Source organism: Lagopus muta, chromosome 4, assembly GCF_023343835.1.
Source record: "Lagopus muta isolate bLagMut1 chromosome 4, bLagMut1 primary, whole genome shotgun sequence".
Taxonomy (NCBI): domain Eukaryota; kingdom Metazoa; phylum Chordata; class Aves; order Galliformes; family Phasianidae; genus Lagopus; species Lagopus muta.
Window position 1 is genome coordinate 45,722,382 of NC_064436.1, and position 72,089 is coordinate 45,794,470.

General features: G+C 43.2%; 1 protein-coding gene across 3 annotated transcripts; it reads right to left on the reverse strand.

Moving 5' to 3' along the window:
* Nucleotides 1-25,145: 25,145 nt before the first annotated feature.
* Nucleotides 25,146-59,499, reverse strand: PDGFRA (platelet derived growth factor receptor alpha). Of its 3 annotated transcripts, none has more exons than XM_048943186.1 (23): nucleotides 59,263-59,499; nucleotides 52,372-52,432; nucleotides 50,870-51,184; nucleotides 48,298-48,561; nucleotides 47,932-48,062; nucleotides 46,111-46,282; nucleotides 45,818-46,007; nucleotides 45,187-45,302; nucleotides 44,575-44,701; nucleotides 43,428-43,621; nucleotides 42,898-42,992; nucleotides 42,664-42,796; nucleotides 38,544-38,648; nucleotides 37,711-37,821; nucleotides 37,296-37,449; nucleotides 35,806-35,972; nucleotides 34,593-34,681; nucleotides 33,889-34,011; nucleotides 33,187-33,298; nucleotides 31,064-31,163; nucleotides 30,838-30,943; nucleotides 29,940-30,175; nucleotides 25,146-28,494 (listed from the first exon to the last, which is right to left on the reverse strand). In XM_048943186.1, exons 2-23 carry the CDS (start codon nucleotides 52,418-52,420, stop codon nucleotides 28,347-28,349), a joined length of 3,237 nt encoding a protein of 1,078 aa, XP_048799143.1. In that variant the 5' UTR covers nucleotides 52,421-52,432; nucleotides 59,263-59,499; the 3' UTR covers nucleotides 25,146-28,346. The 3 variants fall into 3 exon arrangements, with proteins under 3 accessions (XP_048799143.1, XP_048799142.1, XP_048799141.1); XM_048943185.1 differs by having other exon boundaries at nucleotides 34,593-34,708; nucleotides 59,270-59,498; XM_048943184.1 differs by having other exon boundaries at nucleotides 34,593-34,708; nucleotides 59,263-59,498.
* Between the last annotated feature and the right edge of the window lie 12,590 nt (nucleotides 59,500-72,089).

The following is a 72,089-nucleotide window of genomic DNA, read 5'->3' on the forward strand; positions in this document are numbered from 1 at the left end:
ACTGAAGACTTCTGTACTTTTTGACAAACACAGTTCTCCAATTAAGAACAGTAAATAGGATTATACAGTCTGAAAAGACTCTTTATCACTAGAAAGTTTGTATGTGGGAAGTGGGGGGGTCTCTCTTTAGTGTTCATTGTAATTCTTTTAAAATACTAACTAATGATTTTGTCACATCCAGAGTTAGAAGCTTTCAAAGGCACAAGCTGCTTAAAGACGGGCAGCCTTCCGCAGGAAGAGATGTGCATCCATATGATTAGATCTGCATAATATATGCAGAATTAACGTATATTTTTAATCAAAGCATTTTAAATCTTTGCATTGAACCACATGAAGAAGTAAGTTATATTTACTTTTCTTTCAGGAAAACACTTTATTATGTGAAGTTGATGTATATATATGTTTCTCTTTAAATCAGAGTGTAATAAGCAGTGTAAGTCAGCAAAGGCCAAATAGTTTAGCACTTCAGGAACTCGGTGTAGTGGCTGTCTGCCATCTATTTAGAAGATACTGCAGGCTTATTGCAGAGGAGATATAAAATAACCTGTTAATAACAGAAGTTTGATCCAAACTCCAGTAAGTACCTGGTTGGTGCCATATGGTGTGAGGTCTTCCATCCTATATCGCATAGCTGCAGATGTTCATGTTACGTATATAATCATCTAATCTCTCTTGACTCTAGAACATCTGTGACATAGATTAATTATGCATTGTGTAAAGACAAAGCGTGGTGATTTAATTAGGTTTGTGATTACTGATTTTCAGTTCCATTGGCTCCCTCTCTTTTCCTTGTAATACAAAACAGGATTTACCAGTTTATTTTCCTTATTTTTTTCTTCCCCTTGCCAAGCTTTCTTATCAGGGCACTTTTCCCTGTTCTCCTCTCATTTTGTCAGTTCCCTATACCCCTTCTATTTCTCCTGTATTTCTTCAAGATAAACTTGCTAGAAATGTAAATATTCGTCTAGGTGGAGGAAATACCATCTGTTTCCATATTATTATCCTTGGCTTTTTTCATTCCAGATACAGAATGGTGACATGAATTGTAATATGTGGAGAATACAGTGATGATGATATTGTAAAACAGACAAATGATGTCCTGAACTTGTTATGGTATGATTTACACTGCAGTATATTGCGTTTATGTAATTATCTTGGCATTGGATAGTAGATACTTCTTATTTTTTCTTTTTCTTTTTCTTTTTCTTTTTCTTTTTCTTTTTCTTTTTCTTTTTCTTTTTCTTTTTCTTTTTCTTTTTCTTTTTCTTTTTCTTTTTCTTTTTCTTTTTCTTTTTCTTTTTCTTTTTCTTTTTCTTTTCTTTTTTTTTTTTTTTTAAAGAATTCCTTAAAAACCTTAAGAGTGTTTGTAATTTTGTCAGTTAGCTCCAGTTTTGTGAGATTTCTTTTATTCCCCAGACAGCTCTGTTTCCTCCAGGGACAGGTACAACTCTAAGAGCCTGCTATTAGTAGGGATTGCAGCCTCCCACACCTCTAATTTAGAGCCAAATTTGGATGGTTTCTTCTGTTTGCAAGGTGCCTCAGGTCTGCTGAGCACTGAGATTGCATGGGTAATTCCTTTCTGTTCCTTGCAGCATGATGCTACACTGGCTCATCCGTTCTGTTCTCAATTTCTCCTCTCAGAGTGTATCAACAAGCATCACTCTAGTCAGATGATGAGAAATAAAAAGTGAAAAATAGAAAGAGATAATGTGGATTTTAAAAAATCCATTTCCAGTCTCTGTTTGATTTTTATATTTGTACTTCTCTTGGCCTTCTCGCCACTTCTGCATTAACTTGGAAAGATCTGATGGAACTGCTCGTCTCAAAAGTGGGAAAACACAGGTCCTCAACACCGAGCAAAGAATCTGAATATGCTTTAAAGGAGATTACATTTTGCATTTTTACTGTTATTTCCAATTTGCTCATACTTGAAATGCATCCTGTTTCTTTGATGAAGGAGAGCTGAGCTGGTCAAGGCAGGAGAATCAGTGTGGAGCAAAGCATGTTGCAGCTGCATCTGTTGGAAATACTCTTGTAATGTCCTGGCTTGATGCCCCTGTTTTCTTGGTGCCCAAGGCAGTTTCACACATTTCCTAGCAATCCATCTGTGGAAGATGGAAATGAAGCAACAATGCTCCATGCACAAGCATCGGTAAAGGCAGAGGAAGAGCCTTCATTCTCAATGGCTGAGCCCAGTACAACAATGAGAGATTCATTCATTTCGGCTGAAGCAAGCTGCAGAGCAAAGGGCCTTCAGGAAAAAAAATCTTTACAACTCTCTATAAAGCACACAGCTGCTAGTGACTGTAATTGCTAATGTACATCCACACCAATACAGATGTGTACAAAATTAAGATTTTGAAGGAAGAAAAAGTGGTGATTGACTGCAGGACAGGTTTTTCTTTATAAGGATCTTTTGGGAATAGAAAATTTCAAAATTGAGTTCCCACACTACAGAAACCCATTGCTACTCTCTATGAAGGTGAATTTTCAATAGATATGTCCTCAGTGACTTTCAATTAGAGCATTTCAATTTCACCCAAAGTCTGTGTGGTGAAATATTTATTATCACCCTCAGGGACATGGGATCTTGCTATTTTAAATAAATAAAATATGTGGCATGTTTGCTCAGCATCCAATACTGTCATAGATATATCTTTTTCATCTATAATTAATTCTTCCAGTGCCTTTCAGTTTTTAGTAGAATCATGTGGAGAAGGATGGGATGCTTAGTTTTGCCGGAGTTTTCATGGAAGCAGGAGTTAAACTAACCACTACAGGAATTATTCAAAGCTATATGTATTGCCTACCTATATTTAGAGGACAGCCTTTTGCTTTTTTTTTTTTTTTTTTTTCCCCAATAAATCTTTTGAAACTATCTCAAAACACTCAAAGTCTTTTCAACACTAATAGTTATTCATCAAGCATTTGGTGCATTCTAGTAAATGCATACCAAGGCTAAGAACCTGTGTAAGCTTCAGTGATTTACATCAGGCCTTTATGCCACACGAAACATGACACAACAATTGAAACCCCTTGTCTTCTCTTCACTGGAAGGGGATTTCCTTGTAACACACCATTATTGTAAGCATCTTGATGGTAAAGCATGCCCTATGAAGTAAGCCACGAAAAAGGGACCTTCTGGTGAAGCTCAGAAGGGAGATAAAAATGAGCTGCTGAAGCAACTCTTGCAGTGATTTTCCCTCCCTGGGAATGCTGAGGCTCTAAGCAGATAAAGCTGATGCAACTGGATGAAAAATGGAGAAACTGTCCAGACATGGGAGCAGGAGCATTTGACTTAAATTACGTGTCACGTTTCTGAAACTGAAAAAAGCCCAAAATCTTTGGCTGAAATAAGTGTGTTTTGATGCACTTTTAACTTTTGAAATGAGTGTAAGTGAACTAACTCACAGTGCCTGTCTCTGACTGGACCTACCTCAAACTCAGAGTCAAGCTGGTATCTGAGGGATGCTGTTCGTGATGAGCTAGATATATATCCAAGTAGGACTCAAAATACCACTGAGTTTTATACAGCAAACGCAGAGTTGCACAAACTAAGCAAGTTTTAGAATGGCTTCTCAAGACTTTCACACTTCCACAGGCTCAAGGAAATTCATTTTGCACATAGAGAGCCAGATATGCATTTGGACCATACCTAGATGAAGTGGGCTTCGCTTACTTTGGTGATCTTTGGCAGAGTCTTACTGGGCATGGAACAGAGTTGTACAACTCACCTATACCATCTGCAAAGTTCTGCCTTTGTTGATATAAGCATCATGCTACATAAAAACTACGTTTCCATAAACATGCAAAGTTTTAGCTTGGAAGTACACATAGTCAGAGCTATGGTCTACCTCTCACCCTAGCCACTTTCTCAAATCTGAGCAATGCAAATGCAGAAGATTGATATTGTCAAGATAAATTCTCAAAATTCACGAAGATCTCATCCACCTGTTTTAATTAAAATAAAAGTTCATCCGTAAGAGGCATTTTCTGATACAGATAGGAGCTTTGTGCCTAAAAAGCATGGCAAATCAGCCAGGACACTGTAGACACATGCACAAAAATGTGACTGAGACTTTGGAGCCATAGATGAGATGTAGTATTAATACTGGTGCATAGAATGCATTTTAACGTTGTTTCACATCAAAGAGCCTTGTTTAGATATTTGCTAGTTGACCATGAAGATCCAGAAATGAGCAGAACGTATGAGATTATTAACTCCACTGAACCCTGAAATGAGAAGGTATTACCTGGTTTACAATCACTTTCTGAAACTGCTGCCCTTCTTTCCCTTATAAATCTTTCCTTCTCTTTTTGAACTTGCTTTTTTCTCTTTCTCAACCTTGGTGATTCTATGATTCTATGATTCTATGATTCATCACTTCAGATTTTCTTCATTTAAACAATTCCAGTGTACCTGTAATTAAAACTGTTCTTGGCAAATGTATTTACTTACCACTGTGGTGTTGCTGATTGTAGATCAGTCCGTTTTCGCTTTTTTTACATTTGCGATGACAGGACTTTTGAGCAGAAGCAGTAAAGTCATTAACATTACCACTTGAAGCTCCTGCAATGTAGATTTGTCCCCCAGTTCAAAAACCCTTCACCCTCTGGGGAGGGGGGAGAAGGGAGAAACTTCTTTTTTCTCATTTTTATTTTTAATGGGCTAGAAAAACTCAATGGATTTATTATAAATGCAATGCACTTAGGTTTCACAGAATAATGGCTAATGCTACAAGTTGATTTAAATAAGAGCTATATGACTGGGTTTTGTATGCATTTCTGACCAGCAGTACAAGCAGGTACAGACCACACATCAGAACTGCTAATATTAAATTGCTTCAAATTCAGAATTTATTTGGCAGTGAGTAGGAATATCGAACTTTGTAGTGTTCTATGCATCCTGTGAGCCTGCTTGTTATGTCCCTCTGTTAAGCATTCTCTTTAGTTTGCCTGTTCCTGGCTATCATTATAGACAAATCTGCCAATGGAGTCAGAGAAGAGTACCAAACTAACAGCTAACACTGTCATTAACTCGAGCATTTGCTGTGATTTCTTCATTGACAAACATGTTTGTTAGAACACATACCCGCCAGAGACATCTTAGAAGTGAAGCAAGAATGAGGAAATTAAGACAGTTTGCTTGACATGCAAATTATCATTTCAGCTCTAACTGGCTTCTGAAAAAGATACACTCTATAAGAATGACACACAGAAGAGAATACGCAATGACTTCGTTCTCAGTCAACTGCTATTCCATTTCATTTTTTTTATTTTCATTTATTTATTTTGTATTTATGGTAAAAATCCTCCTGTGCTAAGTATATTATTCTGGATTCTCTTTAAACACGGAAGCTTTTCTCTCGGCGGCTGCAAGTTCCCATCTTATTCACCTTTCTTCCCTCACGCTTTAATTGAATCTGCAAGGCATTCTTCTTCAGGTACTGTAATCGGATGTCATGGAAACTTTGGAGCCAGCCTAAAGAAGAGGGATTCAGGGGCTGGCAGTCATTAAACAGCGAGAAGGAGGTTTTTTGAAAGCAAAGCTTCATACATTTGGAATTTATACCAAACTATAGGAACAAGTCTATTTTAATTAATTCGCTAGTACATCTGTGCACATATTGAATTCACCAACAGCTTCCCTCCAAGTTTCCCAATGACCTGTACCAAATGTCACCAGCACTGGCAGAAGCACTCCTGTGAATAAAAATTTCTCATTATCTAACACTTAAGCACTCAGGACTATTCAGGGCTAACAAAAATTAGTTTGAAAAAATATTTGTTTGGGGTTAAACTCTTCATTACTCAAGAAAAAAAAGCGTGGAAGATGCATTTCTAAAGTAAATCCATACTTTCTGTGAAATGCAGCCATAATAACAATGCCATACATGTGTGCAAAAGCTATTGTTTCACTAAGAAAGCGATTTGATTTGCATTAATACAATGGATGAGACTACGGCAGAAGAAAAGAGTCACAAATCAATGGCTATGCTTTTCAACAAATTGAATGTTCCATAGCGGCACTTTTCATACATACATATTGGGTACAGAAACTTCCATACCAGGAAGCAGAGCTGAACACAGGCAAGGAAAAACCCTGCACCCTTGCACCATAAGCTTAGTTTTACACTGTTGTGACTGAATTGCACAAACAAATCAACAAATAGGTCCCTTGAATAGTAAGAATAAGAAATACCAATTACAGGTATGAAAATTGGTGTGCATATCAAAATAATGCATTTTGTGATGGAAAAAAGACACAGGTGGTTAGTGTGTCAAAGCTGTTTTTCTTCTGGGAGATTGCTTTATGCTGAATAAAATTTCCATTATAACCTTTTCTAGCTAAAAAAAAGCATTCCCAATTCTCTATTCCAGAGACCCAAACTCGGACATACCTCCTGTTCCAGTTTTCTGCTGCTGAACCCAAGGCAAGAAGCCTATTATCATGTTTCACGGTGGTAACAGAGGATCTGGGGGCAACAAGTCTTACTCTAGAAAGAGCCCATTTTCACCTATGTGGTACCTGAGCCTGATAGCTCAGAACCAACAGGTTGAAGTGGGAGAAGAGGTCCTGGGAAGGGGAGGAGGGAAAGGAGGGAAAGGACCAATCTGGTCCAACCCTCCCGTATCTTCCAGGTTCTCTGCACATATCTCTCAGCCGAAGCAGAGAAGCCAAGATAAAAGGCTATTGACATTTCTGTACTCATATTTTTGATGAAAATTTAAAAAGCATGTGGGATTCTCTATCACTTCCATTCAGAAGGATTAGTAAAGGGTAAATCTAATTATTTTGTTTTCTCACTTTGCTTTTAACAAAGACCTGGTATTGAATAACTAAAGAGACATTGCAAATAGATGAAAAGTGAATCTGAACAGCTTGGTAATGCTAAATAAATGCTAAATAAAGGCAACTGGAAAGCTGACATCTACCCTTGTGGATTCTGTTTAAAAAAAAAATTTATTTCGCTCATGAGTAGAATGAAAAGTTTAGTTATTCAAACTGATACCCCACTAGCACCCTCATGAAAATACAGGCAGCTCAGCAGGTGAGTAGAAGTTTACATGGCACTCATTTAACAAGAGTAGAGCTAGCCCGGTCCAGAGCAGGGCTGCATGCCCACTGGCACCAAGCAGCATGCTCTGCACGTACAGCGCAGGACTCCAGAGATCGCTCCTACGACATTCACATGGCTTTTAGTAGTCTTGACTACAGGTTTTGGATCCTGTCCTTCCATTAGTGATCTTGGTGTGAGATTTTACTGTATCTCACTGGAAGCAGCAGGTTTTATGTGAAGCTTCTGACAGTAGGTAGAGTAGAATCATAGAATGGCTTGGGTTGGAAAGGATCTTAAAGATCACCTAGTTCCAACAACCTGATGAGTCACTTTGAAGCTTCGGTCAATGTTCGGGTACTTCTCTTTATAGTGTCCTCCTCTCAGTGATGATGGTAATGATCCATGTCTGCTGCAAGCAACAAACTGGCACTGATGCGGCATTTTTCACTTGTAACTCTGAAATAACCATGGCATGGCTACACACCATCCTTATCTCTACATATCCTTTGCTTTCAGCATTTTAATCACCAAATATAATTTTCACAGACAGTGCTTAGGCCCAGATACAACTGAAATAATGCAACCATCAATCACCTGGTGATACCCATGAAACAAACACTGAAGTGGCTAAATGGAATTAACTCTTCAGCATTTGATTGCAGGCATAACATTTATGCCTGCAATCCATTTACCTTCAAATTTTATGCAGTAGGTATACTTTCAGACTTGAAGGTCTGGCATGCAGGTTTCTCTTTCTTAGTGTTTTCTTCTTTCAACTTTCATTTTTGCCATTTCCTGCTCAGATCCTGGACTGTTCTCATAAGGGCACAATGACTTCGCAATCATTACTCAAGCCATAATTCCTGTGCTTGTCAAATTTGTTTTTGAGTATTACTCACAGGCATAAAGCTTTGCACGTTTGGGCTCCTTTTCAAGGAAAGAGAAGGCACCAGCCATCAGTCATCTTTTTTTTCAGTGCATGAAAAAAAATCAAGTGCTGTCAGGAAGAACGCATTTACTTTGGAATACGACAAACAACAAAATGAAATGAATAGGCATGAGGCATCCATGAGACAACAGCAGGCAAATGTTTTTTTTCCTCTTTCAAAACATTAAGTTGATGTCCAGGAGAAACAAAATCGTAAGCCAAGTGCTCTCTTAGGCAGCTGTATTTGTCTGAGGCTTTGGCCAGAATGAGGGACAACCTGCAGTAGGAATGCTCTGTTTTTTCACCAGTGTATTATTATAAGATTTTGTGTAGAAAAATTGTTAATAAAAAAAGAACTTATCTCTCACACCTACACTATTAAAATTATCATCCTCTTTCTACTAAAGAAACAACAGTGTGCTTTATATATTTCATGTAGATTGAATGTAAATATTTTCCCCAAATTAGGACAGCTGCATCGCAGAGATATGCTCAGTGTAGTTACCTGGCTTGTCAGTGGATTCACAGCTTCTTTATTATTCCTTTTCTGCTTTGGCATCATGCAATTCAGTGTTTCCCCTCTCATTTCCTTGGCAAGCAAGGCAGAGCCTCGGGGCTCCCAGGGATAGTCACAGCCCTGCACAGCGCCGGCTGCTCGCCTGTCCCTGTCTGTGCCTTAAAGTCACTCTGACAGTGCTACAGTGCACAGTGTGCACCAGAGCAATGTCATCCTACTACAGCACATGAAAGTAATCCCATCTGTCAAGGGAAGGTCCTGCAACACACAAACTAAAGCGTACTTCACTTAATGCACTTTTTTCTAATTGCTCTGTGTGTCCAAAATTCAGTCACAGGTGCTGTGAACTCTGGGTGCATTCCTGCAGTCTGAATGCAAATTCACTGCTCAGGTGGGAATTAACCATACAAGAGAGTTTGCTGTATTAATTCCAGCATAAATGAATGATCAGCTTGCAGACTGCTTCCCTGCTTTTGCTGGGCTCTGCGCAGGTGTGGGGAAACAACAGAACAGGACAACAGAAGCAAGCTGATGGGACACCTACACACGGCCAACCACCCTCACTGAAGCAGACAGCCTGCTTGCTGGGTAATTAGAAAATCTACAGATTGCCTTCTCTACCGTCTGCCTGAATACACTGCTGAAAGAAATATTTTCCTATCATATGAAAAGAAAAAAATTCTCAGCAGTGAATAAGGAATACCTAATACATTCAGATTTGCTTTTTGGCCACCTGTGACTTGTCCCTGAGGATAAGGAGCCGCCTGCTTTCCTTAGGCTTCATGCTGCCCACGCCAATTCAATATATAGAGTAAAACCCTGCAGAGATAGCTCACAGTTGGCTCAGCTGGATGTGGAAGGGATGCTGGGGACATTGGTGCAGGATTTGTTTGTGTTTTGTGTATGCTTGGAGCAACGGCTGAGAAATAAGTGATGAGCAACAAACCGCCTACTCTGGATGTCAGCCTCTCTGGATGGATCCACCTAACTTTAAATAATGCAGTGTGGAAAAAAAGTTTATTCACCAAATACCATTTCCAAGAGAGTCTCTCTGGTATATCTGCTATTTTACACACACGCTAAATCATTCGAGTTTTGTTAGGCAGTATTATTTTTACTAAAATTATATTTTACTTTCCACAGCTTCCCATTTCCTGTAAAGGAAAACGATCTTAAAATATATGCGTCAACTACCTAAACCACTAAGCCACAGGCAGAAAGGAATAAGTCAATTCATGGACTGTCTCCACCTATATAAATGAGATTTAAACCAAACCAAAACAACAAACAAACAACAACAAAAAAATCACAAAGCAGGAGCAGACAGCCTCCCTTCACAGACTTTGCATTTATTTTCAGTTCCAAACATCAGGAGGCACACAACCTCTGCACAAGCTGTAGAGCTCAATTCTTCTGACTCTTATTCCTTCCTGAGATTTTCTGTTCCCAAAGTAAATTCTCCTAGAAAAAGTGGTGGCTGGCATGAGGGTACAGGGCTGAGGAGACCTGCAAACCACTCTGGCAGGGTGACTGCACAGAAGTAGAAGACATGCAACAGGTGGTGGTGATGTTCCTGAGCATCTCCTCACTAGGTGGTGGTGATGTTCCTGAGCATCTCCTCACTATGTTGAATGCAGCATCACTACACCAGCATCACACTTGTTCTGAGTCTGAAAAACCATCTCTTACTTCTGCTATTGCTTGAATTTCTTCATGAGGTCCTTAGAAAAGTGGGTTTGGAGCACCTTTGCAACAAGAATCACAAGAATCACAAGGTTGGAAACGACCTATAAGATCATCCAGTCCAACCATCTCAGACAGCTGAGTACTGTGGTAGGATCTGCGGGTGGCCAAAAGGCATTCTCACTTCTAAGGGGTGGCCATAGGAGTACCCTAATGCAGAACCTATTAAGCTGCAAGAAAAAGTACAAACCTAAGAACAAGAGCAGTTGTGCTCAATTTTGTCTCGTGCCTTCTACTCTGCTGTGTCTTTTACCTTCAGTGATTACAGATCTGCCTCTTGATTTCTGTGACATTTAGATGATCTTTTCTTTGTTTGCAGCTCCTTATACATGGTTCTCAGTTCTGAATTTGTCGAACCAGGCATCTCAGAAATCCTTTGTTAACATTAGCTGCAATTCTTATTTTGCTGGCAATTCTCTTCTGGATTTTCTTACCTGAAGCTTCTGCCCATGCCCCGGGATGACAAGAATCTGAGCAGTGTCCTCATTTCCTATCTTTCAGACGTTCATTTATGAAGGCCATCTCTAGTCAGAAACAGCATTGTCCCTGCTTTATAAAAAAGAGATAAAAACATGGCCCTATGTTTTTAGAAAGTAGTGAGAGTAACAAGAATGCTGCCACGTGAGTTGAACATGCAAGCGTGCAGTCCCAGTGAGGTCTTCGGTGGAATGGCAATCACCTTACAATGGCTGAGTTGCCTGGAAATGATTACACAAAACTCATCAAGCTATGGGTCCCTTGTGAGCACTGCAGCTACATCTATCCAGTGATCCTCTATGTCAGTCGGAGCTCGTCAGCATCCTGGAGATCAGACCCTGCTGCCTTCCTGACAGCAAAGGGTGGTTAGAAGCAAAATCCATGTTCACAGATGGATTTGCGTATGAGAAACAGAGCAGCACACGTATCTGTGTGTGTGTAAGAACTGCTCTGCTGTGGGAAGTTAGCTTAAACTGGCTTTTTTTAACAGAATTTAAAACAGAAGGTTTCTCCAACTTCAAATATTTACATGAACAGGAGTACTGTACTATATCAATCAAACACTCGTGGACTTGAAGATGTGTTGAAATCTATGTACCTGATCTCTCAAAGAGCCTTGTGAGCTGCTTGGAGCTAGTTTATATTTAAAAGCTGTAACCCAAATGACAATACCAGAGCTTGTTAGTTCTGTGTTTATACTGTGTGAACTTAAGTTACCAGCACGACAGGAGAGGATGTATATTTTAGATAACAAAATCTGGTTTCTATCTTTTGTATTTTTAGATTTCACTCCTATGAATCTCTTAACCAAGCAAATGAGTATTGAGTTTAAGAATTGTTTTAAAGAGGGAAAAACTTCAGCTTATCCTAAAAAAAAAAAAAAAAACCCTATTGGTTTGAGTAGAAAATAAAAAACAAATAGTTAAACCTAATAATTGCACTTAGAAACTGAGTTGCATTTCTCAAACTCCTTTTTTCAGTTCATGAACCACGCAACAATATAGTAAAAGGAAATGGATTTGCAGAATTTTTGATTCTGTTGCCTGCCTTCTCATCACAGATGAACAGAAATAGACTCTGAGAACTGACTTCTGCAGGCATTATTTCTCAACCTTTTTCATAACATTTCAAATTAAACATCCACTTTTCCTCTGCCTGCCCTGTAAACACCAATTTGAGAGTCAAGCCAGACCCTTTCCTCCTCCAGTGAGCTCTCCATCTCAGGGGGCTGTGGGACTTTCTGGGAGAACCTGTGCTACACCTGCACACCTCTGTCATTTGCCACCTCACCTGCTTGCCCTCACCCTTCTACTCTCCAAAATGACATTTTGAACTAAGATGTTGCAAGATCCAAGGTGGGGGTTCTGCGAAGAGCAGCTTGCTCTTTGCATGCAAGAGACACACGTTATGGTGGTAATTACTTGTGGAAAACCATTTGCACCACATGACAGTAATTAAACCCTGAAACACCTTGATACCAAGAATGTGGATAATAAGGTATCAATGAAGTGCACTCAGATTGTGACAAAATGTTTTCCTTGGAAAAGACATATGGCTACATGGTACTATGGCCACTTGAAAGTCACCCTGCTGTCCCAGGAGAAGAGGAAGTCCCTCAGATGTCTTTACCTGATTGCATCTGAGCTTGTCAGAGTCCTCCTTTCCTGTTTCTACCACATCTGCTGTAATATCTGCTGCCTGCAATGGGTGAGTAAGGATTACTTTTTTAAGGAAGGTTAGTGTTGTACTATAGGTGCACCTCAGGACATTGTGCAAGTTGATTTCCACCAAAGCAAGTAAACCAGGAAGTGATGGGAGCCAAACTGAAAGAGTGTCTGATTAAAATAAATAGGAATAAGGCTTGTAGCTCAAGTCTTTCATGCAACCCAAGACTAGAAAATACTTTTGATTTAGCACTAAGCAAGCTATTTTAAAAGTGATGAATCTGACCTTGAAGAAATTTGTTATTTATGGTACCAACAGCCAAAAAGGTCTGAATTCCTATGAAGGCTTTGCAGGGTGATTTCCTGGGAAATTTATAGCAATGGAAGCAACAAAAGAAAAAAAGAAAAAAAAAAAGAAAAAGCTATTCAGATAAGGAAATAAGTAGATCCAGACCTGCATTCTTTTTTAAATGTGTGTCTTTCCCCTCTTCTTCTTCTGTGACTCCACTGCTGCCTGACAGACTGATAGGCAGTTCAGGAAGCTGTGATGAAGGCCAGTTTGTATGGCCCTGGGACTCCTGACCATGTCAGATAGTGTCACCGGATGCCTGAGCCAAATTTAGTTGTGATGCTGGCAATGCTCTTCTGCGCATGGTCTAGCTGCATTCATCCCTGTTACTGTGTCTGTGGGGTGATTCATGACCTTTGCTCTGTTCAACCTGATGAGCATGTCTGATAAAAGGGCAAGGGGAAGGGGTTTTTAAAGAGATGGGTGACTACATTCAGAGCCCTATGACAAAAGCCTAAAGAATTTGAAGACCACTCTGAGGGCAGTAGTGGGACAGATGTCATACTAGGAACATATTGACCTAGTCAGTTAAAGTTTTGCTGCGAGAGAAAATAAGTACCTGACGCTTTTCCTCATATAACACTATGAATGTTCATATTCATGTTTCCATAGTTTCATGTGTTCCTGTAACTGCATATACTTATATCTGCTTGGCAATAATAAATACTGTTCTTGTTACATCCACAGCTATGAGGCCTAGGACTAGTTTCCAAGACTGATGTCTTGGTTGACCTTCAAACTCCTCCAGGCACTGGACTGCCTGTGGTTTGCTTCATTTTAGCGTGTCAAATGTAAAGTAAGAGAAATCAAGTAGTAGAAGCTAGAAATAACCGAGTGCCTAATTTTCCCCCTTTTGGCACTTAACCACTTCCTAGTTTCTTTAGGACTTTAGTCCTCTCTTTTTGAGACATGAAGATGGACACCCACAGGGCTGGGAGAGGGCCATGTCCTCAGGAAGTGCAGCTCCCCTTTAATGGGGAGCTGAGGAGCTCTTGTTTTATACTGTTGTGAAAAGCTTTTTTTCAGAAAGTGTTATGAGGCCTTGGAACAGGCTGCTGTGGGAGATGGTGGAGTCGCTGTCCCTGGAGATGTTCGAAACTGTGTGGATGTGGCACTGAGGGACATCATTATTGGGCATGGTGAGAATACGTCAGTGATGATCATAGTTGTCTTTTCCAAACTTAATGATAGAGTACCTGTATTTCTCTGCCAGTTTATGTGCTCATCTCGTGCATACACACACACACACCTGCAATGGGTGCCTCAGCCTTCCCATTAAAAACAACGTGGCCCAAACACCAGCACAGTCGTGACGTGGTGCTCAGGGAAGTGCCCAAAGCCTGTCTGGATGAATTTGGGTGCAGGTGTACCAAGGCACAGCAGACTGAAATAGGGAAAAAGGAGAGGTTTAGAATAAGAGGAAAGCAAGAGGGATGAATCTTTAGATGAACAGCAATGCACACTCTCTCTTTTCATACCCTGCTTATAAAAGTAGTGATCTTCTGGTGGGAAGTAGTGATCATGGGATCAGAGGCTAGCCAATGAGTGAATTTCATAGTAAGCCTGTGCAAGTCTGCAGTGCCAAAACTCCCTGCAACGAGGACGTTGCAGAACAGTTTTAACAACGTATCCCAAACTTCCTGAGGTTGTTTATACCATACCTCAAACTGACCAAAAGCTTTTTCTTACTTGTAGACTAGTGCAAAATACCTTGTAGCTAGAGCTAAAAAGATCTGGGGGTAGCACATAGCACATGGTTTCTAAGCTAAGAACAGAAGAATTGGTTATATATCTCAAGAAAAAAAAACCACTCACATAATTACAAGATTTGGGGCTTTTTCCAAAGCCTTTCCTTCTATAAATTAACATCTCAAACAGGAGATTAACTGTTATTTTTAGATCAGTGTTATGGTGTAGATGTGTTTCTGCAGCTTTTTCTGACACTGGAATGGCTCAGAGGATTGACGAAGAGATGCGAAACATCACATGAGAATCATTAGTCTGACCAGAAACAGGGCCACATTCACTTCTGCAGCTCAGATGTATGCTCACGCAATCCCCACTGACAGTACAACACTCAAGAGTTACAAGGATGAATCACACCCAAAGTCATTACAGATTGAAACTAGTTACTAATGAATGGCTTGTTTGGTGAGCCATATGAAAAAATATGGTGTTTTCAGTACAAATCCCAGAAGACAGATGTCCACATTTCAGAAATTACTTCCAAACTGGCACTACTTGGCACTCTTATAAGAGAGGGTGGGGGAAAGGATTTAAAAGAAAACTCTTAATCTAAAAACATATTTGTGTCTGAACTATATTTACCACTGTGGCCTGTGAACTTTTCAAGGAAGGACCTGATTCTGCAGTTGTTTTGTTGATTGTGGCTATCTCTAGACTTCAGAATTCCTTAGCACTTCTCACCTGAGCAGATAAAAGCCACAAAGCCATCTATTCCTAGATCATCCCTTTCTATTGGGTGTTGCACCCTCTCTATAAAATAATTTCCTTCATTTGTTTCCAGCTTTTTTGATCTACTGAAATCCCCCAAATTTGACATGTTAGAAACTTGCTACAGAGGTTTTAAGATCTCCACTGCAGGTGTAGGCTTCTTTTCACCACCCTTTACATAGCTCAGGGATGGAAAAATCTCTATGCCCAAAGGAGAACCTCATAGTGCTGTGGGCTTGGCATGTCTTAAGGCCAAACAAAATGCCAGTTCTGGCCTGCTTTACCTGTACAAATAGATTTATGCCTGCATCCCTTCTCCAGAAGGTTGGCCATAGCCTTGTAAAATATGTGGTACAGGAAGGCTTCTGCAGGCTTTCCTCTTGATCCAGCTTCACTCTGTGTTGCTTTCAAACACAGATTGCTCTAGGGAGAGCATTGCAGCAATCAGGGCTCCCAGGTGGGAGTTGGGACACAGGGGACCATCAGCTGTCATAAATATTTAATATTTGCATGCAGATTGTAGCAGCTTCAGCACGGGAGGCTCTGCACCTGCCGGAAAATATGGATTCAAGCAGGCAGTGGTATTTAACATGCCTCTCCCAAACCTTCAGCACATGCTTTAGTCAGTCTGCACATTCAGCCCAATTAGTGAGCAGGGCCAAACCAGCCACCACCACTGTGTTCTCACACTGCACAACTGATTGAAGCAAAGGCAGCAGTCTCACTAGGGATCACCAGTCTGTCCCGCTGCTCACAGCCCCACAAGCAGCTCCCATGTTTCACAACAGCTGCTGTCTTCTGCTGTCAGCATGCATCCTTTAGACACCAGCAGGAAATAAAGCACAAAGCTGGAGACAGGAAATTGTCTAATGATAGATATTGGCAAAGACAGGTGTAATCCTCAAGCTACTTTTAACTCGTTTCAGGAAATAAGCAGGTATCATTTTGACAGCATCCCTCTAGCATGCAAAGCTGCAGAGCCTCATGGCAAGGCGTGGTCTTCCTGGAGGGAGCAAGGAGACCCAATCCCATGCTGTTGCAAAATGGAGATTTCCAGCTTTCTCACAGCTCAGGTGGCCATTTTTTTCTAAAATCAGCCTAGAAAAGTATGTTTTGAATTCTATTTTCAGTGTCATTTAACATTATTGTTAAATGGCAGTTATGGTGTGATACAAACTGAAGCAAGTCTATTAGTATCTGCTCTTGGTTTGGGAGCTGCTGTTTGGCACCAACTTTGCCATTTCCTTACCTTCAGCTGCTCCTTTACTGCAGACTTTATGTCAGGCTTGACTTTAATTCATCTCCAGCATCTTCTCCACATAGAGATTCATCCCACTCTTTTCCTACCTCTTTTAATTAGCCTGAGACAATTCTCTATTTCTTTATTTTATTTTTTTTTCTTCCAAGAGACAAATACTGAAAGCAATCAGAAAACTGTTGTTCCTGGAAGCACCAAATCTAAACCAGGGAGGATCTGTGTCCTGGAAAGAACTTGAGGTCCCACTCAAATGCTGCTCCTCATCCTCTCCCCAGATGCTCACATACACAGGCATATCCCACTGGGAAATGACAAGGAGCAGCCAGAGGAAATTGACTTCAGACATACAAAACGCTCCATTCTGCCTCCCAAGGAATGGATAAGGTGGAAGAGGAAGTGCCAAATCCCAAACAAACCCTGCATGTACACCTGTGATTTTGTACACACAGCCCTTTGAACCCACAGGAGACAAAAAGCAGATGAGAAGCTCAACTCGATAAGGAAGCCTGGATATTTACATTATTGCATGCTAATGATGGCACATGAGCCAGAGTATAAACCTGGCCTCTGTGAAAATAGGGAAGACCAGTAGGAGTTGTTTCCCTGTGTTATGGACATGAATGCTTGAGTCTGAAGGCAGTGCCTGGATCTCTTTTGCATATAACCCTTGGACTTTCCTTCGGTTTTAGTCTAATCATTGATAATTATTGAAGATGATTATCCAGGAATCATAAAATATATGATTGTTTAGCAACATATCTTAAAGAGTTACTACCAGACTGAAAAAGATGAGAGGAAGGAAATTCTATTCCTGCCAAAGCACATAGCTGCACACACAATGATACTAAATCATCTGATTGCTGGTATTTTTCTCAGAGAATGAAGTCTTAGAGAAGGAGTCCCTAATCTTCTATGAACTCCTGTGGAACTGCTGTGCTGGCAGAAGAACTGGACTGCCAGGGCAGTATGCTGCACCACTCTGCTCTGCCATGGCTTTGTGGTGGATGATAGAGCCGCTGCTGCTGGAATCACAGGACTTTCACTTCCATTCAGATTGTTTCTCACTTTCTTGATTGCAAATGAATATCATAACATGAAGCGAACACAACACAAAAATTGACCATGCGGAACTGAAAGAATCCAGCATGTTCTGTGTTGTCGTTAGATCATGCCTTGGAGGATCAGTTATACTGGAAGCTAAGAAGGAAATGGACCCTCGTTTACAAAGAACTGCAGAGTGATGGATTCGGAATCTGGAGATGGTATCAGGGTGCAGGTACATATTGTTTTTATTACACTATTTTTTCTATTTTTTAATTTCGTTTCTCCAGTGGATAGCCTTTATATCAAACACTTCTATTTCAAAGAGAAGACCTACCCGTGTTTCTGTACACTCACTCACTTCGTGTCACTTCAGAATCTGTAGGTTCCAAACCCAAGACCAAGCTGTGATTCAAAACATTGTGGTGAGCACAGAGCAAAGCCTCGGTGTCTTTCAGAGCAATGTGATGAGTTACAGCACCTGCAGGGGCGGAAGAGGAGTCAGACTGATTTTCCAAAGTACTGACCACTGACATACCATAGAGGTGATTCAGCCTTCAGTGAGGGGAAGGACAAGAGAGGAGAAAGGCACAGCTTTTTATGCCTTCCCTAATTATATGTTTGCAGAGTTAAAAGGGAAGGAAGCAGGGAACGTAATTATTTATCAGCTGCCACTTTCAGTTTGTTGCACGCTAGAGGACATTTCTGCCACTCTCTTTATAAAAAAAAAAAAGTGAGCTTGTTGAATTCTAACCTGGAGCGTTATCCTGGGACAGGACACACTGATGGGAGAACAGAGACATCACAACCACTGCACAGACAGATCCTGCTCCTCTTGCTCCCCTAGGGCCCTTGTATTACCTGACTTCCTTCGCTTCTACTGCTCCATCCAATGCAATAGCTTCAAATTCCACAAAAATAGAATCGTTTCTCAAGAGAGAAACTGCCCCTTTTGAAAAGACACGAGTGGATGTATAGTTATACGTATATGTATTTATCAGAATCTGTCCTACAGAGTGACTTACAAAGAAACCGTATGCAAAGGTTGTTATGCTGACACCACATCTCTAGATTTTAGACAAAATTTCAGCAAATCCTTTTGACATAGTCATATTGATATATTGAAAAGTTTGGCAGATGCATAAATTTTGCAATAAACTAATATTTTCTTATGCTTTTAGTTCATCCTCTGAGCACTTTCAATCACAGAAATGCTAAAGCTGGAAAAAATCAGAAGGCTGTTGAAAAAGGCATGTCTTCAAGTCTCTATGAAAATGATTTAATCTAGGCCCAGGCTCTGGGTCACATAAGACTTTCTGATGGACATTTTAAGGAAATAGAAAATAATCAAAAGGATGCAGAATATATATTTCAGTGCAGAAGATAACCAATATCTGGAGTGCTTGACTATGCAAAGAGAGAAAAAGACACTGCTATATACATGCTTTCAGAAATATAAACAAATCTCAGAGCATTGTCTCCACTTTAGTTGTGACAACATAAGAACGAAATGAAATCATAATTTGTTGATATTTTAGCTACTGCATGTCTATTTGACATAAAATTTGCCAAATGGGAGAAGTGTTTTTTTGGGTGTTGATAGGAGGATAAGTTATCAGCTACTCAAATCCAGCCCAGGTTGCCAACAGAAATAATGATAGTAATGGAGTCTCCATTGCCATTGCCACCTGACAGTTGTTTGGCTTATGTGTAATGGGGCAGTGGGCTAATCTGATATTTCTAGACTATTCATCACTCTTATTTTCAGACAGGACCATAAAATCCTTCAGACTGCTTCCTAGAAGAGAGATATCAATGCACAAATCCCAAGAGTGTCTTTAGACACGTCTAGAACTGAGCAACATCAAGACAGAACAAAAAACTTTCTGAGTCCTGTAAGAGCCCCCCTAAGAGCAAGGCTGGGACAAAGTGGATGCTTTTACAGTTCTCTGAAGTTCTGGTGGTTTCCTCAAGACAAAATGCTCAGCTGTCCCTTAGTCCCTCTATGTGCTCCAGGAGTGTCCCTGTTTTGGCAGCCTCTGGCAGCTGTTCCTACCACCAGTCCCTGCAGTGGTGTGGGCTCGGTCCTGGCACAAGGTGTCAAAGCAGGCGAGCAGCTCCCAGCAGGAGAAGGGAAAGAGAGATCTTTTTTGGAAAGAGGGGCGAAGAGTGGATTTCATTGGGAAAAAAAAAAAAAATCTTTCTGCTTACGTTTTCCATAGCGAGCATGGCATTTTCAGGAGAAAATTTGAATAACACAATATTCAAGCCAAAATATGAAGTTTTTAATTTTGGCAGCTTAGGACAGGTTTGGGCTGCTCAGTTTTTGACAGTAAAGCAACATATATTCGCACTATTTTTTTTCTTCTTCTTTTACAGAATGCTGACATTTTCAGACTCATTTTCTTTCAAATGCTGTTTCACTGAACATTTTCAATAACACTTTTCATGGTATTTAATTCTGAGGGCTTCTCACTGTGAGAGGAATAGCCAAGGAGCCAGGAAAGGGCTGTGGGAATGCATTAGCTCTGCTGATTCTTGGGAGTGCGCCCTGCCTTTGCAAGACAGCAGAACAAGTGGAATAAGCCATACCACAGCATCTCCTCAGACACCTTGCAGCCAGAGAGAGCTTCTTCTAGCCAGTCCAGGGGATGAGAATAGGGGATTGGTGTAATGAACATCCTCCATCCATTACTCATGCTGGCACAAGCTGCCCGGAGAGGTTGTGGATGCCCCATCCCTGCAGGTGCTCAAGACTGGTTGGATGTGACTCTGGGCAGCCTGATCTGGTGGGTAGCAGTCCTATCCATGGCAGGGGATTGGAACTAGGTGGGCTTTGAGGTCCGTTCCAACCCAAGCCACTCTATGATTTTATTATTACTGCATTTGCACATATGAAAGACAAATACCAAGCAGAATTCCTCCTGCTCTGTTCAGTGCAAATGGATGGCACAGCTCAGAAAAGACTCAGGGACTCTTAGGAAAAAAACCTTCATGTTTCACTGAGTTCACTCAGGGTCAAAATGTCATACCATTTTTTGGCTGCAGGCACCTTTCCTCCTCCACTAACTTTCAACTAGAGGAGCTCCTGTTGTGTATACAGAGCATCAGAGTATTGTACACACGTAGCCAAAACTGCCAAAGATAGCAATGAGCAGCTAAACTGAAAGTGATGGCAATGTGTTGATGAAATCCCACTCCCCCGCTCATACAGCCAGACTCTGAAGGATGGCTAACAGGTTTCTGAGCTCCTCCAAGCAATCAACATGGAAATGTAAGTCATGGTTTGGTTTATGCCCAGAGTGTTGAACTAATAGCACTTGTCTCACATGTAAGCAGCTGCAAAACCTGATATTTACACAAGGATTCACAGAGATGAGAAAAGACTGCTTTTATTTTCTAGATGACAGCCTCTGGTTCAAACGGGAATTAATTTGGGAAAACCCTCTGGTCTGTGCCATAGAGCATGCCAGGTTAAATGATGACAGCAGACTCTTTTTTTATCATGGAAGACTGGCTTTAAATTATCGCCATCATTTCCACATTAAGACAGGAGCAATCTTACCTACCAAGGCACCCTTCGTTTTGCATGCCAAATAGACTGTGAGCAAAATAAAATTCTACCTTTTAAAGCCATCAATCAAAGAGCTCACCAATGCACTTTGTATAAATACAAACACATCCAAATACACTTACTAGTAGTTGCCACTTTTTCACAGAGCCATCACTGATAGTACATCCATACTTGGCTTACCTTCAGCAAGGTGGCTCTGACTTCAAAGCTTAAAACTTGCTTTCAATTGGCATTTTTGAGATTCAAGCATCAGCTGACACATGCTGCTGCTGGCAACATGATGGCTCGTCTCAGACACCCAGACAGAAGTAAGTGTACAGTGTGGTCGTTCAATTCAAAATGTGAAAAGAGAATGTTCTGATGGTCCAGTGATGTCTTTTATTAGATCATTTAGTGCAGCTGGAAAGTACAGTCAGCTTTAGATACCAAATCTGACCTCAAGTCCCATCGTGAGTTACTTCTGATTCTTTTTCAGCTACATCAGTTAGTCTAACAAACCACATCCCTGTTCTTACAAAACTTGCATCCCTTTCATGGAGAAATGATGGAACAGGTGAAGCTCCTGCTGGCGGAATGCAGCACTGCTATTGGCAGGCAGGATACTGAAATGTGTGATACACGAGATTGTTTGCTGGATTTGGAATGCTTTGTAAACTCAATATGAATTTGAACCTGGACTCCTGTTGGGAGTTTGGAGGCTCTGGCTCCATGCATTAGAATGGTTCCACTAGTATATTTTAAATTTTTTTTTTTAGACAAAAGTTAGAGTGCACCACAGAGCCATCAGGGCAGTGAGATAGCATGGCAGGTTTTTTTTTTGTAGTAATGTGAAATGGATAACTATGGCCAAATAAATACCTGGCAATTTCCTTGTCTTCTGTGGTTCAGTTCCAGTTTTTCTTGGTACAAGTAAACTTGAGCACATATTTTATTCTTAGACATGAGCATCTTCCACAGGTCTTATGTTATGATTATTGTACACGAATTCAAAATACTTTCAAGTCAAACATTTGGAGCTGACGGGCAACTTTACCTCCTATTTCTCTAAAGGCTCCAGTTACTCTGCCTCTGCAGTGGAAGCATATCTGTGCTTCTGTTGAAACCAAAAGAGGAAATAGGATGAGGGAAATAGGAACTGTTAAACAGATTTTTGTCTGATGCTTCCATCTTGTGGCCAACTCAGAAAAGAAAACCCCTGCCTGCTTTTTCAGTTAAGGTGCTAACTAATGCAAGCAAACATTAAAGCTTGTAAAGGTGTCCCAAACATTTCCTCTAGTTATATGAAAGGGGATGAACTACAATTGTTTTGCATTTTGAAGGAACCAAGTGCTGTAAAAGAAGGTCTGGGTTCTTTCTCCACCACCCGCTGTGTTTTGACTCAGGAGAGCTGGTAGTGCCAAAGGGCACAGGGCAGAGACAGGGCTGGGCTGATGAGGCCATGGGTGCCAAATCTGGCTCTTTTCCTTGCTGTGAAATCAATGCCAGAACTCACATGATGTATAGACTCTCATTCAGCTATCAGCTTCACGAGACAGCCAGGTCTGCAAGATAGCTTTCCTTTTTCATCGTTCTTGAATATATGAAATGCTTACCTTCCATTTTCTCTGATCTTTCCCAGGGGTTATCCTAGCACACAGCTCCCATACCAGAAGGTGATGGGATATAGGCTTCTCACTGGGACAGGTGCAAGGTCACCATGCCTTAGGTGCCATCAGAAACTTCTCAGGGTGACTGGACAGCTTAGTCCCACCCGAAGAAATATTCCCTCTGGCATGGCTCATAGCAAGCAAGAATGTTAGCCAAAGATCTGCTCACCTGTACACACTGAAGTGCTCTGCCTAAAGCCCACATAATATAACATGATTCATTAATTTTCCCTTCCCATCCTAGCCAGAAGCCCTTGTCTGTTGCACAGGGCACAGTGCTGCCCTCACCGCAGCTCCAGCCTCCTGAGCAAATGCCTCTTCCACAAATCTGCAGGCTCCCTTCGTAGCCAAATATTTGCTGAGGCCTTGAGGAAGAGAGCAGGGTCATAAGCATCTTGGTTGATGTCTCCAATGCAGTGAGGAATGGGACTATTGTGCAGGATGGGTCTGCTTCAACAGGAGGGTTCCCTGAGTGGACACGCTCACACACATGCAGTCACAGCCTACGCAGTGGAGAATGTATTCCTGCTCCGCAAAAAGGAAGAGTGAGGGCTGAACCTGAGCTCTGCATCCAGCTGCAGGTTCTTGTGTAGGGTGGGATTTTGGTATTACCCCCTTAATCATGGCTTGAGGATTAATGAATCTGTCACTTCCTTCACGGGTGCTGGCCCTCCAGAAAGCAAGGCTGAGAGGGACAAACGTAAGGGCACAACAATGCCATGACTGCCTCCACAGCGCCCAAAGTGGTGGGAAGGGTGGTTCACATAGCTTTGTGGGAGGAGGAATCCTCTTTGGCAAGAGTGCAAAGGAGAGGAAACCTGCCATAATTCCTTACCTAAGGCAAGAGCCCAGGCTGCTGTATTGTGATTGATGCAAGGAGTAGTTCTGCTTTTTGAAGAAGCCGTGAAGAAGGAGATTATAGATGGAGGGTTCACCCAAAAAATGTTAAAATGGAAGTGACTACTGCCTGGACAGGAGTTTACTAACTTGCCCATTCACAGAACTTTCCCAACAGGGATTTCTCATTTTCCTGCTGGCAATAAGGGGCAGTTTTCAGAGCAGAAAATCCATCTGACATTTATGCTGTTTTCAGACTGATACTATTTAATTCTTCTCAAGTTCACATTCAGTTATATAAACTACTGTGGGAGTACAGCATCATAGAGCAAAATCTGGTTTGGTTCATAAAGAAGCTCAGTTCAACACAAGTTTAAAAAATATACCTGCATCTATGGCCAGAAGAATCACAGAATCATAGAATCACAAGGTTGGAAACGACCTGCAAGATCATCTAGTCCAACTGTCCTCCCATTACCATTGCTACCACAACCCTCTAAACCATGTCTTGTAACTCCTCATCCAGACGCCTCTTGAACACTGCCAGGGACAGTGACTCCACCACCTCCCTAGGCAGGCCATTCCAGTGCCTGACCACTCTCTGAGAGAAAAAGTTCTTCCTTATGTCTAATCTAAATCTCCTATGGTACAACTTGCAGTCCTGTTTGTTGCCTGGGAGAAGAGGCCAAACCCCTCTTCACCACAACCTCCCTTCACGAGGTTGTACAGTGCAATGAGGTCTCCCCTGAGCCTCCTCTTCTCCAGACTGAACAATCCCAGCTCCCTCAGCCGCTCCTCATAAGACTTGTGCTCCAGACCACTCACCAGTTTCGTTGCCCTTGTCTGGACACGCTCCAGGGCCTCAGTGTCTTTTTTGTAGTGAGGAGCCCAAAACTGAACACAGTACTCGAGGTGCGGCCTCGCCAGTGCTGAGTACAGAAGGATGATGACCTCCCTGCTCCTGCTGGCCACACTATTTCTAATGCAGGCCAGGATGCCATTGGCCCTCTTGGCCACCTGGGCACACAAGAGAAACCATGGCGATTTGAAGTTGGACTCATCCATCCTCTGTGTTCATCAAGAGCTTTAGACTAAAGGCTGACATAAGGCAGCTTTAGACCCTTGTTAAAAACAACCTTTGCATAAAACCTCTTATACACCTGTATCAGAAGAAGCAGAGCATATATAGGAGATACATGACACGTGCTGTCTTTTGCATCCCACGCACCCCTTTCCCCAGCATGTGCAGACAGGCGGCATTGAACCTACCAGAACACCTACCAGTGCTGAACCCAGAACAATTTTATCTTTTGTGGAGAGCTCAGACATCAGTCAGTGGAGTACTAAACCTACCACAGTTTGGGGTCAAAGGGGCTTCACATGGACGGAATTCACTGGTTAAGTTACCTGCTCATTGGCAGTTCCTCACTGTGCACAACAGAAGGGGTCAGGGAACTGTCCTTGCTGCCTGATGACTTGGCAGAGCACTCTACTAACCCAAAATCTCAGGCAGCAAAAAAAAAAAAAAAAAAAAAAAAGCAAGCAAGAATGATCTCTTATAACAATCTTTCAATAAGTGAGTATAGACCTCTCACATATCCTTAAATTATATATCATTTATTGAAATATAGAGATCTTAATTTACAGGATTTGATTTTTCAAAGACAAAATATCAACAGGGGCATTTTGTAATACATTTTGTGCCTACCATCACTCAGGCTAGTTTGCCCTTCTTCAAATATTTCACAACAGCCACCATTTTGAAAACACTTCCTTTTTTATTATTCTAAAATATAACTTTTGGACATTCAAAGTGCAACAGTTAACGTGCCTGTGGAATATATCACAGTAAAAAAAAATATAAACAAAGGCAGTGATATAGCTGTCATAAATGTTTTGGCAGTATTCTAAAAGTCTATATAAAAATACTTATATACATATTGATGTATAACATCACCATATCTCACGTCCTTCTCCATGTATTAGGACCATTTTGTACAAGCTGCAGACCACACTGTAAGGAATCGGTTGGCCACTCCAAATCAAATGCTGTGATAGGCTAACACTGATTGTCGTTACATAATTACCCTAGAGTAAGATTTGGGAATATGTTTTCCAGTGGCTTCTCAAAAATTAAGCCGTAAACTAAAATGTTGGTAATACTGAAAATACTGTAAAACTAAAGGAATCATATCCTCCCACTTCTCCCTCTCTAATAAACCCCACTCTGTCTCTGCCTCTCATTCCAGTTTATAGGCAGGTTTATTGGATTCCACCCTGAAATGAACTGGGTTTGGCTAGACTCTTGCAATAGGTACGCAAACACTCATGAGCGGATAGAAAATTAACTCTACCATTCATCATAAAGTGAGAAGGCTCTGGTTCACATCCACCATTTGGGTCTAGCCCCAATGTATGTTGTGCAATATAGAATGAAATCAGTGAGAGGAAGGGGAGACCATGGGAAAATGTCCTTGTATTCTAGTAACTGGTATGGTAAAACATGCCAAGCCTGATTTTCAAACCCCAAAGAACACTTGGCCATGTGCAAAAATGCAGGTGAAATTGCTTGCCTAATTTGAGCATGCAGTTGTAATGACTACACATGCAAATTAAGGCATGTGTGGTCTCAAGTGGCCATTCAGATATCTGGGATATCCAATAGACAATTTGTGTTTCCTCAATTTATAGTTAATAACTGGAAAGGGACTTTATACCATCTTGTGTGTCCAGGCTATATCAAGAGTCTTTATATTTCACAGTTGTCCCCACACGGAGCTCAGAAAGACACTCCGTATTGGTCTGTTGACTGCAGAGAAAGGAGGACATGTCATTCTCATGGTTTGTTATGATTGTCAGACATCACCAGGGCTGAAAATGCAGGTGCCTCACTTCAGGTCACGTTTCCACATCTGCAGGACATTTGCATGTGGCCGCAGCCAGGTGACATTTTTGAAACTCAGAGCCAAAATTAGTTGCCTGTAGAAATGACAGTATTACATTTATTATTCTTCAATCCACAACCATCCACGAATGAAGTGATGGGGAGCTGTGTAGCTTTCCTTAGCGACATTTCATGGTAAAGTTTAGTTTGTTATTCAGATCCAGGTAGCGTGTGTTGTCAATTGCTGGTGGTCCATCTTTCATACTTCCTAGGAAAAATACTGCAATGCAGGGATGAGTTTGTACCACATTTGCATTGGTTCTGCCATGCCAGATGCTGAGCGCGTCCTGTTAGGCACTCGTTGCGCTGAATTAGTTAAGTTCGAAAGATGAGCACCAGAAAGGATGGGGCCCTTTGCAGTGGTGTACCTTTCTCTCACATGTAAGTCTTCCAAAACATAAAATATCAATAACAGTGATAGCAGTAATCATAATATTTTGCTCTTGTAAGTGGTGTCAAAAAATAACTATTGCAAGCTGAGAGCAGGTTTGTTTTCATGCACCTTCATCCAGAAAGCACACTTGAAGGCAATTATTATTTGTAGTTAGAGTTTGCAAAGATAATATTCAGTTTTCTGTTTAAACTTCAAAACTAAGACAAGGATACTTGTTGCAGAACTATTTCTGCTTTTTATAATCTGGAGTTCAAGGCTGGGAGAGATGTCTTTTTTCCTTGAGCTGTTCAAAAATAAAAATGATTTTTCATACCTAATTGTGGAATAAGATTTCTTTTGAGAAACTTTGGAACGCTAACAGTGGGATGTTGCTGGTGGTTTATCATAATCTTCCACTCTCCAAAATCCTGGAAATCTGGCATAAATTTAAATTTAAAAAAAATTTTTGAATGCTTAGAAGTTCATTTAATTGGAGGACAATAATTGCTTCTAGTACATCTGATTAGAAAAGCTGCTCTATTCAAAATAGAAAACTAAATCTTAGTATATTACGGGATGTAATTTCTTTTCCTTATAAAAGTCATTTTAGCTAGTCAGAGTAATTATCATACTCTACAGGGCCTGATAAAGGTTGTTTCATCAAATTTTCAGGCCGTAATTTTTCTCCTTGTACTTAATAATGTTTCTTGTGACTGTGCTTTTACTGAAGGACAATGAATTATAAAATACAGGCTTCATGTTACGGAAAACAGTAGTAGTGTTATCATGAAAACAGCTATCTTCTATAGTTAATAAAGACTTACTAGGTTTCTAACACCTATTATAGACTGGTTTTAATTATTATTATTATTATTATTCCCCTTGCATTAATGTTAAAAAGTAACATGTTTTGTAGTACCGGTCAGTTTTTTGTGGTTTCAGACCTTCTTGGTCCAAAAGTGGTTTTCGCATGTTCTTCAATTCACATGATAGTTCAACAGCAGCTGACACTGAGATTGAGGGAAGAAGCACACAAAATTCATGGGTGATCTCTTCTAAAATCCATGAGTGTGTTCAATGTGCACCTCAAAAGATCCTTGAGCTGATAGTTATTTACATAATTACAATGATGAAGTATTGCTGCAGTGGAAATTCTATCCATCAAAGTCATAGGAATGCCCTTGAAACACAAAACTAGTCTGTTTATGGCCTTTCCGTCATCCTCTACCAGTTGGAATGGCAAACAATGCTGAGATGCTCATAAAGTACTGCAAGAAGCAACACTAAAAAAATCCATCTTTGACAGCTCTCTCTCTTTCATTCTCAGGCTGATTCCTTTGCCCGTCACTGGGCATCTCTCCATACAAATCCATCTTCTCTTCACATCCTTGACATTGCAATGAAGTGGTTTTCTCTGTGTAGCAGAAGTCTGTAGACAGCACGGTAAGCTTCCTGATGTGCAGTTAGAAGGTGTCTGGGATTACAGGAAGCTGTCCTCTACCAGATCCGAGGAGTCAATCCCGATGTCATCCATCATGTCAATGTCCTCAATGGTCTCGTCCTCTCTCTTGATAAAAGTAGAGCTACTGGAACCAGTTTCAATGGCACTTTCTTCAGATGTCTGTGAACTGGAAGAGACAAAGATCTCAGAGCTAAAATACACATTAAAAGGCACCAAGTAAGTACCCCAATTTATGAACTGAACTGAACACCACATCTACACTTGCTTTCTGATGCATGACATAATCTTACTCTGACCATGTTTCCTAGGATGCAACACATCTTGTATCTCAAGGGTAATGAACCACCTGGAAATTCATAGGAGGAAGTTGTTCATATGTACCTCCAAGCACTTTCTGACTCATTAGAAGAATATCATTACAACAGTGCTGGGACAGTAGATTAAGTTGATTGACAACAGATAACAATAAAAGCAGTAGACAGTAAGATAATACAAAGAATTACAGATAGAGGTAATAAATCTTAATCTGGTTAGTGTTCCTTAGAAACTTCATTTGTCCCACCATTCAAAATAGTGCAAAAATTTCCAGTGTGTGGCATGCAAGCTCTAGCTCATTACTGACAAAAATGCATGCTAATGGTGATAACTATGTTGAAAAACAGTGTTTTGTAGCTGAGACTGTGCTGTGTCAAATAGTGATATTGTTCTCTTTGTATCTATTGTAGTTTTTATGGAAATAAATAGGAGACATTACTTTTGGAGTGACCTATGTATAAAGCTGCTGAAAAGGAAGTACTGAATTAAGCCACTGCCATTTACAGTGGAGGTTATATGCAGCTGTGCTTTGGTGAAATCATTCATATAAGCTGATAAGGAAGCAATAAAAATTTCTGGATATACTGTTATGAAAAAATATTACAGATGATAATGAAAAAAAAAAAACTTATCCTGAATTTTAAAGCTGGTGAACTTCAGTCCCTTCAAACTGGAATCACAGAATCATAGAATCATAGAATTGCTCAGATTGGAAAAGACCTTAAAGATCATCAAATCCAACCGCAACCAAAACATACTACCTTAACTAACAACCCTCAGCTAAATCCTGTCCCTGAGCAACACATCCAAACGGTTTCTAAACACGTCCAGGGATGGTCACTCAACCAGCTCCCCGGGGAGCCTATTCCAGTGCTTAACAACCCTTTCTGTAAATAAGCTTTTCCTGATACCCAACCTAAACCTCCCCTGGTTCAAAGTCATTGAGCTGTAGAGGCAAATGTGATGTAAAATGTGATGTAAAAAGTGCCAACTGAGGCATCAGACAGTCGCTGTGGCTTGGCCAAGTTAGCAGTTGCCTTCCTCTGGCAGTCACAGAAGAGCCAAAATGAGGTATTTCACATTGGAAACATTAAGGCCAGTACCACTGCCATACTTTAAAGAACCTTCCTAATGCATAACTGCAGCAGAGCCTAGGAAATGAACTGTGGAGTACGATTCTAAAAAGTATCAATGTATGTCACCAAACGAGTAGGATTCTAAATAGTATTAATGCATGTCACCAAACACGACCCAGAAAGGTGACCATGGGCTACCTGATTTGCAAACTGTACTCACCTGTGCCTGTTCCTTTTGCCAAGCTCATCTTCAGAAACAGGGTCAATGTCAGGCAGGGGGATGATGTACCCACTGTCAGCGCTCAGCCTCTGCTCATCAAATCCGCTCTCTCTATCCTTTAACTTGTCTTCGTTCTTGTAGGTGACACCAATGTAAGCATTGTCACAGTCCCCTCTCATTCGAGTGACAGCTGGGTGGTCGCTTTTCAGGAAGTCCAGGTGAATCTTCTCGTAGCTCTGAAAATATTCGTATCAACAACCTCATTAGATGTTATTCACTAAGACCACCTTTCTTCAGCTGCGTAGCTATGATTCATTAACCCCCAAAACATTTGCTCAATGAGTCTGCAACACTGGATGTAAAAGCCCAGCACCACCAAGTTACTGAGAGTTCTAAGTGACAAGTTGGTTTTAGAAGATACAGGAATGAGTGTGGCAACACAGAGGAGACAAGCAGATGTGACACAGAGGTGGAGAAAGAAGGAAGGGCAGACTGGGAAATGGAACACCAAATGATGTAGCAGGCAAAGCTTTTCCAGAAGCAGTAGAAATTTGAATCCAAACTCAAACTTCTATCGGAAGAGGGAGGGGGAGAAATTCTACATATGGGCAATATATAGTCCCTTTTCTGGAATACTTTCACTGCCTAGAAAATTCTGTGCAAATATATTTTTAAAAAAACATGCTTTGCTAGAAACATGGAGTTGGTAGGATATCACTGAATAAAACTGCAAAATTGCTTTTCTCGATAACCTCAGCTTCCTTTCCCCAGAACATGTAATGCCTCTGCCTGCATCATGTAACTCATACAGGTTAGGATGTGTCAGTCCAGTGTTCATGGCTCTGATGGCTGGACCAACAGTCACATTTCCCTCTAAAAACATGCACAAAATACAGACCTTTTTGTACTCTCCAGGCAACAAACTCTCCACGATTTCACTCAAATGGTAAAATGAAGGTCTTTTCTCTGGTTCACTGTTCCAGCACTTTACCATGATCTCATACCTACAGATAAGATGGAAAACAATTTAATCAACTGGGAAGGAAAACAAGCTATCAGGCAAAAACAAAAGGCAAAATTGTCCAGAGGCTGGCCAGACATGGGAAAGCCAAATACGCACGTACACTTCATTGGTTGCATGATCAGGTTTTGCCATTCGGTAGCCACTCTTTATCTTATTGTAGAAAGTGGAGTCAACCATCATGCCAGGATATGGTGTGCCACCTGCAGATAAAACAGAAGAAAAAAACACTATATGAAACTGAATTTAAAAATATTATTTTACATTGTGTTAATATTTGCAGCCTTGAAATAAACCACAGCTTATGATAATAAAAATGTTTGCAAATCCACAAATACCAACCAGCTAGTGTTTGCTGAACTATATAAAGATGCTCACTTGGAGAAAACGGACAATTCAATTGTCTGGTTAATACTCTGATGGGACAAATTTTAAATTTCAGAGAGTGTTGAGGATGTCTATGAGCCTAGAAGGGTAAGATGCAATGGTTTTAAAAATCTTTTTGAGAACTGTTCAGAGGCTCATATAGTTATTCCAGTTTTTGATCATTTTATGTTTTGTGGTGTGAGATAAGAACTTTAAAAACAGTATTAAACAAGCCTGGAAGCTGTTGGCAGGCACGTGTGCCTTCATGTATGAAATATTCTTTTCTTCCAATGAGGGATTACTTGTACAGAACTGGAGCTTTGCAATTCACTGCTTGCAACGTCAAGTGGCTCTAAAGTGGAACCTGATCATAAAATTGCAATACTGACTTTTCACTGGGGAAGCTGAGTGGTCCCCAGATAGCGTCCCCAAATACTTACTAGCTGCTCAGACCAAAGTTTGACATGACATCAAAATTAATGAAACTAAACCAAAGCTGACATAAATAACTGAAGTACGTTGTATTGCATCAGCTGCAAGGTATTTCTGGTATGCTCTGAAGTGAAACATTGTCTAGAAAAGACTGAGGCTGGTACCACTTAAAAAAAAAAAAATCCCTTTGCAGTGTTTCTGAAGAGTATTGACTGAACACAGAGGTTGCATGATACCCAGATCAGGTGGTCAGCCTGCATCTGGCAGACTTGAGGTCATGCTCTGCCACTGTCTTCCCATGCTATTTTGAGCAAGTCGCTTGTGTATGTTTCACTTTTCAAGAAAGAGTGGGCTTTCCCAGGTGCAGGCATGCATGCTGTAATGTTTACTCCAAAGACCTCCTTTTCAAAAGCAAGGTTTTCACCTAAAAATAGGCTTTAGACCCTACCTTACTAGTAAGACAATAAGCACAGACTTAGTTGTGCTTCAGTTCCCCATCTAAATAGCACTTCTGTGACCCCAGTGATGCTTGTGAATGGATATTTATAGGGTACTGTGATGCCCAGAGATTGCAGTTATCAATACTATAAATAGCAGTGCAAATGCTGTTTTTGAGAAGCAGCTCTATAACAACTTATTCTAGAAAATAATGTTAGGCTTGGGGTTGCCATGGGGCAGTAGCAGATACATACAGGCATGATTAATTCTTCTCAAAGTAAATCTGGGCAAAGCACACTTACTGAAGCAGGCCAGCCACCCGCCCAGGAGGCTAATTAATCAGCCTGAGTCGAGAGCCAGGCTGCTCCCAGCTGGGAAATGTATATTGTCTGTAATTGCTAAACACTGTCATAACCACTTTACGCTGCCATAAACCAACTGTGAGAATGGTGCTGACCTGGAAATGAGAAATCAGTGTCCTAGAAGATTGACATTTTGTTTTCATTCTGTAATGGGGCTTAGATGGGATCGTTTGAAACATATACAAAGAGATTGCTTCTAAATAGCCACTCGGCTGAGATGCAGCCAAGGCACCCTGATGCATGAGGAAGTTCATTCCTCCACAGTTTGGCCAGAAATTCCATCCTGGCACCAATATTTTTCCACAGAAGCTTTTCACTCTCTGCTTTCAATTTTCTGTCAAAAAAAAACCAAGCTTGCAAAAACAAAAACAAAAAACAACAACAACAAAAAAAACCCACACAAAACCTTGCAAAAGTAAATAAATGAATAAATAAATAAAACCAAATCTTTTGGAGAATAGGGACATCTTCAAACTTAATGCTGGCACTTGAAACCTCATGTAGAAGAAACTAAAAGTTGATTTCACACCTATATTCCTACTGCAGGATTTGAAACGCTGTATGTAGAATAGCTTGGACTGAAAAAAAAATTAATTACAACATGTAAGAAAGTGTTCACAGTACATACCAAGAGAAAATATTTCCCACAGCAGAATACCATAAGACCAGACATCACTTAATGTTGTGTACAGATTGTCAAAAATGCTTTCAGGTGCCATCCATTTTACTGGAAGGAAGGTCTGTAGCAGAAAGAAAGAAACCCCAAACCACATAGATTAGTCATTAAAGAAATGCTTCCTGTTACAACTGTTGTTTGACAGTCGGGATTAGCTTCTCTTTAATAAGAAAAACTTGTGAATGTGGCTAGTACGTATTTTTAATTCCATTTCACAAGGAGATATCAGGATTAGAAGCAACACTACTCTGCTCCGCACAAGAGTTTATTAAACTACAACTGTATTCATTTTCTCACTAGCAAATGACTAGGCTGATTGGAGATATAATGCAAAGGGTGGCACTGATGATCTAGATCTGATATGTCATTGATGGATGTGTTACTACTCTACATAGTGACAGATCCTTAATTTATCCACTCACAAAACTTGCCAGTTAAAATGTAAGCCTGTGAAGCGCTAAGTGAGGCCAAAGAGCTTTCCAGCTTTCAAGCAATCTTAGGAAAGTCACAAGAATTAATGAACTGAAGAAAAATTGTTCTTGAGAGTGCTCGTCTCAGCAGTTAATTAGTGTAACCAATACTGCTAACCGGCATTTAAGGCTGACACTTCTCACTGCAGTTAAAGCAAAGCTCAGGGGATTAAGAAATACATACGCTGCCCTTGGAGACGTAGTTGGAATCATGCATGATGTCTCTAGCCAACCCAAAGTCACAGATCTTCACAATTTTGCCTTGAGCCAGAAGGACATTACGAGCTGCCAAGTCACGGTGCACGCACTGCATGGAGAGAAATTAAGTCTTTCAAGGAAGTGCTAATTCCTAGAGGGCTGTTTCACTTCCAAAGCTCTCTGAAAACACCCAGATCATGTTCGCTTTCTGGGCACAGTCTTAACTTCTCCTACAGTCCTTAACCTTCTTCTACTGCACAGGCACCAATATTGTCCTCTAATAGAGTCATGGAGGCATGAGTCCTCAGGAATAGAGGGGGCTCGTGTGCATTTACAACAGTGGGTAGGATGCAAAAGTGATGCCTGTCCTCTCAACCCATGGTGTGCTAATGATAGATCGCGCTTGCACCACACTGGCCTGTGCTTGGATGGATCCTCCACCTAGACCCTGCTGAGATCCATCACTGACCTATAACCCTGACTTTACCAATGACACAGGCTGAAAACGAGGAAGAGGATTTTGCTTTTATTTCTCAAATCATGGCAGTCTCAGTCTCCAGGTAAGTTAAAAAGCTGGTTAGAACCCCAAAACATGATTATTTTGTATTTGTTTTCAGAATCTAAACTGAAACCCATAGTTGAGACATTTGGACATTTCTTGCATTTTTACTTACTGTTTTATTTACTTACATTTTTAGAAGCCAAGAATTCCATTCCCCGTGCAACCTGGTAGGTGAAGCTTAGCAAATCCAGTAGGCTCAGACCCTCCGAACTGTCATCTGAAAGAAGGTTTTTTACTTCTGAATCTATTGAGAAACAGAGAAAAGTATATATACATTTGTGCTGCAAAGTGTGAAAGCAGCATCCATTTCCTTTACCTGAAATGATTCTGAGCTGACAACTGTAACAGGCTGCCATGACCAAAACAATCTTCACAGTAACTAACCAATGCTGATGTCTGCATCAGTTGCTGACATATACTGCTTTTAGTGTTAAATGTAACTTTTGTTTTTTCTCCTGTCTGCATATTTTTCCCACAAAATTGCAGGAAAAAAAAGAAATTTAAAAGGCTCACTGAAGTGCTACACAGGTTGTTTATAATACTCAGTGTATGGTTCAAAAACACCAGGTTTTTTTGCATACGCATACATTCCTATCCACTTACACTTTCTGAACACTGCTGTATTTCCCAACGAGTATTCACTGGAACAGATCCAATACCAGCAAAAACAATCAGGAATTCTATGGCAACTAATCTTATATTTTTTATGAAAGATGTCGGCAAAAAAACAGTCATGATTCTGTGATTCATTTATCCCTACTGTCCTAGAGCACAATACGAGTACATTAGTCTGCCATGTAAATCTGGGGCTGGATATGCTTCAGTTCCTGGGGCCAGAAGTGACTGTGCCTATTTTTAAGTAAAGCATATTTAGATTCTGAGAAAAGGAACAGGGAATAGGATGTATTCATTATCCTCATTACATAATCCAGGAAAGTATTTGGGATTGTTGCACATTTGGTGCCAGTTAATGTGAAATGTAAGTGGAAACAGAGCAATATAAATTACCGTTATTGTTGTTCATTCCTACTGCTCAAAATCTTGCAGACTACAAGACTAATGAAACCACTGCCTCCAAAGAATGTCTGCAGCCCCACTGCAGAATATGGCCCCTAAGCACTTCAGTACAGAAGCAAACAAATTGCCCCAGCAGCATGCAGTGCCACCAGAGCACGCTGACAGTCACAAAATCACAGAATCATAAGGCACCAGCTTTTAGCTTATAGTTGATACTCATATGCAGAACACAGTTGAGTAGTTTACAGCCATGTCACAAGTGGCAAAAATCAGACATGTTTATTTGTTTTAGTGATGCATGCAAATAGGACAACTCTACGTTACCTGACAAAGACTTCTTCTTATATGAAGCAGGTCGATCATACACAGATCTCTGAATATCAGAGTATTTAGATCCCTCTTTCCTTTCCAGCATTGGCACATACTGAGTTGTATCAGCTTGTTTCATGTCCATGTATTCTCCAGTGTTTTCAAATGATAAAATCACATAGCTGAAATTATATTAAAAAAAAAGCAGTTGTATCAGCTATCAAGGAAGGTGGCTTCCCTGCCACAGCATCCTATGTTCTGATAGTTTTTAGGACACACAGTTGCATTGCTAAGAAACACAAGGGTTTAAGAGCTGATTTATTGATAGGGAACACACATAATAATCCTTCATTACAACACAGCAATGTATTATCACACACACATTACCACAGACTACAGTAGTTGAACCTATATAAGTGCTTCAAACTTGTCCTTTTGTCATCAGTCAGGTATATAGACATATCTTGTCTAACTTCCAGCAATCTCACTGAACTCAGCTATTACTACATAGGGCATTTAGTTCAATGAGTTCAAAAAGACAGATCAATTTATTCATTCACGCAGTTTGCATCAAACCCAGTCAAGCTGAGCAAAGCCATGCTTAGAAGAATAGTCCCAGATGGACTTGGCTACTGTCAGTTGGTCTATTTGCCAGTGTGGTTTTTTGAAGGAATTTCTGACTCCTTCTTAATCCTGGCTGATGTTATGGCATTGCTTGATTGTTTAATGCATAATGACAAGCTTCCTCCACCATCATCTGGCAAAAGCTGCTCAAAGCAATACACTGAAACTAGCTAGACCATTGGTAGATAAAGAAGAACACTTAAATACAGATAGCAAGCTCCGTCACATTATTTGACGGAAAGGAGTTTTAAACAGTGAAAAATTCCCAAATAGGAAAAAAGGAAATCAGATAGCTGTGCTCTACCTGTAATACTTGGATGGACAGAGACAAAAGGACATCTATACAGAAAGGAGCAACACTGGGCTGTGCTTTCTTAATGGAAACATGCTTTGGGACCTCAGGATAGATAGGGAAGAGAGAATGGAGAGACGACATTGACTGTGTGCTCCAGACATGCTGGAACAAGGCAGGTGCAGGGCTACTGTTTTCCTATAAATATGTTTTTTCCTCTAAATCCGTGTATCTTTCACACTACTTTGGGCAGAGTGAAATTTGTTTAAAAGGTCTGCAAATCTGTGTGTTGTGTTTTCCCGTGTATCTTGTTTAGAAGGAAGGCTGTAAGCAGCTGTGCCTATGGAGAACATGCAGTGGTCCTGGGGCTGTGGGCATCTGCACAGAGGAAACATGGATCTAGGATGCACGTCAGGCATATTGCACAGAAGCCACTGAAATCTTTTTAGGTCTAACAGTACTGATGAACAAAAGCCCACTGAGATGAATTAGGGAGAGCTCCAAATCAAGGAATGAAAGGAAAGGAATAAGAGTTAGTAATGCTATTCCTTACGTTGTAGGTCATACATTTTTTTCCCCTCTTTCCCACCTTCTTGTGCTTTCATCAGCTGGGTTCATCCCAAAGATATCCAGATCTTTCTTTGGTTTCTCTGGATGTCGACTGAGGAAGTTGTCCCTGTTCTTGTGCAGATAGTTCACCAAATCACCATAAAAGCAGTATTCAGTGATTATGTAAATAGGACCTGATGAAATAAGGCAAAATAATGCATCTTTCAAAAATGACAGCTCCCAAAGACAACAGAAAATCAAATATAAAACATGAAGATTACTACAGTTAATACATTTCTATTTATTAAATTACGACTGCCAAATAACAAGTAGGCTTGTGAAATCTATATTCATTTATATTTAATGCTGAGGTCAATCTCATTTGATATTTGTGTGATTGTTAAACTGTGAATGATAGCTCCACAACAAGCATCCGTTTAATCAGCCAAACCCACCTGATTTTGTACAAGCTCCAAGCAGGTTCACAATATTCAGGTGGGGCCCAAGATGTGTCATTATCTTCAGTTCAGACATGAGTGCCTGTTTTTCACTGGATCTAGCCGTAGCTGTTGAAAAAGTACACCTGCCTCTGAGTGAAAGCAACCACCATCTTCACAATAACAATTGATCTCTCTTTGCTTGCCTCAAAGAGCATTTCTAAAATGATTTCTTGAAGAAGACTGTGTCCTTTTCTTGACAATAGGACTTCTTAAGACTTGGAGGAAGAGTCATAAGTCATAGAATCATAGAATCATTAAGGTTGAAAAAGATCTCTAAGATCATCTAGTCCAACCATCCACTTACCATCAATTTTGCCCACTAAACCATATCCCTAAGTACCACGATTCTTGAAGATGGTTCTTGAACACCTAATGAATGACCATCAGCTCTGCTGATGGAGACCTCTTCTATGGAGCAGAAGATACAAAAGGTAGGAGGAGGAAAGTAAAATGTCCTGGTTAAGAAGCATTGTAAGTAACAAAAGGGCTTCAGATATCCATCAGGAAAGAGGACTTATTTGATCTATCTCTAGAGCTGACCCAGTCTATTTGCCCTTTTCCAGGGGTATATTAGATTGCCTGTGTAGCACAGGGGCACTTTGCAAGCTGCTTTTTTCAGCACTAGAAAGTTCCTCATGGTTCTTGAGCAACCGGTACAAACCTGCTCCACACTGCAGGTAGATTTGAAGGTTCAGATATGGAGAAGCTATTTATCCACAGGCAGTGCTCAAATAATGTAATGGGAACATGCACCAACTAGAATAGAAAATGGAATGGTGATAACTTACGTTTCAGCATTTTCACAGCTACTTTCATCACTGGTTGAGAACGACTCAGTCCATATGCTGTCCCTTCCACCACTTTTCCGAATGCACCAGAACCAAGGATTCGACCTGAACATGAGAAAGAGCATTTTTTATTCCAGTGTGTAACAGCAATTAGCCTCATTTTCTGCTGCTGTTCCTCTTCGGGCTATGAGTTCACTCACTTAGACAGAACACTGATGTTAATAATAATAATAATAATAATAATAATAATAATAATAATAATAATAAAATAATATGTGATGTCGTTAAACAGAAAATGCAAATATATTTTAAAGAAATTAAGTACAGTTCCTAAATAAAAGCAAGTAAGCAAGCATTAGAAGCACATCTACATGTGGGATCTTGCAGGAGAAGAACTCTGAGAAACTGTGCAGTTCATACAGATTTGTCCCTTATTCTGCCATTCTACCCTCACCCTCCCTAAGCATTGAACTTCCTATACCTAAACTTGCCTCAGTTGGTATCCGACTACAGCACAGTTGTGGCCTTCACTTCAGATCTGAACTAGGCTCTCCAGCTGTGGTTTTAGGTTACTATATTGATGCTGATACAGCTACCAGTAAGACAGGCTGAAGGGAATCAGCAGAACATTTAGGAATAGACAAGCAAGACCATCAGTAATCTGAAGGAAGCTGAAATACATATTGATCACATATGAGGGAAACTCCTCTGAAGTTTAATGTACAAGTGTGTTTCATCTGGTCGAATAAATTTTATTGCAAATTTCCAAGTGCTATGATGAAACAGCTAATGTTTATACATATTTACTCTTCCCACAAATCAATTTAGACAAAAAGTTTTGATTATTATATCCTGTCTTCTATTATGGATGCAGCATGCAGAAAAATTGTGTATAGATTGAGCAGAATTCTAAAGAAGTATGAAGTGCACAAACATAGTACAAAATACTATAATTCATTGATTCCATATTGGACAGCAAGTTCATTAAGGCAACGTCTATTCAGTGAACAAACCCCTGTATGAGCTCCAGATGCCAGGACATTTTCATATTCCCAATGAGCTCTTTCTTTTTTTTTTTTTAACTTCCAACATGAGGAGACTATATAGGGCTTTTTACTATGGAGATAAATGGCATTTTGTCTATGATGTTCACTTGCATTTTGAACTTTCTGCCTTTTACGCATCTGAACGTGTTATATGGCATGCAATACCACATGTTTCTGTTATCCTAAGGCTACAGCCCATACTTTTATTGCATACACTCTTTAGGGAAAAAGTTTCCAGCCAAAAATAAATATCTACATCGTTACCAAGCACAAGAAATGGTGTGCGCTTAGATGAGTTACAACTAAGAACTTCTCCAAGATCATGACAGTGTAGTTTGTCATGCACACGAAAACCATGCTGTTTCTTCTCAAGATTCCTGTGCTCCAAGTTATTCTTTCCAGTCAGTCAGGATGTGAGAAATCTTCCCACTAAATTTCAGACTAATTCAAACAACCTGAAATTTGGCCCCTGAAATTTTTCAGCCTGAAAATCTGGAAGCCACATGGCAGGATGCAGCCCTTCAGAAAGTGATCGCGTTTGCTGATGCTCCTTGATCTTCCTGTCTTCACGAGCCAATTTCTCCCCAAACCATGAGACACACATCTCCCTCCCGTCCCTCAGCCCAGCCTGAGTGCATTCAGAGGCAGGGGGAGTGCTTCCGGAGTGGCAGGGAGCTTTGCTGTTATTCCCCTTTTCACCCCTCTCGACGCACATCCCATCTGTTCTACACTTGAAATTCAGAGCCAGGTGGGAGCTGACTGCTTACAAGTTGGAGGCATCTGTAATGCAACCAGCTCCATTACATTCTGGATGTCAAGGCCTTCAGCAAAGACCAAAATTAAATTGTGTATTTATTATTCTTAATAGAAAGGCACGACTGGGATCTGCCTGCTGGAGGAACAGGACTGCTTCTCTGTGACAGAGGGACTGTGCAGACAGCATCACTGCCAAGCTCCTGAAGCTTCTAGAGGAACCGCACTCGGGATGAGAGCTAATTTCAGCCCAGCCTCTGCCCAGGTCTGCAATGTCTGCTGAGACAAGCACAAAGGTTCCATATTTCTGAGAGGACACACCTACAAAGATGAAGTCCCAAACACGGTTTTCTTGACCAGACTGTTCTTTGGCTACAATTAAACTTGGATTCACCCCATACTGACCCATAACTTTCTTGACAAATACCAAAGGCCAAACAAGCTTTATAACCCATACCCAGCTTCCAGACTCATGAGAAATTAGGTACCACATCCCTAAATGTGATAAACCTTGAACCTTAACTTGCCTTTTGCAAGCTGCAAATAGAGATGGGTCTGATTCTATTAGACCAACATTTCATTTTATGAAGTCCACTGTGACAAAAGGGGGAGTTGTTAGGAAGTGATGGAAGCAACTCTGCAGCCTCTACTGCCATCCCAAAACCCTGAGATCCCACAGCACTCAGGTCCCTTTCCTCAAAGGGCCCTGGCCTCTGCCTCGTCAGCTGAAGGAGGATGTCCCGCAGGGACCTCACTGCTTCTCAGCAGTACCAGGGAGAATGGCACACAAGCAGCTCACTGCATTATCCAATTTCTTGTTGTTGCACATCCCCTAGTCCTGTGCTGGTTGCTGGGTGTTTTAAATAACAGAGTATTACACACTTAGTGGAAAGGAGATAGCAAAGGGAAATGTGCAATGTAACTCTAATTTATTAATGGTAACTCCAGCGAGCCAATGTTCAGAGTTGGCATTTCATGCTGCTCTACACTCCAGGCACTAGTAGCTGGAAAAAAAAAAAAAGAAAAACCATATACACAAATAGACACCAGCTGGCTTACTCAGCTAGAGTGGGAAGCACTCATCTGAATGAGCCAAAATGTTTTTTCATCCTCCTTCAGAGCCTCCCTGAGTTAAAGGTGTGATTCTTTTGCTGCCATCTTCCACTTCAATAAGGGAAAACCCACATAGACCAGAATTACCAGATTTAGAAACAAAACAGGTCCCCATCAGCCTGATAGGAAACATTTAAAAAGGCAAAACTGCCAGCAGAGAAATGTTAACCATGTCAAGAAGAATGCTTGAGCAGTCCTGTTTGCTAGCAGGACAAGTAGCAACCAAGTTCAAAGCTCTGACTGTCATGAATGTACTTGAGAACAGGAAAGCACTGAAGGAGACTGATGCTCATGAGTCAGAGGTAGACAGTCACAGCAGTCGTCTGTTAACTCAGATCTGACAATTTAGGCAGATAATTAAAGTCTGAATTGTAATAAAATAATTCCATTAAATATTCACCCTCTCCTAGTTTTCAATTAGCAACATGAATTGAATCAAAGGAAGTCATTCCTGAACCAGAAAAAATTGTGCCTCTTCTTTTAAGAATTAGCATCAATTCTTTCTCTGTGGTGGAGCAAGGAGAATGACAGCAGAGGAATGTATTCTGTAAACAACATCGAACAAAAACTCTCCCTTCAGTTCTCTTCTGCATTTTTTTGTATGCAGCTTGATGCACAGACACCTCCAAGAGAGGGCTGATTTGTGCAGTTAAAGCACTCTCTAGATAGAACATTAAAATTTTATAATCACTACAGTTTCGACTGATATAAATGACAAATCAGGCCAGTCAGCTGAATTCTGCATGAACTCTAAAGCAGGGACAACAAAACAAGAAAGCAAAGGAGGAAGGAAGAAGGGCACTAGCCACAAAAACACATTATGCAGTTACTCAGCAATTATACATGCACATCATGAATTAATAATTTTAAAAATATTTCTAATAAAATTATATAACTACTTGCAGGTTTCCCTTGGCCTCTCCACATAAACATAAATGTCTTGCAAATTAAAAATACTGATTCACTTCTTCTGAGTGTCTTAGCAGCAGTGACTGTTGGAGCTGGAATTTAACCCTGGCAAGGACCCTTAAGTCATGTTGAGATGGGCACTGAACATCTGGAGCACTGCAGTGCTGGAATGAAGGTGTAGAAAACACTTACACGAGTTGCTCGAGGCTGACACCAATGCAGAAGAAGGGGATGTGGAAGGAAAACAATGGAAACAGATAAAGAGAGATTCTGGGCTTCATGGCCATGAGGAAACTTACCAAGCACTAACCCATCTCGAGGAAACTCCCATCTGGAGTCATAAGGTAGCTGCATTGGGTCCACATAAATGTATTCATGCCCATCAGGGCTGATAGACTCAATGACTCTCCATCTTATCTCATACCTCGGCTTCTGCAAAGCATATTGAATGTGATCATTAGCCTTATGTCTGACTTGAGATCAAAACCCAACTGGGCTCAGCGTCCAAACTGAAATACTTCTTTCTAGATTACCTGTTTCCAGATGATGACCAGGACAATCAGTGAAATTATCACAATCACCAACAGTACTAAGACGGCAGCAGCCACTGTCAGTTCTGATCGCAAGGCTGTGGAGTAAAAAGACAGGCCATATTTTCCTCCTGAGCCATGAAAGCATGACGCATGTATAAGATACCCATCTCCCACACCTTTCTAGTTCCCATGTCCTACAGATGTGGAAATAGCACCTGGGCTGGTGACTGTTAAGCCTCACTGAGCCTCTCAGAGCTACAGTCTTCTTTGTTTAGAAGAACAGCCACTCATAATAAAATGATAAAATGAATCAGATATCCCATAAAGACCTGTAAAATGCCTCATTCTCAGATGTTTCTGGGTGAATAAAATCCATTTTCATTTATTTTTATTTGCAGCAGTTTATGTTTTTATCTACTAAACTTTCTTAAATGAAATTAAATGAAATGAAATCTTAAACTAAAATGAAGTGCGCTAACGAGAGGTGAAGCTGGCTGCTGTAATCTTACAGAAGGACAAAGCAAACTCACTGGGAGCCACAAGTTTCAGTTCCCGAGTAACAGCACCAAGGTCGTTTCTTGCTACACATCTCACAGCCAGGGTTTCCTCTACCTTCTGGAAGGTCACCTGGCTTTCCACCATATTCTTCTCATCCATGTGGGCTTCCATGTGTATATCAGAGATATTGTTAGTCAGAAGAGTCCAGGAAGTGTCATTGCTGCATCTGCAGAGAGTAACAGTGGAAACATGCATAGGGTGTAGGTGTGGATAAAGAGTCACCACAATAGGAATCATCTTCTCCTATGCCTTTCTTCTATCAATTATAATTTTAATGAGCAGGGATGCTTAAGACCACCTTTGTGAAAAGCCTGCATCGTTCTCCCATTGGAATTATCAGCCTTCTGGTACTAACTATTGCTGATACTTTGAAAATTTGATCATGTAGCCCAGTGGGTCCAGCAGAGATAGATTTTGATGATACTAGGTATCCTGTAGAGTTACAGCAGTGGATGGATCTCTACTTCTACCTGAATCCTTCATGCCATACAAGGCTTCCTGTGGCAGGGCTAAGAGGATGACTGTCCCAGGTGGCAGGAGGAGATTTTAGTGCAGTGGGAGTGGAGCACACGGGATGGAGGTCCCAGGGCTCCTAGACTCCTTCCATGTTTAGTCTCCTTCTCCTTGGCATACACAGCCTCCCAGAGAGAGCTCAACAGCTCCTAGCAGCTACAGAAGGAAACAGTGTAGACCAGCAAAGCCAGGAATGATCACTACATATGTCTAGAACACTTTGAAGGTGACAATTATAATCTGGGGGGAAATTGTTTGATTGAAAATTTAGAAGCATGCAAGAATGTTAATCAGGGATCTGAGGTACCTGTGAAGTAGCAGGAGCCCTCAGAATGGAGGGACAGGTACCTTTAAGATCTACTACATTCAATTAATGAACTGAAAGCTTTTACCAAAGTTAAATGGATGCACTGTGTATTCTTCTATTTCACATAATCACTAGGAAGGGTACTGAAAACCTCTCAAAATGTAAGCAATGTGTCTCTGAAAAGACATTAGAATTATGGCTTACTAGCCCTTGATGAGGAAAACATGGTATGATAACTAATAATGTTAAGCTAGCCAAGAATAAAGCAGTCATGTTTTAGATAAAGCTCCTCTTCTTACTTTTTAATGTCCTTGCAAACCAGCCATTCCACATCAGGAAGCGGGGTCCCTTCAGCCAAGCACCTCACTGTCTGCCTGCCAGCAGAGCCTTGGTGGTCGTCCATGAGGTCTAAGATCAAGGCTGGAACTGGAAAGGAGTCAGGAATTTGTTAAAACATTCAAGAGAGTCTAAAAAAGCAGCCTGGACTCTCAAACAAAGCAGGGCAGGTATTGTTTGTCTGACCACTTAGTGGCAGCTAGAGCCACTTGGCCAGGAGATCCCTGTCTGCTGAGGAACATGGGGTATCCCAGGCTAGAGCCATGAAAAGAAAGTGCTGTGTGTATGCCACGTCCTCATGTCATGCTAAATGAGTTATCGTTCCCGCTGTCAGCTGGAATAACTTAGATGGAGGATAAAGTTTCTTTCTGGCACAAGGCCAGTGCAGAAGTCAAAGCCAGGATTAGAGTACAAGAGCTGTGAGGACTCAGCACACATGCACTGTTCCAGAAACCCCAGTTCACACTTCTCTTATCTCCACAGCTCAGGCAATCCAGTACTCATTGTTGAGTAAGTGGATCAAGTTTGTGCTGTGGCCCACCAGTTCTGGTGAGCAAGGCTTTGGGAGCCCTTACCTTGTATTAGTAACGAGAACGTGTATCTCTTAATCTCATCTTCATTTTCAGCAACCAAAGTATAGTACCCACTGTCTTCTTCCTTGGCCCGGATCAATTTTAGTACACTTTGAAACCTGCAGAAATGGGAGTTCTGGTTTGTACTTTTGTATGCTTATATTTTGTTGTTTAAAGCAGGCATAAAAAATCTACTTCAGTGCAACATATAATCTGGATACATGGATATTATAATGTGCTGACACTCAGCATTTCTGGCATGCCTTTGCACTAAAATCATTGTTCAAACAGTAAATAGTTATCAAAACACAACCAACAAAGAAGTGGGCATTATTATATTCTGCTTGGTTCCAACGAAGACTGTGATTTTTCTGGAAATAGCAAAAGATTATTGGAGTGAAGATTTTTTGCAGGAACTGAAGAGGGTTAGTACCCAGAATCCAAGATTTGTATGGTTTGGAGATGTTAATGCTATTAAGCATTACCCTTTAGAGCAGAAAACACAGGATTTTTAAATGTTATTGAGGAAGAAGCAACAAACTGCAGTGGAAAGAGAAAGCAGAAGTTCTCAGATTTCTAGAGGAGAAACTCTCAAGCCAACGTGGCAAAGTAAGATTCATAAGAGAATTTTTACCGTGTTTCCTGGACCCTGTTTGAACTAGTAACAATCTCAGTAAGATTTTCAATCAGAGTCACATTATCCTTCAACCAGTACATTTTTGGAGCGGGGTACGCCTGCACATCGACGACAAAATTTTTGACTTCATGTAGATTGACAGCTTCCAAAGGGCTAAACTGAGGCTCTAGATGAATGAACCCTTTGTCTGAAAATAAAAAAGCCATGCATGAACAATGCTGCGCAGCATTTTTCAAGAAGAGTGTTTTCTAACACATTAATAATTTTTGGACACTGAAATCAGACTATACCATGAACTGTAATGACTACTTTCTTATTTTCCTTAACCTCCTTGGTTGCATGTCGAGCAGTACATTCATAATCCCCTGTGTCTTTCACTGAGGCGTCAGGAATGGTCAACGTGTAAACCAACTTCTGCGATGGGACTTTGATATCATCAAGTTTTATCAGACCTTTTTCTTTCTGTAGTTTGGAGAAGGAAAAAAAAAACCTTACTTAAGTAAATAAGCTGAAAATTGAGGATTTATGATGCCACTGGAGCAAGAGCAACTGTCTAAACCTTGTAGGTCAGAAGAATTGTTTATTCAATCAGGGATATATCTTGAAGCCACAGGCATAAAAGGTCTGTCTATAGAAACAATATCCTTCTGGGGGCAGCCACAGACCAATGAGGAGATTTAGAGCTCATATTTTGTCGATATGAAACAAAATACCATGCAAACTTTGGGTGAGAAGCATGAAAGTGCATTTCACTGATTCTGCTACTTTCTCCTCGGATAGAAAAGCTGAAGGACATTTTATGAATTTTCTTTCTTTAATTTGCCTAAAGAAGGGTGAAGATTTTTCCCTCCACCAGACAAAAAAGTAACCATTTATTAGACGCTTTGTCCTCCCTGTTCTCAAAACAAGAATAATTTATTGGTAAGAGAAGAATCCTGCAAGAGTAAGGATGGGGAGAATGGTCAACCACGAGAGGCTAGAATAAAAAACATTTTGCAGATAGTTTTGAAAGATGGCATATAGCAGAGGCTTTAATGCTTAACGTAGAAAACAGAACAATATCTAAAATCATTTTTTCTTTTGGCATCTTAACGTACTCAAATAAAAGCTGCCATTTGGGATCACAAGTCATTTCTACTGCTCCATGCCCTGAGTTACCAGATTTTTATATGGGATGCTGTGGAATTCTCCACTGACAGGGACGCTAACCAAATTTCACTGAATAAAGATGTGTATGGGAACTGCTGAGTAACAGCCTGAACCTCTGATTGATCACCTGAAGCGAGTCATGAGTCAGCCAGAGGAGCACAGGTGAAGGCAATCCACCCCTCCTAGACCTATTTAAGAGCCGGCTACCAGTGGGGAAGGATCTCATCTGGAGATCCCTCCTTCTGGTGTTTTGTGGTGAGCCTAACATAGTGGTAAGCCTTCCATTTATTCTCTCTTGTTATCATAGTCCACTTCACCTGACTCTCTTGTTTTGTGTTGTAACATCTTGATATCCATTGATTATACAAGATGTTAAGCAGGTTTGAAGAGTTCTGAGGTTGTCCCAAAGTTTTAAGACTTTCTTACAACGTCTTTCTCATGTGTTCTTTTTTTTTTGTTTGGAAGTTCTCTTTAGTGAGTAATTACATTGACTGTAAGAATCATTTAATTTACGCTGGCACAAGATGCAACGAAGGCTCTGAACTTGATTCCCCATCATCCTATATTATGCTGAAGAATCCAGGATTTAAGAGAGCTATTTTAGAGATTCACACCCTCAGCAGTAGCACTATGTGCAGATGTCTGACACGTTCCTAGATCTTTCTATTTCCACAACATTTCTTTTTCTGAGCTAGCACAAGACCTGAGAGGCAGCATTCCTCCCTCTGCACATGGGCTCCCAGTCACACCTCACCTTCCTCTCGTGCTTTGCATACTTGCTAACAACACTCTAACTTTTGATACTGCTTTCTTCTGTGGTACCCTGAAAGTAAAATAAATTACTTTGTTTTTCTTTCCTCAGCTGCCCTCATTCAGAGCAGGAATTATTTCCAACCCCACCTTCTTCCTAATAAGTAACTATAAACATACAAACAAACAAACAAAAAAAGTTAGAGATTTACCACTTTCCCTGGATAATTCCACTGTAAATTAACCACCTCATTGTCAAAGACCACACAAGTCACTACGATGGTCTCGCCTGTTTTGTAGACAGTTTTCAGAGCTTCAATTTCAACCGGCAGCTGTGAAGTAGCTAAGAGAAGAGAGAGAGTGCAAATTTAGTTTAAAGTTATGCAATTGCTAAGCGAGCTGGGAACTAAAAGTGACTATCAATACACCTGCAGGAGCAAGGAGTATCAGAGAAATATATGATATAACCCCATGATGCTAGTGCTAATATAGCTCTTATATATGAGAAAGGAACTGGCCTACACATTATTTCTCAGGCTATTTCTTTTTTTTTTTTCCAAATGAAAATAAATAAATACCTCTTAAAATATAGATGAGGAACTCATCGGACTTGAACTCCATGCCTTTAACCATTGTTTTGCATGTGTATGGTCCTGCAAGGAAGTTCCCTACGAAGCCTTGTTTGCTGTCGTAGAAAGCATAGACGGGCTTGTCTAAACTGTTAACTAAAGTCACTTCAGCACTTGGGTCACTTGTCCGACAAGGGATAACGGTGGGATCACCTTCTTCTACTAGGATGAACTGATCTTCTGGTAAGGAAGGAACAAAAGGCATGTCTGGATCTGTAAGAAATAAGAAGTTTACATCGCCTTGTTTTTTTAAAGTCCACATAGAGGAATTGGATGTCAATGACTATGTATGAGACCTAACTGAAATTAGTACAGTAGAAATCAGTTTTGGTGTTGCTTATATGGCTAGCACCATTAAAGTCACAACTTCATCAAAAATACTTCAGGGTGCATCTCTTTGTGGGTTTCTAATATATCTAACATTGCAGTGATGAGACACAGTTAATTATGGTCACAGTGTGTGGTTTTCGGACTATAGTATCCAACCATAAAAAAGCAAACAAACACCTGGTAATTTTAGTTCTTTTAAAGTCAACAAAATACATGCCAGCTTTCCTATCCGGCCAGTCCAAAGACTGAGTTCAAAACATAATTGCATAACATATCAAACATAAAAAGCAGAGCCCTCATATTATCTGCACTAGGCCATTTGGAATAAACAAATAATCCCCACTAGCCTGAAGCTTCTGTGCGAAGCTTTATAATGAAATTTAATAAACAGCAATACGAATCCCTCCAACAATAGTATTTATGCTGCACTGGCAGGCTCTTTGTAACAATAGTCCAAACACAGCCCTTTATCCCAAACACCCTGCCAAATCCATGTATTCATTTTCCCAAGTTAATTTGAAACAGAAACAAGATTCACCTCGTTTAGTTTTCTCTGTGCTTTTAGTGAAACTAGGATATTGTGTGAAGTCTCAAAGTAATCTTCCTTGGCCAAAGAGGGTTGCTGCCACCCATTGCCCTCCTAATTCATTGCAGGAAAAACAATTGTAAAGACAGTTTATAGTGGCAACAGAATCATTCTCTGTAATTTGGAGAAAAGGATATGTTTCTGCATTTATGACATCTTCATGTTTGGTGAGTGGAAAAAATTACAGGGCGTCTCTGCCTTGCATATGTGGTAGGCTGAAATCTACACCCTCTTCAAAATCAAACCAAAAAACCTCTTCTTGAGGAAATCTTTCGTCTCTTGCCTCTGTATCCTTTTACTAGGTGAATTACAAGCCTACTTAACAACAGAATCTTTTGGTGATATGGGTAGACCTGGTTGGAAATTGAAATGCACGTGCCAAAGCCTGAAACCTCTTACTACTTCAAAAATGAATACAAACGCTTTAAGTTTATTGTGGGAAATGTAGAGAAAGTCTTGGAAGGATCACTGCATTCAAATCACACATCATGAACTGCAAAAACTTAATACCACTTCAAAATAGCCTTAAAAAAGCCTCATTATACTTTCCTGCCCTTTTCCCCTTCCACAATTCTCCTTACAGTTTCAGGCATCATCTCCTCTAAAACTTAAATAAGTTTTGCAGGATTATCTACAATCCCTTCTTTTCTCCTTCATATCCTGCTAAAACTATTTACTGCAGACATCATAGCTGGATGTTTGCAGACCCTCTGGCCCTGCTCTTCTGCCACTCATCCTCTGCACATCAAGGAAATACTTAATGGTTTGCCAGGCAGCCAGCTGCAGCTGTCTGCAGTGCCTAACACAATCACAAAAGAAAAAAAGAAAAAGAAAAAAAAAAAAAAATCCTATCATTTTTATTTGATGGATAGCATGGAAATCCTTCAAAGGAATTTCCAGCCAGAAGAAGGGAGTGGAAGGGCATAGCTGATGATAAGAAATTCTGAAAAGAAGGGATGCCATATCTTCTGGGTCCAACAGATTTTCCACCACTACAGAGAATGGTGGCTCAGGGACTAGAAGGCTGTGGTTGTCATGAAAATTACCAGGTACTGCATGAAATGCTGTATGGAAATACCATATTTTTACTCTTGCCTCAGCAAGACTGCTGGCCAACAGCAGCATTTCTTGCTTCTGCCTCTCTTGAAACAGCCACCGCAAGACAGCTCTGCTGCTTTATGCTTCCTGGGCCCTGTGCATGTGTGGGCTTCTCCTTATTCTCAATTTAAATTAAGTGAAGAACAAGAAATGGCCTTCTCCAGCTGGTGACTGCTTCAATGTCTGGTGTGGCACTAATTGGACGAGCACAAATCCCAGAACATCCACCAAAGTCACCCATGAATGGGCCAATTATGCTGTATGACTCCAAATTCATCCTTCTTGAGAACTGAAGCTTCAACCAAAAATGTGAAAACCAGTATAAAGAAAGATGAATGTGTCTTTAGACTCAGAGGTGCTGGTCTCAATTTACATGTTAGGGAGCAGCTCAGAGGTCATTTCCTTTCCCTCACTGGACAAGCTGCCCCCAGCAATATGCCTCCTACGAACACCTACAGGGCAGCCCTCCCACCCACCCCTGAGGAGGGCGGTGGCACCCCCACTTACCAGGCACATAGATGTAGATGTCCTTCCCCTCAACTTCCCCATCCTCCACTTGCGTGTGGTTATAATAGCAAACATACATGCCCGTGTGAGCGGCTGAGGCATTTCCGACTTCGAGCACTGTCACGAAGAGGCCACTGTTGTTCTCCTCGTGTCTGATGTCTATCCTGTGGCTTCCCTCGGTCACTGGGTACTGCCAGCTCACTTCGCTGTCTCCAGAGCATTTGAGTGTGAAATTGGAATTCAGCTGTACAACCATCTCATTTCTGTTGGGAACAATAGTCGGCAGAGGAAGCTGGCAAAGTGTTAGGAACGGTCCTGGAAAAAGACACAAATAAAGAACACATGAGCACACAGCCCATCCTCAGCACAGGGATGGGAGAGGAGGCAGTGCGGACCCAGAGCAGGCACCTTTATGGCCATTTCAGACGTACTGACACTCCAGGAAATTTGCCCTTGTTAAAAGCCAGAGCTGTTCCCAGCGGAGGGCAAATGGCCTCCCTTTGAAATGCTAAGCAAGGAGTGTTTGCTTGCAGCGTTCTGTTTGGCAAATCCAGAGGTGAAAGACAGAGGGCGAGGTTAGAGAAGGCTCCCAATCCACACCTCAGCTTCCTGCCCAGATGTGGGCGCTGCTTTTTTGCCCTGGCTGCTGGTTCGTGGGCATTGCAGGGCTGGGCTGCAGGGCTCCGTGCAACGCGGTCAGGAAGTCAGCAGTCAGACAATTTTCGAGTAAGCTCGCAATTGAAAGTTAGAAACCGCTTCCCAAAGCCAACACCTGTGTTTTACATCTGGCATCTATTTCTGCAGAGGGCTGGAGCGGGGGCTTCGATTCAAAGCTTGTGCATCAGGTCTACCTCTAGCCAAAGCGTACAGAGGGTTTACAGCCAAATAAAACTGTATTTTGCTGAACTAGATGTTGTAGATGGCACCTCTTTTCAGATGCAATCTATGTTTATGTGATCAGATTTGCAAGCATAGGTAATTTGTAGGTGGGCTGGTGCAGGGCCAAGTCCCAGAAGGAAAATGAGGTCTACACCCACAGTTCCTGAAGGAAAAGAAAGGGGAATTCACAGGGGAAGCAGTGTGAAAGTGAGCTCTGCACAACAAACCAGTGCTGGGAGCCCAGGCGTTCTTTGAAACCAGTTTCCCACATCTGCATGTGTTATCTGAGCCTGCAGGGCCCGTTCTATATTTGGCAGCCCTGTGGCAAGCTTTGCCCTCCCCTCCCAGCTCCATGCGTCCTGCAGATGTGGGCAGCTCTGTGGTGGGGACAGGGGTGCCGGGCCCACACAGGCAGCCTGGGCTGTGCAGAGGTGCTCCAGCATGGCAGGACTGGCAGCTGGAGCTCTGCCTTCTCTTGACCTACCAAAGGGAAGAGCAGAGAAATAGAAGCTGGAGGCGGCTGGCCAGCCATTTGGTGTGGGTTAATGTTGACATAGAGAAGGGGAACTGAAACATGGATTTATGAAGGTGCAGGGATGGCTTAGAGGAGTGAGGAATATTACCTGTGAGAAAACATCCCAGGATCAGGAACGTCCTTGGGGGAGCACCCATAGCTAGCGACAACTGCAACAGAAAGAAGGCAACAGGGAGCCAGTTAATAGCTACGGCAGCTTGCGGGATCCCTCGCTGCTAAAGGCAGGCACGTCCCTGGGACCCCTCTTGCACACGCAGCTTGGTGTAGTGCATGGGCTACGTGGTAATGGTGATATGGCCAAGGAACCACAACCACTGCTCCTCACCCATTCTGGCCCACCCCACTCCTGAATTCTGGAAACACAGCCCAGAGCTGGCACTCGCAGCAAACAGCCTGCACACAGCCTGCTGCCTGCCACGGCATCCGGCACAGAGCCCAGAGAAACACCCTGCCCTGACGCGGGGTCAAAGCTGGTGAGAGTACGATGGCTGTATGCTGTATGCATCTGAATTTTCGCTGCTTGCAGCTTTTTGGGGGGGAGAAAATGTATATTTAAAACCTACTTTTATTATAAATCTCACAACTGTAAGTGATATTTTTGTCTTACCATTGTACACAGTGTATATATAGCTTACTGAATACAATACAAGACAATAGCGTTTATTGCTTATTTGGGAAGAATTCCCTTGATTGAGAGACATGCTATTTAAAACATATGCCAACATTTTCTGATGGAATAAATACCCAATGGACTGCAGGCCTGCACTGCCATCACTGAGCAGCTCTTCTCAGCAGTGTGAAGAGCCATACATCATACGTGATCACTTCAGCTTTCAAACAAATAGTCATAAAGCATCAGTTGTGAGGAGGCAACAACGACAACAAGCACCACTGTAATTTTTGTGCAGTCTGAACCTATTTCTACTCAAAGCCCTCAAGCAGACTGCTGGGTGTTTCGCAAAGAAGCAGCTCCTACGACCCCTGCTCCCATTGAGATCAATGGAGACTTCTGTTGATTTTAATAGTAACTGGATTTGGCCCAAATCCAACATACACTTCAAAAAAGACTGTACAGAAGAACCCCTAACCTGAAACGTGGACCAAGGAGTAAAATAAAGGATGATGTGTCAAAATAGAGATGACTTTTCAAAAGTCCCAGAGAATTTTAATTCATCCTCTGGTTTTCTGCTCCACAGTTCTGAGACAGGAATGCACATAGGTGCATTCAGTCATTAAAGCAATGCCAGTACCATATGGGAGCAAACTGGTTGCAGCATGCCAAGGAGTGTTTCTGAACAAGCCCTTCTTTCCTCCTGCAACATGTGGTGCAGGCGGTGCTCCTTTGCCAAGCAGAAAGTATCTGACTCTGATCAAACTGAAAGGTCTCAGGAGCAGAATTAGAAGACTTACAAAATACCAATCCCCTAAACACGTAGAAACAACCTTAGAATTTCAGCCGACAACATTCCAACAGAGACAAGCCGTTTTGCCCCATTCTTCAATTAGCAATAATTGCCATGTGTTTATGTATCTGTCTCCCATTGATAGCAGATTCTCCGACATCAAAGAAGTTCCTTCATTTCAGCCTCTTTACTTATTTTTTATCACATTTATGTCTTGCAGTATTTTTTCTGATAAAGTAACCCACTGTAAATCTTTAAAGAATTCCCATAGTCGGCCTTACTGATCTGATGTTGAACTCCCAAGCAAGATCCACAAGACAGTGTTATCCCACTGTCTGCCAGTTCTCCTTCTGCCCTTTCTGTCAGAAAAGAACAGATCTCTCTCCCCAAGTTGTAATGTTTTTCCAGGCTATTCTATGCAGGGGAAGCAGTACAGAGAGAGAAAACACAAAGCTAACTCATCTTTGACACACAAACCTGCAGAAGCTGTGCAGAAGCAGACTTACACTGCTGTAAAGCTGTTCAAGGACTTCAGCTCTGTGACTAACACAGTTTAAGCACAGGTGATGGCATTTCCAAAGTGCTACTTGGTGTCTGAGATCTTAGCTGGACTGCCATAGTGTTCAGTAAGAGCTGAGTGCCTCAGTCTACCCTTGCAGCTTAAAACAACACAAGAATTTACTGAATTTGCATTTCCCAGCAGGCTGTTCTTTCTGCATTCATAGTTTTGATCTTGCCCCAATGATCTGTTAATCTCAGCAAAACCCAGTGCAATATTTATTCACTGTGAAAGACAAAATAGCCTTTTAAGAACTCATCATCATCCATACTCAACATCTGTTGGACCTGGATTAAATTACCTTGTGCATCAGACTCACACATGCCAAAATCATGGTTTAGCATAGGCACAATTAACACCTCTGTTTTGGGCAAAAGAGAGTTTCCTCATTCCCACTCCAGGCAGAGATGCTTCACATTTGTTGATATCTACTAACACCTTTTATATTTTTTCTGCACTTATTTGGCTTTTTTACCTTCTTCACGGCAGGGAAACCCTCCTTGTCCCAAATTACCCACATCTCAGCCCTGAGTAAACATACCAGGTTCCATTTCTAGCATCACCACTTCAAACTGCAAGTTGCTGTCATCTTGGTGAAGCCTCATATTTATGGAAGTATTGTCAGTGCTCATGCAGGGTAAGTTTGAGCCAACCTTGATTCTGTGCATAGCTTGAACATGTTAAAATAGAAAACATGGGAGCACACAGTGAAAGCGCGATGATGCCATGAGGGGTTTGCCATGTTCACAGGAGTGGAGGCTGATTGCCCAGGCTAAAGCAATCATCACATCTGCCCTAATCACTGGGCTTCAGAAGGAACTGGCTGTAAAGCTGGTATCTTTGTTGTACGCTTTAACGATAAAAGAAAGTCAGGAAAAGAACATCAGAAGAACTTTTATCAGCAAGGAGTCAATCTTCCGAATTCTCACTGCCAAGTGCTGGCTTTCTGCCAGAAAGGATTTCACTGACTGCCAAGCAGAAGACAAAGGAAAATCAATATCCAGAAAGCTGATGGGAATATGTGCTTAAAAGATGATGATGCTCCTAGGCGATTCTTCTGCATGACCTAGAGGGAAAGCATGATGGTGAAGCAAAGAGACCCAGCAGTATATATATATATATATTTATACTGCAGTAAATCAAACAAAGAGCTCATTCAGGTCAGAAAGCCATCCCATCTACCAGGAGCTTGGAGACGACGAAACTCATTTCCCGTCCGCTACCGAATCGCTGCAGTTCATCCTCTTCGCCACACGATGGCAATGTTGATCCACGTTGACAAACCAAATCCCCCGTCCAGCAGAAGGAGACGCTGGTCTCCAGCTCAGCAGCTGGAACCCAAACCACGTCTCCTACAACAATTGAAAATAAAATTTCTTATATCTTAATTTCATACGAATTTGACGATTTTTCTTCTTTGGGAAAGAAAAAAAAAAGTCTCTTTTGCTCGTATTTACGTAAATTATACGATGGTAAGTGAGTTGCATATCTTGGCACGTAATGATGTGATTATCCTTGTTGTGAGATGGCTGGGTAATTTCAGGGGAGATTTTGTCTGAGTGGCAATCTGTCCTTCTGGGAAATCTTTTCCAGCAGAAGCCACGGCCAGCCCAGGAAAAGAGGAGAATGTTTCCTCTCTGTGGCATATACCACTGATTGAATGTAAATATTCAGTCGGGACCTCCTGAAAGTTTTCTTAGTTTGCAGTTCCCAAATTACAAACTCAGTTCTCTGCAAGAACAGAGAAAGCCCTGCAGCGCAAACAGGAGGATCTGAAGGTTTCAATGGGGAAAGACACAAGCAATGCAAGAACATTTCTTATTTGAAAAATCTGGCATAAATGTTCTCCTCAAACGAGGTTTGTTTCACAACCCTCTGCAAATGTTTGCCTCTAGCGTAGCCTGCGCATCTCTTCTGAGCTACGTGGGAACAACCACACACCAAGCTGAGCCCTATTAGGCTCCTACAGCATCTTAGCACTCTGCAGGATACCTAGAGAGTGCTTGAACCCTGTGAGCCTCCTGGTCAGCCCCAACCCCTTCAGCCTCACCCATGGGGACAGACCTCACCAGACTAGGAAATGGCAGTGGAGAGCAATTCACAACATCTGAATTTACAGAAAGGACTTTCTAGTTGGTCCCAGCAGACAGACACGACAGGCACTTCCAAGGAACGCATCTCACTGAGGTTTTCAGGTTCAGGAACTTCAGAGAACCCCTCAGATCACAATGTAGTTGCTCAGAAGCACTGCATTGTAAAGCCAATTGGTTTCTGTCCACCGCAGAAGCCAGGAAGCCTCACCATTGCAAGCTTTTCCCTTGGGCGTCCATGAAAAGCCTTATTGACATGCAAGAGATGAGTCAAGCAGGAGAGCAAGGCAAGAGGGAGAGACAGGACAGCTTGCTTACTTGCTTGCTTCTTTGAAATTACCAGCAATTTTTGCCAGCACCAGAAAAATTACCCCTCAGAAACTATACCTTAGTCTTTAAAATGAGGGAAACAAATACGTCCTAACAAAATTTGCAGTGTTGATATACAAGAGTGATGTCATTTTGGCCATGATGACCTCAGGATACAAGAGAGGGGAGGTTTCTACAAGGTTATCCATTTCACCCATTTTTAGACCAATTGGTATCACTGGAAATAAGCAACGAGGTCTGAGCTACACAAGCCTTTTTCTGTCTACATAAATGGTACTCAAATCCTAGCTTGATGCTGTGGCACCATGGAGATGTATTCGTTTAAAATATTTATTGCTTTCTGCTTTCCTGAAACCTAATATGTGCGTATTCCTTTCACAGCCACATGAAGGTTTCCAATACACCAACAAATGGCAAAGATACCCCGGTGCCACACCACGAAGCTTCTGCCCGTGGTGCCTTGGGGCAGCATTGGGACAACAGACTCATTCTGCAACAGGGGAGCCCGCCTGCAGGCTGGGAGAGCCGCTTTGCTTGCCGACTGCTAATTCCCACTGCTTTGTGCCGTCTCGTTTTTTTCAAACTTTTTTTTTTCATGCGTCGAGGTTGGCTAAACTGCTGTTTAGCTGAGGGCTCTACAGTGCTCTTTGTTAACTGGAAACTAAAATAGGAGAGTCTTGCTGGGAGATCTTGCTCTATCACTGCTAGATCCGGAGTTAAAAATCAGACCTCCACAGTTGGGATTTTGATTCACCAATGAGAGAGGGACCACTGATGTTCATCTACTTGTTTTGATCCCGTCTCCGGCCCCATCCGGGGCCATTGCTGGGCTCCACATCAGCACAGAGAGATGCTGAGGGTATCCTCCTTTTTCCGGGGTGCCGCACGGTGTCCCCACTTCCCTGAGCCATATCAGCTGAGGGAGCTGTAGCGAGAGGGGGCAACACCAGCGAGACGTGGAATAACCGACCGCCCACCGCTCCCCAGTGGGGAGGCAGCGGGGACACTCAGCCGGCCAGAACGGGGTGGGTTCATACTTTCCAGCCCCCATTCTCGGGGCTTTCCCTCCCTCTGCCCGCAGGAAGCTCGAGTGGTCCCCGAGGGGGCGGGTAGCAGGGTGCCCTCGAGCTTCTTGAGCTCCCCGCTCTTCGCTGAAGCTGCTGCAGATCAAAGGCTGCCGGGACACCGAGCGGACCTTGCTAATACGGTAACTCCCGGCCACTGTGCTGTTTATGCAGGAAACAATAGGAAAGCCTTTGCCAAGCCGGAGCTTTTTTTTTTTTTTTTTTCTTTTTTTTTTCTTTTTTTTTTCACGAGGTAACTAGAAAAAAGGATGGGAGGGTAAGGAGAGGGGCAAACAGAGCCATGTTTTCCTGCCCCGATGTGTGCTGCGCTCCTTCTCCGGCGTGCTCTGTCAGGAGAAGCACGGACCCCCCGTGCCCCGTGGGACGGGCGTTATGCCGCGGCCCAGAGAGACGCGCCCGCGGTCCCGGGACGGCTCCGCCTGTCCCCGCCCGTCCCGAAGATGTGGTCGGGCCGTGCAACGGCGGGCTCCTGACGCCGGAGCGTTTGCGAGAGGCGCGCCGAAAATGCCGTCGAGGGGCGCTGGAAGGGGGCTGGGGCACAGGGAACCCCCCGTGGCGGGTGCTGCTGCCGCCTCGCTGGGTCTGTCGCTGCTCGCTCCAGAAAAAGCAGTCCGAGTCCTGTTCTCTGGAACGGCTCCTGGGCTGCTGGGTATCCGTCCAAAAATGTTGAGCAACGCCGCAGCCAGCCAAAAAGCCATTTCCTACTCGCTCCCAGGACTTTTCCAGGGGACTCCAGCCTGGCAGCGGCTGGCAGCTCCGCAGCTCCGCGCTCCAAAAATCCAAACGGTGGCCGCAAAGACTTCGAACCCCCGCGGTTAGGGGCGATGGGCTCCGGCCGTCCAGCGGGGCGGCGGCGGGCGCGGAATGGAATCTGGAAGGGCTCCAGGTACCCGTCCTGCCCGAATTCAGCATCTTCCCTTCCGCTGAGACGTGTAAAAAAGACGGGACGCGCGGGAACGGGGCGGCTGGAGCCGTGCGCGTCCCGTCGGGGGAATCGGGGGAATGGGCCGGGGGGTGAGGTGGGGAAAGGGAGATCCGAGGTGGTGAAAAACAAAGGGTGGGGGAAGGGAGCGGGTGAAGGAAGCGAGAGCAGAGGTGCGGATGGGAGAAGCGGGAGAACTCTGGGCGCGCCCCCGCCTCACTTCGAGACGCATCCCCCCGACCCCCCGAGGCTCGCACGGCCGCTGCCCGCGGAGCCGCGGCGGCAGGAATGCGGCGCGGTGGCCCCGCCGCGTGTCCCAATGTGTTTGTCATTAATGCTGCTCGCGCCGATCGCCCCGCCGCAGCCGCCGCCGCGCCCCGACGGCCCGAGGTCCCGGAGCCGGCAGCGTCCGCAGATCCGCGGAAGGCGCGCGGCTCAGCCTCGCTTGGGCAAAGCGTCGGGGAAAAATGAAACACCAACAAAATAAATGCGTGGGGAGAAAAAAAAAATAAAAGAGAAAAAAATATATATACATATAGCGGAGAAAGGAAAAACAAAACAAAACAAAAGGTGGGAAAACTGCTCCTCACCTCCTACCTCCTCCTTTATAACGCGCAGATTCCGTCCTGCAGATTGTAAAATATCCAAAATATGTCCACGGCTTTTGTGACTCTCCCCGCTCAGGCGCGCTCCCTCCCGCTCGCCCTCCCTCCGGCTCCGACTGCAATGGTCTCACAACCCGCGTCCCGTAATTGATTCAATGTTATAGTCCATCCTTCCAAAACTAATCATTTGCTTTAAGTAAATAGCTGTCAGGAAATGAAGCCCCCTCCGGCCCCTTCACAATAAGAGCCGCCCCGGCTCGGCCCGCGCCCCCGGCCCCGCGGGCGGAGGCTCTTACGCAGGCAGGGGGACAGCCTCAGCCTCCAGCCTTCCCCGGCCTCGCAGGGGAGGGGGCGGCCGCCATATGGCAGAGGCGAGGGGGAGGGAGGGGGGAATCTGAGCGTTTTGCACTGCGGGGGGAAAAAAAAATATCTATAAGAAAAAAAAAAAAAGTTACATGTAAACTCCGAGTGCTCCCCATGTCATGAATGAGCCTTCCTCCTCGCACCCTCCGGGACGGCGGGGCGGGCCCGGTGGCCGCGGGCACCGTGTGAGGCTGCGGCCGGGCGGTTTGAGCTGGAAACGAATTGGCGGCTTCCTCGTGTCCTTTGTACGCGGCAGAGCGGGGGTTCGGGACGGAGCAGGCGGACGGTGCGAGACACGGGAGCGTGAGGCACTGACACACGGGGGGGCGAGACGGAGCCCTCGTGGGTATGAGTGAGAGCCGCAGCGAGAGGTAACCGCCGCCGGGACGTCCCGAGCCCTGCTGTTCCGACGGGACCGGGACAGCTCTTCTCCTCTCCGTCTTTGGTTCGCTCCTTGCCAACACAGCCCGTCCCGTCTGAGGCCGCTCAAGGCGAGCTTTGATCCCCGCCGGGTACCGCCGAACCGCTATGTGCGGGCGATAAGCGGGAGCCGCTCCTCCCGCGGGCACGGAGCGCGGCGATGCGGCGGCCGCGGGCAGAGGGCAGTGCTGCCCCGAGCACGGCGCTTCCCGGCCTCCCCGGGAACGGAGGGCATCGGAGCTGAGCCCCGGGTCTTTGCCCGCCTCTTGCTCTCCGTCTGACACTTCTTTTTTCCTGTTTAACATTAAACAAAATTTGGTCCTCAATTTCCAGCGACAGGATGCTAGGCGGGTTTTCTCCGTCCTATCCTAAGGCTCAGCCTCCGAAGCGAAGATGCCCTGAATGTAGAGAGAGCAAAATCGAGGCCGCCATCCCCGACGTGTGCGCGGGGGCTGGGGTTGGGCAACCCGGTGCGGCTCAAGGGGTGCCGGCCTCGGGCACGCTCCGCTCCGGGGCTTCCCCGGCTTGGGGGACTCACGTCCCCGCTATTGGTTCCACATGTTTCTGCAGGAAACCATCGGAGTCGGATCTGCGAGCGGCTTCTGCTCGGAATGCTAACAGGATACCGGAATGCTTGTGAATAAACAACGCTGCGAGTGAATCAAAAGCATAGGGGGAAAATAAGGAGAAAAACAAACCAGTAGACCCGCAGATTCTCTGCCTGGGGGCAGCAGACCGACCCTGGAATTTGAGTTGGAAAAGTCCCATCTGTGGAGCCGAGGGCTTCGAGCACCACGAGGATGCGGCCGTGGGCAGCGCCTGGGAGTCAAGCGGAGACCCCACAGCCGTGCGGGTGGGGCGATCCCCGATGGAGCATCGCCGGGATCGGATGCGATACGAAGGGCGCTCTTGGTAAAGGAGAGAGCAAAAGGAAGGGGAGAAGGCGCCTTCTGGTTGCAATTACCTGCCTCATTTGAATAATACCTTTGTCGTGATCATTATCGAGCATTCGTTAACGGCTTCCATGTGGGATCTCACAAGAGCGAGAAAAAAAGAAAAAAAAAAAAAGGAATTTGGGTCTGGCAAAGTGGTCCGCGGGGCTTGGCCGGAGTCGGCCGTGCCCCTTCCCCCATTCCCCGACGGGGCTCCCTCACGTCCACCAGCGACAAGGGGCGAGGGCCCTGACCGCAGGAGAGACCATCCACCGTCCTCCTAGGTCCCGTTCGTCTGGCGGCGGTGCCTTACGGGTTGTCCCGCGCAGGAGGGCTATGGCATTATTTAACACAAACCCCCGAGGACGGCTCCCGAGCGCTGCCTCCCGCCCCGTGAGGCGCAGGGGGGTCCCGTCCAGGAGGCGCGGGGTTACCGAGAGGACAAGCTGGGGGCGGGGGGATTCTCAACGCGGCAGCCCCCTCTGCTTTCCCCTCCTCCCCCGACGTGCTGCCGCATCAGGCATCCCGGAGCGTGTGTTTATGTGGCAACAGATGGGAGCTGCACGTTTCGAACAGCACCGCGGCGCCCGCGCTGGAGCCGCTCCCTCTGTCTGCGTCCCCGCCCCGCACCCAGGGGCTCGCTCCGGCCTCGCAGCGCCGATGGGCTCCGACGGGGCGGCCCGCTCCAGTCTCGCCCTAACAAAACATTCACCAAAGCGAGAACCCCAGTTCTGTGTAGGGCAGCTCCAACCTGGCGCAGAGAGCCGTCAAACCTCCAGAGAGTGAGGAAGCCGAGCGGCCTCTCCTCGCTTGTCACTACCAATCTGTGCTCACATCTATCACGGAGAAAGGAAAACGCAGCCGCCAGGGCCGCCTGGGGCAAACGGGAGCAAGGCGCAGGGATGCGCCGGCCCCAGCGGGGCTGCTTGGTCCACGGGAGTTTATCGGGAGGCTATTTTTTCACTCTTTCCACAGCTCCCCCATTCTGTTTGTTCGAGCATCATCTGGATCTGTATAGCAGAGATTCAGTATCTCCGGGGAGGCAGGAGCCAGAGAAAAGGAGCTAAAGGCTGCTCCCCTGCCCCAACTTCCCCTCCCCACCTTTATTTTGATTCACTCCGTGGTGTTTAAGGCAGCTCCCTGTGCCCACCGCGCTCCCGCTAAGGCCGCTGCTGCCGCGACGTCGAGTTGTTTTGCTTTCAGTGTTACATTTGGCTCTTGACATTAGAAGTTGCCAAAACAGCCGGGAAGGCTTTATTCATTGTGGTGAAAAAAAAAAGAAAAAAAAAAAAGAAAAAAGAAAAAAAAAAAAAAAAAAGGGGGGAGAGAGAGAGAGAGAGAAAAAAGAAACAGGCTTTGTTTTTCCTTCTGCTCCCGCCCTGGCGTTCAGGCTGGGGCAGAATAAACAGGCTGCTCCGGTCCCAGCCCGGCTCAGGGTGAGGCAATGCGGCGCAGGGGTGCAGCAGGACGCTAGGGGGCAGCGCAGCCCGCGAGAGGAGCGGCCCGACCCGGCCGGGAGAGCGGGCACGGGCCGCCCCCCGCATTAGGGAGGGGGCAGCGCTGGGTGCGAGCTGTGGCTCGCAGCTGGGGCTGATTAACTCATCTCTTAAATAGCACCCGCTTAGGCGGGGTTTAGAGGGTCCTTTCGTGAGTGTTTGGTTTTGCTGGTCTTAGTTACAGGACTAGTGGGTTCGGAGAGCAGCGCGAGGGCTTTATCCCTGCGGGTCCGGCCCTGCGCAGCTCCCAGGCTGTTGGGATGTGGCGAGCAAAGCTACAAGAGCAGTCTCTGCCCCGCCGCAAATGAGATGTTTTCCCTGCGAAATCATTGGACATCCTCTGCTCGTTCAGCCCAGGTTTGGTTTTGATCCATAGGTCCCCAGACAATTATTTTTGCCTTTGTTCTTCGGAACTGTAGCAATTAAACATTTGCAGTAGGACACAGGTACAGCTGAGCCAGGCTGCTCTGTTTCTTGGTCTGGCTCCTATTGGTGTGGGCTTTATGCCCCCGGGCTGCTGTGCTCAGGGCGTTCAACTGTGCCCAGAGGAGCTGCCCGCTGCAGGGCTGTCTGAGGCATCACTACCCTTATGCTGGGCACAGCCAGCCTGGGTTTGGGCCCTTGGATGTGCCTGGACTGCCATGTCTACCACGTGTCTCTTGCGTGGGCAGGGAAGGACTGAGGCAATAGAGCACCGTCAGGTGTCCAGCTCTGGAGGGCACCATTCCATAGTAACTTTTCCTCTGGTACTCATCTCTTCGGATCAATCTGCAGTAGCGTAACTGAAGCTAAAGCCACAGTTTCTGAGTAGCAAGTGACTTTCAGAAAGGATCTTTCTCTTCCCTGGATGTTTTCTGCTCTTGAGTACTATGGCAGACAGAGCACCATCCTTCCTTTTATGTGATATGGAGAGATTCTGAGTATGGGTCTCACCCCTCCTGTGGATGAAGAGGAGGAAAAGCCCTCAGTGCCTCCTAGAAGCTTGTAAAACTGGGATTCCTAAGCTGCAAGATTCACCCAGTGCTCTTCAAAAATAGTTCAGCCATTTGGGATTGGAATAATAAACATCTGTGCTGACACATGCAGCAAAAGCTCCAGACAGGGAAGTGAATTGAGCTGCTCCTTTGCTGCAGCGCTGAGGCTGTGCTGGAGGTGCGTCAGCAGGAGCTGCCATTCTCGCAGTGCTGTGCTTTTCCTTCTCTCAGGCATGACACTGGGGTTATTCTTATAACCCTGATCTCAGACAGGGGAAATCAAGAATTTGTATCTAGAGCAGTTCCAGGAGGTGGTCAGAGACCTTCTTTAGGTAGAAAGGACTGACACGCTGAAAAGTAGGGGAAAATCCTTTCTCTCTTTATTGTCACTTCGATAAATGAGTAATGAGGCTTTTCCTTTTGTCTGAGGTCAACAGGTTTTAGCCTGTCCTTCATCTCATTCTCCAGGGAGTACTTGCTGCTCCAGTTACGTGTTTATTTGCCTGTCCATTGTCGAGAGTCCTTTAGGGCGCTTAGTTGTTTGCACTTTACTTGAGTGGGGCGGTTGCAGAGGGAGAAATGAGAAAGTGAGATGAGGAAAAGGCAGGCACAGCCCCGCTCTCCCCAACCATGGATGGGAAACGATGGCTCAGGAGGCACTCAAGAATGAGGTGGTGGGAGCATCTAGGTAGGCTTTGACCCTCAAACTGGTAGCTGTTCTGGTCACGTATCTCTGGCTTTAGTCTCAAATATCTTTTAGAAACAAACACAAAACGTCTAATGGGGAAACTGGGACAGATTCTGCGTTGTGTAAATCTGGTGTAACTCCAACCTCAAGGAAAATATTCCAGATTGAATCTGGTATAATTAAGATTAAAAACTGGCTCTGGAAGTCTTTTCTTTGGCAGTAAAGTTAGAGAAGTACTGTGAAGAAAAATAATTCAAACCAGAACATTGTTTCAGTGCTCTTTTAAATAATATACGCTATAGGCTCTTTGAAGGCATTTGTTCTCCATGGCAGCAGTATTTTAAAACTTTCACTTTGGTTCCACAATCTGGATTAACCCTTGAAAACCAAGCATGGCTAAAATGCCTTATGTATACAAACATCACTTTGCAGGACTTTCTCCAAATTATTTCAAAAAAATCACTGGAAGTGTTAAAATAGTTGCTGTAGCAAGCCTCTCTCTGAGGATAAAGCCATGCATTTCACTATCCTACCCAAAGAAATTCAGGCATTGCAATGGCTCTAAATTTATGCTTGCTTGTCAACGGGGTTTGTTTTTGTTTTTTTTTCATGGTGAAGACTTTATCTGAATGTTAAACTCCCTACTGAGGTGGAGCGACTTTCAGAAGGCAGTTGTTGAGTATTTCTGGGAAACTAACTCTGAATGGAGTCCCTAAAGGAATGCTGAAAAACTGAAGACCCCTAAATTACTGAGCATTTTTCTAGCTCTCCTGAACCACATGGCAAGATGTCCTTTAATGGTCACTGTGTCCACTGCCACCTCACTTATTAGACCCGTGTCCCCAGTCAGAATGACTTCACTATCATTTTATTGCAATTGCTGAGAGGGTGCTGCTGCTTTGTGTAGCTGGATGAGTGTCCCAGGTCTGCCATTCAGCCCTAATGAAATCACAGGGTTTGATGTTTCTTTTAGTGGTCCTAGACATTCACCAGAGATTAATAAGAACATTCTTCAAGATGTGGAAGAGAAGAGTGGAAAATTGCATCAGCTGTGCCTGACGTGGGTTCTTTGTGGCATCTAAAGAACACAGTGTGGTGGTTTTTTTAGCTTTTTAAGTCAGATGGAGAAGTAGGGGGAGTTAAATCTTATTTATTTCAAAAGCACGGGAACATGGAGACTTGTCCACCCTGTTCTGGCCAGAGAAATTCTCTCTGAATCTATGAGCTGGAACCCTGGGATGACATGGGCTCTGTGGTGGTGACTATGTTGAAAGATAGTGCTCTGTAGCTGAGAATTTGCTCTATCAAATAGTGTTATTGTGTTCTTTGTGTTTGTTGTAGTATCTATTGAAATAAATAGGAGGCATTACTTTTGGAATGACCTACGTAGTGAGGATACAAAAAATGTCTAAATCAGAGCAATGTTGTTTGCTGGCTCTCTTTGTCAGCCAAGGGCACTGCAAAAAAAGAGTTGGGTAGGAACAGGTTGCTTCATCCCTATTTTCTATTTTTATAGTCAGGGGGAATAGAAACACGTTCTCCTCAGTGTCAAGAGAATTCAGAATTTCCATTTCTTCTCTTTTTGTGACGAGAGAAAACATTTGTGGTGCCAAAGCAAATCCAAATAAATTCTTGAAATTCCTATCCATCACCAAACCCATGTTTCCTACTCTTAGCTATTTTTCTCTTCATTTGTGTTAGATTTCTATTACAAAACCTGCTTTTTAAATCCATACCTCTACAAAACTTTGTAGGGAACATCTCATTAAGAAGGCAGGAGATCCAGATGAATCTAGGATGCCTGTGAGATTATTCTTTTCCAAAGCAGTAGGATTTAGTCAAGATGACAACGGGAAGGCTTTGAGGAAATGCTTCCCTCCAGAACATCAGCAGCTGTTCAGCCGGGGGCTGGTTGGATCAGTGCTGGAAAGCATGGCCGTGTCCTCCGCCATGAACAGGGAGTCAGCAGCATGCGGCCCTGCTCATAGGAAGTTAAAATATATGAGCGGTGAGACAGTTCGGGTGGACAGAAGCCATTGTAAATAGCTGAGGAGTTGAGTGCCTTTTTTTCTGGGAGACAAATGGCCTCACAGCCCACTTAGCACCTGCCGGTGCCCTTGCTGCCCTCTGCCCTGTGGGGCTGCTTGTTCCAGTGGCTTCTGAAGCTCTCCCAGCTGACATATGGAGAAGGCATTTGAAGCCTTTTTCCTTGCTGCTTGTCCCAATATTGACTTAAGGAAGAAGGAGAGTTAGAGGCAGCCAGTTCTACAATGCCTACAGACCTTCTGCCTCACTTTGCTTTAGGCCCCAAGTCACAAACATTGGCTTAAACTCCATTAGCATCTGAATGGTGGTAGGGTTGCAAGGAGCCAGGAAGTGTAAGTGTAAGATTGTGTACATACACTTGTGTCAGTGTAGCCTCTCAATTATTTGGAGTTGGAAAGGAGTGGAATCACAGCTGAGAATGTTTAACTCTCATCTCAGCAGCACGGATGACTTGGCATTAAAGAAGTAACAAAGCTGCCTTCAAAAATGCATGTTGGATCCTTCGAGGAGATCACTAGAGTCTGAGCAAAGCCAATTGCCATGGACAGGTTGTTTCACGTCCTCACACCACCTCAAGTGCCACCCTCTGCCCCGTGCTGCTCTGCCCAGCACAGGGATCCCAGGGTGCCTGGCTGGGAGGAGACCATGGGGCTGGCTGCTAAGGGGGCATGGCTTTAGGAAGGGCAGTAAGCTCCATTGGGCCACCGGGGAGAGTGGATTTCCCAGCTGGGATCACTCAAACATGTGGGCCTGCATGGAATAACACCCTTACTCTAGCCTCTGGGAATGCAGCTCTGCCATGGTTTGTAAGAGTGTCCCGGAATATCTCTGCACTGCACAAAGACAGCCAGACTCTGAGAGAGATGCCTTCAAAGCAGGATTAAAACCAACTGCTGGATTCCCACCCAGAAGCAAAAAATAAAGCAGCAGAGGCTGAGTATGGCCCTGCAGGCTGCCTGGGCTTCACTTTGCCTCAGCCTGCAGCATCGCCAGGAGCTGTGATGGCACAGAGGCACCACAAAATCAGGTCCAAATGGCCCACAGCAAGGTGTCCTCCATAGCAATGCCTTTCTAGAGCTTCACAAAGGTTAAAGCACACCAGGAATGACTGCTTTGACCTTGATTTGATTCTGAAAGCAGGTGGTGGAGCCAAAAGCATCCTGACTTTGTGGCTCTCTTTGGCAAGCAGTCAGCACTGAGATAGATCTGATGTCACCCTGATGTCAGAACTTGAATGTAACACATGGATATGTCAACATAATGAGCAACAGAAGCTCTAAAATGGCCAAGAGTGCTTTGTTTCCTTCTAACATCTTTTGCTGAAGTGGGACTGAGTGTTCTCTATACAGGTAAGTGAGGGGGATATGCTGGTGATTAAATGAAAAGCATCTCTCTCTCTTTTTGCTGTGCTTGTTGCTATTTAGAGCCTTGCCTGCTTCCAGAACTTGGCAGGATGTCCTCAGTGCAAAAGATCAGGTCAGCTCTGTTGGAGAGATCTCGGCTCAGTCTGGCCTCCTGACTTACACAGGTACCTGGAATCTGGTCAGGAACACAGTATGAGAGACGGCCCATGTTGGGGGCACAGGCAGAACTTGCACTCATGCACTCTTTACAGCAGAGGTGATAGGTCTCCAGGCTGACTGTTATGTATTGTCAGTCCTCAAACTTTTTGGACAGATGAAGAGTAATCTTGCTGACAATTAGAGCAGATAGTGATTGTCAGCGTTAGGAGGATGAGTTTGTCAGAGCAGAGAAAATTCAGGGTAAAAGGAAGAGCTAATTGTATTGAGAAAGCACTGGCAGAGGTTTGTGTCCTCTCTCTGGGATTAAAGTTAATCATGCACTCAGAAATTCTCCAGAACAGCTACAGAGGTGCAGGTTTAAACTACTTGCCATTTGTGGAAAATCTTTGGGCTGTCTTAGAGACGCAGTTCAAGATACTGGATTGGGCTGAATGAATCACAGAATTGCAGGAGTTGGAAGGAACCTCACGAGATCATCAAGTCCTATCCCCCACTAAAGCAGGTTCCCTATAATAGGCTGTGCAGGTATGCATGCAGATGGGTCTTGGATATCTCCATAGGAGAGTCCACAACCTCTCTGGTCAACCTGTTCCAGTGCTCTGTCACCCTTACCAGAAAGAAGTTCTTTCACATGTTAGTATGGAACTTCCTATGTTCAAGTTTTAGGCCATTACTCCTTTTCCTATTCCTATACACCACCAAGGAGAGCCTCATCCATTTGCCTCCCATCTCCCTTTAGATATTTATAAACATTAATCAGATGAATGAAACAAGTCAGCTGGTGTTTGGTGCTAGCTGTATTGGGAAAGAAAACCGAAGGCTTCACAGTGCAGTGAATTTACTGACGTAAAGGAAGGGGAACTGTTGAAATCCTTAAAGTTACAGCACCGTGTGAGTGTGGAGAGAAGGGGATCAAGAAGATGGGGGTGTTTTCCTTGAGGTCACAGTGATCAGTCACCATGTTTTTCACATTTGGAAAGCTGAAGTAAGGAAACAGAGAATCTCTAAGTATGTTATGCATAACAAGCTGTTATCTACAAGGGTCTGCTAGATGTCTCTGAGAAAAATCCATGTCCGAAAGGTGGGGTTCAAAGAAAAGTTTCTTTTGTTTTCATTTCACTCATTTGGTCTATGTTAAGAATACAACCGACAAGGCTTTGCTTTGGAAACACACGAAAAACAGAGCCAACTTTCCACTTCTAGCATCTCCTATTCACAAGGAATGTGCAGAAAACCTTGATATGATGCAAATTAAAATGGTTATGTCTTTGCCAGCCCTAAATTCCAGGAAGTGAAGCACACTGTCCTCATCTGCCATTCCAGCAACATTTGCTTTTGCTCTAGCCTAAGTACCAGACTGTTTCCTTCATCTCTAGGAGCTGACCGCCCTCTCAGATTCCTTGGCCTGTCACAGCAGAGCAGAGTGCTCTCCCCAGGCATTTTGTGCACTTGTGTGCCATCCAAACCCTGCCCATGGAGTCATAAAGGTGCCTCTGGGAGGAAAGTGTCTGGATCCCATGGAATAGGCTGGTGTCACAACACCCACATAGAGCCATCGCCCAGTGGGGACAGGAAATCCTATTGGAACTCATGCCAACACTCTAGGTCACAATAGGGCAGTGGGCTTATAAACAAGACTCAGAACCTTGTGAAATCCTTCCATGGTGCTATCAGTTATTGCTTTTTTCATTCCTTTTGATAGCATCTTCCATAGTACTACTTCCAATGCACAGGCAGTGGGCATTCCATCCCTCTAGCATGCATCCTCCCAGAAACGTATAGAAGCTCTCTTGTCTGGAGCAGATGTCTCCTGTGTAAATCTTAGTGCTCTGTGACACAATGAATGCGTTGCTATCAAATCCTGCTAGGTTTGCTTCTTGGTCCAGGCCATCCGTAGGGAAGGTAATGTTAAGTGATGCCAAGTGAGCAACTCTATAACCCACTCTGCCTACAGAGACAGAGCAGCTCTGTGCCTTATCCTTAGCACTGGGCAGTGGTATGAAGCTCCCATGCCCTGATACAGACTGAACAACGCATTCAGCGAGATGATCCATTTTGATGTTTCCTCCTGCTCAACACATGAGAGTGTTGCAGAGGAGAGACTGGCCGGACAGAATGACGGGATGATGCTCTCCCAGCATGCAGCATCAGCGACATCTGATGCTCTTCAAAGAGGTTATAGGCTGCATCTGGTGGAGATGCTGTCACGTAGAGGAAGGATGTGAATTGAGAGACTTGTGCAGAAGCCAGACAGCTATTAAAGTGTAGAGATTCTGATCCAGAGGAAAATAAGGTCAATTGAAACCTCACATTTAGTGGGATCCCTATGCCTGCTGTACACTGGCCATGCTGCTTTACCCTCATGTCACCACATTCTGCTGATAGTGATGTCCCAGAGTGCAGGACTATAGTGTAACAAGGAGTAAAGCATGTTGAAGTCTGTGGGGTTCCTCTTAGTTTCTACTGATGTCAGATTTAAAAGAAAATCACACACAAAAAAAAAGCTATAATATCCTAAATATTATACTAAATAATTTACTGAATGTTTTTTGAAGTTGCTGAGATATTTATGTAGTGAACAACCAACAACAGTACTCAGAGGTAGTGTAGTAGCTTTTAATCTTGAAAAAACAATTATACACAATAGCATATCTTGGCACATGAGTGAACTGAGGATTTTATAAGTATTTTGTCTAGAACTGTGCCTAGTATATAAAAGCCTTTCTGCTTGGCCATACCACCTGTGGCTGGGTTAATATCCATGTTCCCAAACAATCTACAAGGTAAATAAAGAACTTCAGTGCAGTGCATGCATGCATACATCACCTGATCTTAGAGGTCCCCTTTCTGCACAGCTGTGGAAGAAACTCAGGCAGTGAGTGCAGTTCGGCAGGAGGCTCCCATCCAACATCCCTCTATGGCTAAATGCTACAAAATCACTGCTCACATCGAGCCCCTTGGAGCTGCTCACAGAAATGGAAAAACTTCAACTAGCCAAAACAGATCACTCCTGGAAATTTTAAAAAGGCTTTAGTGGAAGTTTTAAGTTTTCTCCAAGAAATCTCTCTTTTTTTTTTTTTTTTTTGGTCAAAAATATGGGAACTCAAATCCTTAAAATAGAAAAACCTATTTTAAACACCCTCATCTTCTGCAATTCTTAATGAATTTCCTTTTCTCCATTTTTACCCAGGACATGCAGAAGAAAAAAAAGAAAAAAGGAAGAAAGAAAGGAGAATGGTAGAAGTCCCCTTTAAAGGTTGCCTGTCCCGCTAGCAATAGCTATGTGCTTGAGCTGTCCCTATTTACTCCTTTATGCAATGATGCAGCCTGCTGGCTTGCCATCAAGCTGTTGCAACAGCTGCCTCTTGTCATGCTCCCTCTGCCTGTCTTCTCTTAAGCTGAAGCATGTTCCCACTTGTTGGAATAGGAACAGAGGGAAATTAGGTCCAGAGAAAGCGCCAAGCTGTTCTGGGGACACAGGTGGGCCACATACTGGTTGCTACACTGAGACAGGTGTTCACATCTGTGACAGTAAGAGGTGGGTTTGGTCAATGTATGGGGTCCAAAGCTTCTCTAAGTAGTTTTGAAAACAGAACTCCTGCCCAGGGAGGTGGTGGAGTCTCCTTCTCTGGCGATGTTCAAGACCTGCCTGGATGCCTACCTGTGCGACCTGGTGTAGGGAACCTGCTTTGGCAGGGGGTTGGACTCGATGATCTCTGGAGGTCCCTTCCAATTCTGTGATTCTGTGATTCTGTAAAATGGTGAAATGCAGAAATAGACACAGCCCCTTTCCTGTTCCTCCCTCCACTGTCACCTCCTCATCTGGTTAAAGCTGAGGTGTAGGACAAGGGCTCAACAGTTAGGGACTGTAATCCCAAGTGATCCCAAAAGATTATCAAAAGAAAGGAAACTCTGGAAAAAGAAGAATGAACAACAACAATAACAAAGTACCTTAATTTCCTTACAGTACAGAAAGGTGCACAGCATGCTGCCTCAAGAAAATGGGATATGCAGTATTTCCAGTAAATCAGATAAGTCATACCAGAAAAACTTAGAAGAATGTGACTATACCAGAAACTTAAGTTGATTTTTATTTTATTTGACAGCCACTTTGAACAGAAATCAGCATTTTGGAAAGATCTTTCATTTCCTATGCTTGTATCAAGGGGATTTGGAGGTGCAGAGGTTGGTGAAGGATGTGGGTGTGGTGCTATAGATCAACAAATTATATCATGGCATCAGATTTGCTTCATTATAAACTTTAATCACTATCGGCCTGTTATGATTCCTATCACAGAAAAACTTTAAAAAGAAAACCAAGTCCCAACAGCACAGTTTTGAAACATTATCTCTGGGATTTATTTTGAAAT

What these genes read in the sequence shown, in the direction of transcription:
- PDGFRA (XM_048943185.1), bottom strand. Translation starts at nt 52,420, where the DNA reads ATGGGTGCTCCCCCAAGGACGTTCCTGATCCTGGGATGTTTTCTCACA. An exon ending in CCTCATCTATATTTTAAGAG is followed by an intron (nt 48,063 to 48,297) that starts GTATTTATTTAT and finishes CTCTTCTCTTAG; the next exon opens with CTACTTCACAGCTGCCGGTT. An exon ending in TCGAGATGGGTTAGTGCTTG is followed by an intron (nt 38,649 to 42,663) that starts GTAAGTTTCCTC and finishes TCTCATGTTCAG; the next exon opens with GTCGAATCCTTGGTTCTGGT.